Source organism: Xyrauchen texanus, chromosome 29 (genome assembly GCF_025860055.1).
Source record: "Xyrauchen texanus isolate HMW12.3.18 chromosome 29, RBS_HiC_50CHRs, whole genome shotgun sequence".
NCBI classification, from domain to species: domain Eukaryota; kingdom Metazoa; phylum Chordata; class Actinopteri; order Cypriniformes; family Catostomidae; genus Xyrauchen; species Xyrauchen texanus.
In genome coordinates, this window is record NC_068304.1 from 16,944,077 (window position 1) to 17,003,439 (window position 59,363).

General features: G+C 38.3%; 3 protein-coding genes across 3 annotated transcripts; 1 reads left to right on the forward strand and 2 right to left on the reverse strand.

Annotated features, from left to right (window-relative positions):
- Nucleotides 1-5,828: 5,828 nt before the first annotated feature.
- Nucleotides 5,829-11,911, reverse strand: tmem263 (transmembrane protein 263). The gene is made up of 3 exons (XM_052096762.1): nucleotides 11,667-11,911; nucleotides 10,449-10,522; nucleotides 5,829-7,491 (listed from the first exon to the last, which is right to left on the reverse strand). The coding sequence occupies exons 2-3, from the start codon at nucleotides 10,510-10,512 to the stop codon at nucleotides 7,193-7,195; spliced, it is 363 nt and encodes a 120-aa protein (XP_051952722.1). The 5' UTR covers nucleotides 10,513-10,522; nucleotides 11,667-11,911; the 3' UTR covers nucleotides 5,829-7,192.
- A 1,086-nt stretch (nucleotides 11,912-12,997) lies between these two features.
- Nucleotides 12,998-34,366, forward strand: si:dkey-103i16.6 (uncharacterized protein LOC557125 homolog). Its single transcript, XM_052096759.1, has 7 exons — nucleotides 12,998-13,178; nucleotides 27,414-27,597; nucleotides 28,989-29,150; nucleotides 29,237-29,469; nucleotides 31,101-31,201; nucleotides 31,280-31,441; nucleotides 32,460-34,366. The coding sequence occupies exons 2-7, from the start codon at nucleotides 27,422-27,424 to the stop codon at nucleotides 32,769-32,771; spliced, it is 1,146 nt and encodes a 381-aa protein (XP_051952719.1). The 5' UTR covers nucleotides 12,998-13,178; nucleotides 27,414-27,421; the 3' UTR covers nucleotides 32,772-34,366.
- A 716-nt stretch (nucleotides 34,367-35,082) lies between these two features.
- On the reverse strand, nucleotides 35,083-51,286 carry ric8b (RIC8 guanine nucleotide exchange factor B). Its single transcript, XM_052096757.1, has 10 exons — nucleotides 51,084-51,286; nucleotides 50,211-50,258; nucleotides 49,232-49,849; nucleotides 47,633-47,727; nucleotides 44,080-44,230; nucleotides 43,903-43,998; nucleotides 41,882-42,026; nucleotides 41,248-41,392; nucleotides 40,975-41,094; nucleotides 35,083-36,120 (listed from the first exon to the last, which is right to left on the reverse strand). The coding sequence occupies exons 1-10, from the start codon at nucleotides 51,165-51,167 to the stop codon at nucleotides 36,009-36,011; spliced, it is 1,614 nt and encodes a 537-aa protein (XP_051952717.1). The 5' UTR covers nucleotides 51,168-51,286; the 3' UTR covers nucleotides 35,083-36,008.
- Nucleotides 51,287-59,363: the final 8,077 nt, after the last annotated feature.

Here is a 59,363-nt window from a genome sequence, read left to right on the forward strand (position 1 = left end):
CACCCTCTGTGTGGAACAACACATTTTGTACTGTAAAAAAAGAAGGAAAAAAAGAAAAAAGGGAAAGCCATTCTTCCACTGTGCTAATTTATTTTTCACAACATCTCACCTACACAGATGGTGCCACCAATTCACAGGCATATACGAAACAATTGTCATTCATCCACAGAAGGGTTACAGTATGCATTTGTCTAATGGATCCGATACAAGAAAATACAGCATCTAGGCTCATCTCACATTCATTTTTAACTATATACTGAGAAATGGAGTGTGAGACCACATTCACAAACACCTGTGTGAATTGTGCATTTTCTTTTAACTAAAGTTTTTTTTATGTATTTATTTATTTTCAGGCCAGGAAAGCATTTACATCATCTGTTATAACAACTTAGCCACATATATTTGGTATGTAGTGAAGTGTAAAACCTCCTCTGCCCATGGCGAGTTACATACAGGCCTCATTATTGATTCGAAAGGCTGCCTGAATCATGGTGAATATAAGTGGATGCGTGGGGGAAAGAGAAAGAGAAAAATAGGGAGGTGAATGTATAATTCTCTCCCTCTGCACACTGTCACCACTGATTTATGCTTGGCGCCTCAAGCTTGCAGCTCTTTTGGGTTGGATGTGGCCTGTCGTTTTTTAAGAGTATGGCGGCAAATAGCCACAAGGTCTTTGCGGAATCTAAGGTGTAAGCTGATCCAAATGCTGGACATTAAATGTTCATAAACACATCAATGCTGGGCTTTCTTTTAACCATCAATGCCCCAGTAAGCTGAACAATAAAATCTTTACATGGTAAAAATAGAGAATGAGGCTAAAGGGGAAGTTGTCATACGGGCTATATTTCAGTAACTAAGGTTTTGAGTCAAACAAACAAGCTTTCTCTAGCAGTGGCTTGGTATGTTAGCTAGTTCAAAACCCTCTTAAATACAAATAATTTTCAAAAATGTTATCCTCCAAACTAAAATTCCAATATTACCATATTTTGCTATGATGTAAAATCAGTCAAATGTTTAAAAACTTACTGGCAACAAATATCCAGCAAGCTGCCGTATTCCATACCACAGTAAAATTACTGTAAAACTATCTATAGTAGTTTATAGCATGCTGCATAATGATTTACAGTATTTGCTTTACTGTAAATGTATGGTAGTTGTTTGTATGATGTATGTCAAAATACAGCATATAAAGCTGTACAGTAAAAAATGGTAATTGATTGTATGTTGTATATAAAATTGCATTGTCCATACTGTAAAACTATCCACAGTAAGCACAATTTTAGCCAACAAAGTTAGAGTAACTAACTTCTATCTATTACAAGTTTAAATAAAAAATGAAACAAATGAGTTCTTTTTGCAAACAGAACATTTATTACACAATGACAGCTCAAATATTATATAAATGTTGCTCATAAAGGTAAATTATGACTACACACATAAAAGTCCATTCAAAAACTTAAATATGAAGTTCACCAGATGTCCAAATGACTGAAAAAACACTCTCACTCTTTGCCTGTCCAGACCTAGAGAAAAATACAAAAATACAAAAATCTATTCATATCATGTAATAGTCTTGCTTTAAGATCAACATGGCATTTAAGCTACAAGGGAGAGAATACAATCTCAACAACCATGTTGTGCATCATTCAGAAAGGACTGAGATAGAAGTTACTTGCATACATATCAAATACAATTCAGAGCGAAACATTAACACATGTTATATTTGAACATAACAGAACTTTATTGTAGATGGAAGGGTCAAATAAAGTGGCCGGTATACAGTCAGGTCCATAAATATTGGGACATTGACACAATTCTAATCTTTTTGGCTCTATACACCACCACAATGGATTTGAAATGAAACGAACAAGATGTGCTTTAACTGCAGACTTTCAGCTTTAATTTGAGGGTATTTACATCCAAATCAGGTGAACGGTGTAGGAATTACAACAGTTTGTATATGAGACTCCCACTTTTTAAGGGACCAAAAGTAATGGGACAATTGGCTGCTCAGCTGTTCCATGGCCAGGTGTGTGTTATTCCCTCATTATCCCATTTACAAGGAGCAGATAAAAGGTCCAGAGCGCTATTTGCAGTTGGAATCTGTTGCTGTCAACTCTCAATATGAGATCCAAAGAGCTGTCACTATCAGTGAAGCAAGCCATCATTAGGCTGAAAAATCAAAACAAGCCCATCAGAGAGATAGCAAAAACATTAGGTGTGGCCAAATCAACTGTTTGGAACATTCTTAAAAAGAAAGAACACACCGGTGAGCTCATTAACACCAAAAGTCCCGGAAGACCATGGAAAACAACTGTGGTGGATGACCGAAAATTTCTTTCCCTGGTGAAGAAAACACCCTTCACAACAGTTAGCCAGATCAAGAACACTCTCCAGGAGGTAGGTGTATGTGTGTTAAAGTCAACAATCTAGAGAAGACTTCACCAGAGTGAATACAGAGGGTTCACCACAAGATGTAAACCATTGGTGAGCCTCAAAAACAGGAAGGCCAGATTAGAGTTTGCCAAACAACATCTAAAAAAGCCTTCACAGTTCTGGAACAACATCCTATGGACAGATGAGACAAAGATCAACTTGTACCAGAGTGATGGGAAGAGAAGAGTATGGAGAAGGAAAGGAACTGCTCATGATCCAAAGCATACCACCTCATCAGTGAAGCATGGTGGTGGTATTGTCATGGCGTGGGCATGTATGGCTGCCAATGGAACTGGTTCTCTTGTATTTATTGATGATGTGACGGCTGACAAAAGCAGCAGGATGAATTCTGAAGTGTTTCGGGCAATATTATCTGCTCATATTCAGCCAAATGCTTCAGAACTCATTGGACGGCGCTTCACAGTACAGATGGACAATGACCCGAAGCATACTGCGAAAGCAACCAAAGAGTTTTTTAAGGGAAAGAAGTGGAATGTTATGCAATGGCCAAGTCAATCATCTGACCTGAATCCGATTGAGCATGCATTTCACTTGCTGAAGACAAAACTGAAGGGGAAATGCCCCAAGAACAAGCAGGAACTGAAGACAGTTGCAGTAGAGGCCTGGCAGAGGATTAAACCCAGCGTCTGGTGATGTCTATGCGTTCCAGACTTCAGGCTGTAATTGACTGCAAAGGATTTGCAACCAAGTATTAAAAAGTGAAAGTTTGATTTATGATTGTTAATCTGTCCCATTACTTTTGGTCCCTTAAAAAGTGGGAGGCACATATACAAACTGTTGTAATTCCTACACCGTTCACCTGATTTGGATGTAAATACCCTCAAATTAAAGCTGAAAGTCTGCAGTTAAAGCACATCTTGTTTGTTTCATTTCAATATTTACGGACCTGACTGTAACTCTGCAGCACATAAAAATAAAAAATAAAAAATGGGGCGTCCAATGAATTGCGTATATTCGACGATTGTAGAACATCTGTTCACAGACAAGGTAATTTGGTTACTTATAGTACTTCTAAAAGTACTATAAGTACTTATAAAAGTATCATTTTGAGAACGTAAACTTTATCATTATAAAGATAATTGTCAAAAAATAACATGCAGATCTTCATTTTTCAAATGATGAATGTTTGAAAAAATTATTATAAACTGCTAAAAGATGTTTTGTGAGATTTTTCCACTCACCTGGTTCAGTCGAAAAGAGATCACTTTGCTTCTGCTCCTCATTCAGGTTAACAGGTGCATTCACATACAGTACTAATTTTGATGTGATTGTACATCAATGCAGAGAAGACATCTCCACTCTAAATTGTGTATGTACAGGTTTGAGATTGGGCCAGTTCTCATGCAGTTAATAGTAAATTACAGTAATTATTTCCCCACTAATTTCTTCCTAAAGAATACAGCTCAGTTTGACAGTAACATACTATAAACAGTATCTACAGTAAGTTGCAGTTGATAATACAGTAATAATACAGTCAAAACAACAAAAATCATTTACAGTGTAAACTACTGAACACTTCTTGTAAAGGTCAACTACACTGTCAACACTAGTGTTGTCATTACTGGGGGGAAAAATGAATTGTCTTAATTAAACATTACTTCAAATGTCAATTTTGGGCTCATAACTCAAATATCTACGTTCCTTGCACATATTTATCTTAAAAATATATAGAAGAGTTTTACTAAATTGAAGCTATGGGGAATATCCATAATCCCTTATGCTTGAATTATTTTATTATGTTTCTTTGGTCAAAGGAAATGAATGGGGTCATAGTTAAACAGTTGTTAATTTATGGAAAGGCAAGGCAGAGGCAGGTGAGCTGTGTTATTGTATGATCTAAATTTCTAAATGAGTCAATTCAACTAAAATTAAGTAGAAACAACCATTTTTAAATAGAAAATCTAATTCAAGTCTACTTGCATCTACCGTAACTTCTGTATTTAAATTCATTCTATAACCAAGTTACGTGAACTTAATTATACAAGTTTTGGAGACTCCTTAATTCACTTCAATTGAGGGAATGAGTTTACTCAATCAATTGAGTAGAGCCAATTTATTAGGGATTTCAGTGTATATATTGAAGTTTTTAACCAAAATGTTTAACTCTGGTTCCTAGGATAAGGGTATTTTTCATAAATGTCAGCTTGGGGTAAATTGTTTATAATGGTATAAATAATTTTTTTTAAAAATTACTCATTATAATATTTATTGGTCAAATAAATGTATGCTACCCATCCATTTTTTTCTGATTCATTAATTGTTTTTTGTATTGTATGTCATTGTTTTTTCACTTTTTTCATTTTGCTGAAAAACTGAGAATATGCCATTTAATTGCATGGTACATTATAACAACTTATCTAATATGACACAATTCCCAAAAAGTTCACAAAAGGTTGCTGTGTGCATCTTTTTTCCAGGACAATATCAATGGAAATCATTAATAGCTTTCTTTGTTGCCAAGACTTTAAGGTGTGTGCCGATACAGAAATTGACTTTCAAGACTAAACCTATCCTGAGAAATAATCACTGTAAAAAGTGTGACAATTAGCAATGGTCTTCCCTATCCGTTTAGGCAAACATCATTTTTCTTTTGTAAGAAATTGAAAACATAAGACTTTACAGCCCTTCATGAGGTTCTCATAACTCAACTGAACGGTCCCAATATCAAAAGGCAGTAGTCAATGGTTTTGGCCCCACCAGTGTCTCACGGTTTACTTTTGATTTAAAGTGTTTACTGAAAGAGAAGCTCCAGGATTGTGAGGAATGAATTTGTGCCAGGAGGTGACAGAGTGGGAAAGACCCTTGTCACCTCATTCCCCAAGCATTAGACATTATGACCTTGGCACTGGAACTTGATTGCAAGTGTTTGTTCACCGTTAACAGGCTGTACTATGGTCTCTTTCTAGAAGGTACAGACACCCATGTAAGGTAAAACCACATTTCCAACAAAAAAGGGGTGTGGTGCTTTTGACCAATATCCCTTAATTAAGTGCTTTATGTGTTGCATTGCTCAAGATTTACTTCATCTCAACAGACAATAGGAAAAAGCACTCTGATGCAGGGCATTTCTAGACAAGGGACGCATTGTGTGCATTGGTCATGGAGATGCAACGTGCCCAAAATATATATATATATAGACATTTATCCACGCTAAATATGAAAGCAATTGCAATAGATAACAAAATATCAACCAAACCAAGTTTAGCATCATTCATTTGTTTGCCGATGCCACTTGTTTTAATGCTTTGTTATCTATTGCAATGACGTTCATTCATATTTAAGTGGATTAAGTGTTCAAATACCTTTTGGGACCACTGTATCTCATTAAAATGTTTCCATCTTCTAAAAGAGATAAATATCACTGTTGCCTCTTATGTTATTTATTTATTAAGTCCCTTGAATTCACATTATACATTATACAAATGAATGGCCTCAAATCAATCTAGAAACAAACAACTATAAACTGACACTAAAAGGAGAGACTACACTGAATACTCTAAAGTATATGGTGTATCAACACAACATTATACCATTAACAACACACACACAAAAAAAAAATCAAATACACTGAACTTTTTTCTTCGGTAATGGAAAAAGAAAAATACTTGACAGAAGCAAACACTGTGGTGCTTTGCCACTTTATGTGGTTCCTTGTTGGCCCTTAAAATTTTCACATTATAGAAATAAAACAGCAAAACCAAGAAACACAAAGGAAAGTGAAAAAACACAAATGGAACAACATAGAAGAGAGAAAACTACAGTTAATGTCACGGGGTTATTGAATACAGCTGTAATTGTAGTCATCAAAACAGACATTTTGATGAAGATTGTCAATCACATTCACACACATTTTCCCTAAAACACCTTAGTACTAACAGCAATTAGTGGAGCACAACAAAACCATTTTAAACCAGCCTAAGCTGGTTTGCTGATCTTAGATGGGCTTTAGGAACTCTACAGCTCAGCTGAACAAGCAAAGCTGGGAGACCATAAACCAGCTAAGACCAGCAAACCATCTTAGGCAGGTTCAAAGTGTCATTTCCAGCAGGGATGTTCTTCATGAAAGTAGAACAAATCCCAGATACAAAAGCCCAGAATATGCGAGTATGGACCCGTGGGTTCTCTGTGTTTTGCAGGGGACACAGAGATTTCACTGGATGCGAGAGGGCAGCGTGGATCAGTGTGGACCCCAGAGGCAAAGTAAGTAATCTCACAAACTATCAATCAGATAGATAGAGCACTCCAACAGCACCCCACAGTCTGTGATTTTCCCCCACAGCACCTTGAGGGACACTTGAATAATCTTCATCTTAATCCACTGTAAGGTGTGTGTAAACAGTATGTGAATTATTTGTGTCTACAGTTATAAATACAAAGCCTGGAATGGTGCACCTTTGTGTGCTCAGTAAAACATTAAATGGAACATTTACTGTAGAATTCATGCACACACTCGTATCTGGTCAGAAACGTAATACTTCAGACATAAACGGTTTGGGCATAAATCTGAATACAACGCCCACTTAATATCCTATTCCTACAAGAACACACTGAGGTTCTTGTGTTGAGCAAGAACCCCCACCTCATGAATGTCATCTCATTGGTCTGGTCAGGCAGATGGATATGGTCCAAATATGCTCGTAACATGGAACATGAACTCCAATATGACTCACTTAGGAGTCAAAGAAGAAGACACAATGCAGAAGCCTCTGACAAAAGTACCTCCGAGCCACATGATTCAATCTGACTTGTCCTTCTTCTTGCCTCTGCCAATGGGAACTTTACTGGCCATGGCAGAGCCTACGGCAGTCACGCCGCCTGCCACAGCAGACACGCTGCCCTTCACAAGCCCAACCCCCATCGCTGGCACAGAGGCAACTGAAGTTACAGCGGTTTTCGTGAGATTGAAGCTCTTCCCTCCAACCCAAGCAACTCCACCCACTGTGGCCCCAACAGCCCCCTTTGTGACGCTGAACAGACCACCAGCCACTCTGGAGAACATGCCAGGCTGGGGCTGGGGGTGGTCTTTACTGGTATCTACAGGAAAAAGAAAGAGATATTTTCATCAGATAAGATAAAGTAACAGCTTTCTGAAAGCTCTCCAAAAACAATTATAATAATTAAATGGGGTGATTTTTAAAATGTTGCAATCATTAACACATCCAAACATTTAATAATGTCATATTGTAATTGAAGTAATTAATAATTTACAGTAAAATACTTCAATAAAATTGAGCAGTTCCAGTGCGGAGATCAAATAAGAGTGGTAATAGAAACCTGACAATATTTTTTTTATTACAGCGTATTTAAAGTATTCAGACCCTTCATTTTTTTCACATATTGTTATGATACAGCCTTATGCTAAAATGCTTTAAATTATTTTTATTTTCACATCAATCTACACTCCATATACCATAATGACAAACCAAAAACAGATTTTTGATAACTTCGCAATTTATTAAAAAGAAAAAAAAACAAATCACATTTACATAAGTATTCATACCCTTTGCTATGACTCTTGAAATGTAGCTCAGGTGCATCAAATTTCTCTGGATCATCTTTGAGATGTTCTACACTTTGATGTTTATTGCAAATACATAAATTTATGCAAATTCAATTTATTGCACATGATTTGAGCTCAGAGACAGTATTGTGTCGAGGCACAGACCTGGGGAAGTCTACAAAAACATTTCTGCAGCACTGAAGGTTCCCAAGAGCACAATGGTCTCCATAATTCTGAAATGAAAAAAGTTTGGAACATCAAGGACTCTTCCTAAAGCTGGCTGACTGGCCAAACTGAGCAATTGGGGGAGAAGACCCTTGGTAAGGGAGGCGACCAAAAACCCAATGGTCACTCTGACTGAGCTCCAGAGTTCATGTGGGGAGATGGGAGAAACTTGCAGAAGGACAACAATCACTAAAACACTCCACTGATCTGGGCTTTATGGCAGAGTGGCCAGATGGAAGCCTCTCCTCAGTGCAAGACACGTGAAAGTATTCTTGGAATTTCAAAAAAGCACTTAAAGGATTCGGAGACTGTAAGAAACAAGATTCTCTGGTCTGATGAAATGAAGATTGAACTGTTTGGCCTCAATTCCAAGCGTCATGTCTGGAGGAAACCAGGCACCGCTCATCAATTGCGCAATACCATCCCTACGGTGAAGCATGGTGGTGGTGACATCATGCTGTCTGCGTGTTCTTCAGTGGTAGGGACTGGGGGACTGGTCAGGGTTGAAGGACAGCAGAACGCAGCAAAACACAGCGATATCCTTCATGAAAACCTGGTCCAGAGTGCTCAGGACCTCAGACTGGGCTGAAAGTTCACCTTCCAACAGGAAAATGACCCTAAGTACACAGCCAAGACAATGCAAGAGTGGCTTAGGGATAACCCTTTGAATGTCCTTGAGTGGTCCAGACAGTCCAAACTTGAACCCAATCGAATCTCTGGAGAGACCTGAAAATCCCCATCCAACCAGACAAGAGCTTGATAGGATCTGCAGAGAAGAATGGCAGAAAACCCCCAAATCCAGGTGTGCAAAGCTTGTCACAAAACCCATATACCCAAAAAAGACTTGAGGCTGTAATCGCTGCCTAAGGTGCTTCAACGAAGTACTGAGTTAAGGGTTTGAATAAATGTAAATGTGATATTTCAGTTTTTTCTTTTTAATAAATTTGCAAAGTTATCAAAAATCTGTTTTTGCTTTGTCATTATGGGGTATGGAGAATAGATTGATGTGAAGAAAAAAAAAGAATTTAAAGCATTTTAGCAAAAGGCTGCAACATAACAAAAAGTGAAAAAGATTAGGGGGTCTGAATACTTTATGAATTAACTGTATTTTATATTAATGGGTACAATGTTCACAATACAGTAGCCCAAAAAAATATTTTGACACTTAAGCCACACTTAAAAATGTCTGAAGGTCACTGCATTGGAATTAGTAGTAAACTGATAAGGATTTGTATAATAGACAATGCCAATAACAATATCTATAGAAAAAGGTGACCGATAGCTGGAACACTATGGAAATGTAATGGTTTCAAATAAGAAAACAAGATAAACAGAATTCCAAAAATTAAATAAATACCAATATTACATAATTTATCACTCATAATTCTCTAAAATATTTGAAAATGGAAAATATGCACAAACCAATGTTTGTAGATTTTGGCAAATCTGTTTAAATGCCTGATGGCGTTAATCCTGAAAAGGCTGAATACCAGCCAATTATTCGCCCAGCCTGATTTAGTAGTCTATCACTAATTTCAATATAAAAACAAATATCAAATCAAGTAGCATCTGCAAACAAAAAATGTTCGACATTTTCTCAGAACTATCTTCACTTCTCAAAATAACTTTTAACCAAAAGTAATAAAGTCAGTTAATCACAAGAGTATGTTAAACATACAGTAGAGGTGTCCTGCTAAATTTTACCACCAGAAACTGTCCAAATTCTTTATCTTATTTTTAAACACCCTAAAAAACTTTTTGTCAAATATTTTGCTTGGAAATTGTGCTTGTGCTATCTTTCTTTCAAATAAATGCCACTAGGTTTGATATGTTGCCATCTAATGCAATGGCATTCAAACATTGTAAGTGTGGCTTAAGTGTCCAAATAATTTCTGGGGCAACTATACATTGTAATACACAATAATATTAACCCAACCTATGAAATATGACAAATACATCAGGAAAACAGTAGGAAACACAATAATATTAACCCAATCTATAAAATATGACAAATACATCAGGAAAACAGTAGGAAAGTGGCCAAGGATTGGATTGGTCTTGGATTGTGCAAGAGCACCACTATGTGGCACAGAGTGTTATCATTCTGTAGCATGAAGACATACAAAGTACAGCTGCATAAAATGTGTTTTGCATGACTGAGTTCAAGATTAGAACGTTCTTAATATGCTAGGCTGTAGCAAGAATGAATAAATGTGGCAAGTCTCTCTTGCCACAGTTACTAAAATGTCACCATAAATTGCAATACCTGCTGGAGGTTCATCCTTCAGGTATGCAGGCATCTCATCCTGTTGCTGGTCTGGTTCACTCATGTTTACTCTACTATAAAAAAAAAAATAATAATAATTTAGTATACCTTCCATTTTGTCCACAAAGAAAATGTTTATTTCATTCCAAGAATTAAGAGACTGGGTGGAACCAGCCACAGAGAACAAGGTGAGAGGTTGGGACTAAATCCTGTGGGCTTCAAACCAACCAGTGTCTACACAGAACAAGGCGGACCAGCTTAAACACTTTAAACAGAATATAACCTGCAACACCCTGTCACCATTGCAGCAAACACACACAGGCAGACTGGGCTATACTAAAACAAATATCATCCAAACCAGGTTCCTAAATGCTTTGAAGCAATAATATGACGATTAGCCTGAAATCATTACCATGCTTAAATAAGAATAGGGCTAATATTAATTAGTACACAATCTGAACATTGGTGCATTTACATTAACATTAAATGACATTTACAACTGGGGTGACGCAATATTCTTAATTTAATCGTTTACTGTCCCGAAGTCACATATAAAGGGACATTACCCGAAGACAGTAAAGATAAAATATTGCTGATAGAGCAGCATAGGCCTAATACGTGTACAGTACGCAATCTTTGAACTCGTAGAAATGAGTGTTCCAGCTTCATCACGGTCTCGAGACATCTTTATGACGTAACAATCGCAAAAGTGTATCATTCTAACATTAAGTTTGGCCTAAAGCGACTGACAAGCCTCTGCAGAATCTGACGTGGCGGTTTGAGGAGCTAAAAGTCTTTCCATTCCCATTGGAGTGAATAATAATCTGTGAATAAACGGACGTTGTTTGTTTTGTTGATTCACATTAATATTAAGCTTTAGGTGAATAAAAAACAATAGGGTATAGAAACTTTGCAGGAAATACAGAGAAACAAAATATAATCTCTATACGGAGAAAATGTGTTCACCTTGCGGAAAATATATATATTTAAAAAAAAAAAGTGACAAACAGATCTGGTTTTGCATAAAGTTCAAAACGGGGGTAGCTCTCTTATCATTCGACAATAACGTTAGGTAAGAGATGCATTATTAAACAAGCCAACCATTGACAACAACAATGTTCAGAGTGCTATGCATCATGCAATACAAATAAAATAAAATATTAAGAAACCTCCGAATAACATGACAGGAAAACAGCTTTTTGTATTATATATACTTACTGTTGAAGTTCACTTTGCGCTCAACTTCTGCAGATGAAGTTGGAAACTTCTGTCCCCACCCCTTATTTGTTTCAAAGCAAAATGTGCAGTTCCCTTAAGCGACTTAAATAACTTGGACACGCATAAGAACTCACGATCTAGCGAGACTTTTCTTATAAAGAAAATGAATAATGTATACGTGGCGTCCGAGTTTGTTGGTTTTAACCACGTACCACTGTAGACACATTGGAGAGGAAGTGACGTTGTATATAGTTCTTATAGTTTCACACCCCTTTGCTCATATGTGAGGAGAATCTGAACTCTGTCTGTCTAACTGAGTATTATGACTCTTTGTCAATGGTTTTGGGCTTTCATTCACTTACTGACACCTGATAATAGACGAGGATCGATAACCTTAAACTTAGAGACAAAAACTCAGAGGAAAGCAAAACATACCGTAAAAATTCAAGTTGAAACACTTTTAACCCTTAAATGCATGGGTATTTTCCAAACATGATACTCCGATCTTAAGTAACCTGCCATGTATATCTATCACAAATAGATCTACAAAATGCCCAGATTTGTATTTTTCATATCACAAGGAGATAGTGTAACAATTCAGAACAGAACAAGATTCATTAGGCCTACTTTCACACTGATATTCATGAGATGCAACTACTGAGCAACACACAACACATAAGCTACACATTAAATGCACATAAGCTACACATGTGTATTTTCCCAGGCACTTTTTGAGTCTAAATAGATGAACTTACATTTCAGCAGTACACCTAAACGTCAAAACCCATATCATACTGTTCATGTGTTGTACTTGCAAAAATTCCACATTGTTTCATCAAATAGCATTGTCAAATGTAAACAAGCCATTCACTGAAACATCAGCTCCACCTTGAGTAAGAAATAGCATGTATGATATGTATGTGAACACACATACCCTATAATTATAAGTTTAAAAATGTGTTAGCTAGATATTATTCACAGACCATGTTGTACCACTTGAATATCCACCCTGAGCCTGCCCATTTATCCAGAAGGACATCAGATTTAAAAAAAAAAAAAAGTAATTTAGCATTACCTGTATGACCTTTAACATATCACTTTAATGATGGAACATAATTATAACATATTTAAATATTCTTTTCATTTTTCAAAATGTTCAAAGCCAAAAAGGCACCAGAATGAAAAGAACATCAGTGGATTACATGTTATCATGTAAACAGGTGTTGTTATCGTTAAACGTAAACTGGCAGTTCCATTGGCTGTTGGTCTGCAGCTGACTGGTTTCCCGCACTTACTTAGAAAGTGACGTATTTCCTGCCTTGTCACGGCGCTTGCAGTGTTTTGCGGGAACTCTGGACTTGCAAAGTTTCAAACATGAAATGAACTATGCAGTAGTTATAAGCTAGATATGTAACAGGCGTCAAATCACCAACTGTTATTTTATCGCGAGGGACATCATCGGTTCTCGTCTCTTTTTTTGGGCTGTCTTTCTCCCTCAAGCAGTTGATTCAGGCAAGTAATCTAATAACTGATTAGTTGTACACTTTGACGTCATATATAAAATGCATTCAACCTTCGAAACGTTTATTGCAGATTATTATCATATTCAAAACTGGTTAATTTTGTGCACATTTCAAAATCTGCCTACTCACGATTTGTAGCCGAAACCGTCTGTTTGAAGCATGAGAGGGCATATCTGATTAAGAGTTATGCAACATGTTTAAGACTGTGTTTTCAACGGGGGGTTATCAAAATAGAATATTCTCCAATGGTTTCTTATTTCATCGCACAGTGTAACTTGAGTGGCAGATTATTGCGTAACAATGAGACATAGGGGGATTGTTATGGGATAATTTAATGTGCCTTTGAATGTGGATGCCCTATATTATTTTATATTTAAATGGGTGATTATTTTGGTGATTTCTGATTAGCCCATTTGAAATCTTTCCCTTTAACTGGTTGTCAAATGTTTAAAATCACAAATAGCTTCTAATGACATGGGTTTCAAAGTTTTTGTTCCAACATTTCAGCTGTTCTCTCATTGGCTGTTCTGTTTAATTTGACCACTGTGTGGCAGCATGTAACCGCATGGCCATGGCGTTTTGGGAAATCAATGGCAATTTTTTGGTATGGTGATTTATTCAGCCTATTATTTAGGGAGCAATTTTGGGGGGAAATGCACTGTTTTACTCCCTTTCTCACACACATACACATTCTCTTTCAATGTGAATTAGTCACATTGTCATGTAAGAATCAAAAGGGGTCACCAATGTCCGGCCATTATCCACACGGCAGTGAAACAGAAGAGACTTGCTGCTTCTCTTGATGAGGTAACCTTATCCCCATGGAGAGTGTAAACTTGCATAGGGGACAGCAGACGCCAAAAGCAACCTGCTTGCTTGTATACATTAAACATAATGTATTCTGCATTTCATTGGCTCTGTACTTGTATTTTGCACAATGACAATAAAGTTGAATCTAATCTAATAATACAATGGACCTTTATTGACAGTAGCAGCTGAAGTTTTTCGAAATAAAAACACACCATTAAGCAATTAATTGATGGTTAATTGATTAACCATCAATTAAGAAAATCTATGCTGCCTTGTGTTTTTGTGCCATTTCCAGTTGGTGGTGAGATTACTGCCACAGTTTAGGTGAAAGATTGGTACTTGGAGAGAAAAAAGGTTTTTCATGTTTTCAGATGGATTTCCTGAACTCTTCCCCCCCTAGTTCCTGAACTAGCTCCACAGTGTTTAAACTTTTCAGGGACAAAAAAAAACCTTTTGTAGATTTAAATGGTTGGCACTAAATTGCATTATTCAAAAGAAGTATTAGATGTTAAATTAAGATGTTGTCTTTTATGTATTTGTATTATTGTTTGTATATTCAGCTTTTGGCGTTTAGAGTGTATATGTCAATACTAAGAGATATTATCTTTGAAGCTGAGAGATGAAATTAAGGTCCGTTCATTATGGCTACATTCACACAGTCAGTGTTTGGGTTTGACAACCGTATTTATTTACAGGTGTGAGTCTTGAAATGTCTCGTTCACACAACAGTAGCAGTTCGAATGCTGTCTGTATGAATGAACAATCAAAGTCACAACCGTATTCTAACAGCTGTAGCCATTGTGATGGTAACATCCATAATGTATGTCTTATCATTAAATTAGTCCAATCGAGGCACAAATTCATCCGTCAGATCATAATTAACAGACAGCGGCTTTGAATGCCTTTTAACCGCTTGAAGCTTTTGTGTCTCAAAACAGGTCTGACAACCATATTCTGCTGTGTTAACATGGCCGTTGTATCTGGTCAGTATGTCTCAAAAATGTGTTGGGTTATAAATAGGGTGTCTTTATAGAGTAAGTGCATAAATGGTAGATTAATGGAAACAACATATTTTTCTTTTGGTTTGTATTTTTGTTAATGTAATTTACTCTAATAAACCACTTAACATGCTAGCAATCATTTGTGGTGGTCTAAATGGGCAAGGCCAAACAGCAGGCAAGAGTTGTCTGCTGCCTAACAGAGACTTTACAAATCATGGGCACAGGGGCTTCTCTCCAAAGACGCAAAGTCCAACGTGACCAGTGGTGCGATTGAAACCATGGAGAAGAGGCTAGCAACGGGCAGTCAGGGCAGGAATGAGCTGGCTGTCAGACTCTTGAGTTAGTAAGACAGCGTTGAGTCATTGTGCTGTTATTAGCACACATCTCGCATTACTCACTGCTGACAAATTGAGCGTAGTTAGTTAAAAAGCAGCTACAACATAATACGTTGTAAAATGTATCTAGTATGGAATGTTGTCCCTCAAAATTTGACTTGACTGTTTGTGCTAATCAAAGTTAGGTATTAGGCAATGGCAATATATACTTGACCATATCACAGCAACCAAAAAACTTCGTAATACCATGGACCATGAATTCTCTGAACTACTTTTAGTAACCAGGTATATGCTATGGTACATGTAAATCTTTCATTACCACTGTATAAGGACCATCTGATACATTATATACACCGATCAACCACAACATTAAAACCACCTGCCTAATATTGTGTAGGTCCCCCGCATGCTGCCAAAACAGTGCATACTCTCATCTCAGAATAGCTTTCTGAGATGCTTTTCTTCTCATCACAGATTTAGAGTGGTTATCCGAGTTACCTTGGACTTTGTCAGTTCAAACTAGTCTGGCCATTATCTGTTGACCAGACAATGGTCAACAAGGCATTTCCATCCGCAGAACAGCCCCTCACTGGATGTTTTTGTTTTTGGCACCATTCTGAGTAAATTTTAGAGACTGTTGTGTGTCCCAGGAGGTCCGCAGTTAAGAAATACTCAAACCAGCCTGTCTGACACCAACATTTATCCATATGATTATTTAATCAGCCAATCGTGTGGCAGCAGTGCATAAAATTATGTAGATACGGGTCAGGCGCTTCAGTTAAAGCATGGGGGGTAATTCAATAGAAACATAACAAACATCTCCCGAACCGCTGCCTCAACATTATTTTCTTCTGTGTTTCCCCCGTTTGTGCAAATCAGTGCAATTATGGGTGCAAGCTCGTCTTTTGATTTTGTTTGTTGGCTTATCACGTAAAACTGTCCCATTGCTATGTGCGTGGGTTTGTGAAAGTATTTCGGGATCGTAGTTTCATTCGGGCACAAACTGGTCTACAAACAGTCGTGTTTGCGCACTTGACTTTAGTGTATGCACTTAACTCGTGTCTGTTTCCACATCTGTCTTTGGTGCACACCACTGCTCTGCCATGATTTAAACTGAACTCAATCGATTGTAATTCTTTTGAGAATGGATTCAGAATTATTTGAGTATGAATTGCGATGCATCACTGAAACAACAATTTTTTTCCAACAGCTCTAATAAGGACCCAAATGAATGTAAAAATGATCGTCCAATTTTCCTGATCCAGTTAGATGTAAAAAAAATATATATATATATAGTTTTATTCTGACTAATCGATTAAGCTGAGTATTTACATCTATTGGACATATAGATCAAGTGGGGTTAATTTGTGGTCGTAGTTCCTCTGATAATATTAGTATATAAATTATTTTATTATTATTATTATTATTATTATTATTAGTATATAATATTATTTTATAAATGCTATGTGGTCAGTAGCAAATTAATGCTGAGAAGGCATTTGATAGGGTGGAATGGGACTATCTTTTTAAGATTTTGTTCATTTACAGTTTTGGGAACACTTTTTTTGGGTGCATTAAGTTACTTTATAAACAACTATTAGCAACAGTGTACACTAAAGGATTGTTTTGTTCTCTTGGTAGGGGAATCTGGTAAGGTTGTCCTCTCTCCCCTTTGCTGTTCTGTCTTTCCCTGGAACCTTTTGCAGCCTCAATAAGAAATGAGAATGATTTTCTGGGTATTACAGGAGGTGAGGAAGGTCAATGTTATAAAAATGTATTCCTATAATAAATTAAATACCCAAATTAAATTATCTACTACGTCTCTCCTTCTAGAGGTTCCTCTTTCTTATTTTAAAAAATTTGATAGAATATCGAAGTCTTTTATTTGGAAAAGTAATCCTCGGTTGCATTTCAGTAAGTTACATAGACCTATTGACAAAGGAGGTTTAGGCCTCCCAAAATTGTTTCATTGCTATGCTTTTATTCTCAAACACCTGGCCCATTGGTCTCTTCCACTTGAGAGAGCCCCTCCCTGGTACAACACTGGACAATTGGTCCTTGCCCCTATCTCACCATTGCTTGATCAAATTGACTAGTAAAGTGAAAATGCATCCCATTATTTCACATTTGCATTCAGTATGGACAAAGGTTTCCCATTTGTTCAATTTTGGTACTTAAATGTTTCCTCAAGCATATGGCTGAACCCCAAATTATGTATAAACAAGACCCCTCTTGCTGGAAAGATTGGTTGGGGAAGGGTGTTTCTAAACTTGGTGACCTTTATGAATACGGAGATTTGAGATCATTTGAAAATATAACACAACAATTAGGTATTTCAAGGTCTCAATTTTACTGGTATTTACAATTGCACCACCGTACTTTGTACTATTTATGGTGGTTGTACATAGCCCCCTAAAGCTGCAGACACCCTCTGTATTGTGTCAGCCTTTGGAAAGCGGCATGAAGCAGCATTGTTTTAATCCTTGTTGATTCAGAGTCTTGGTGATGGGGCCTTGCTGCTCTTAAGAGGTTATGTGAAAGAGATTTGAATTTGGTATTGGAGGATGGGGAGTGGGAAAGAATTATTAAAAATTTTGAAACTGTCTAGGGATGCAAAGGTATACCTTATTCAGTTTAAGATTTTGCATAGTTTCTACTGGTATCTGTCTAGATTGTTTAGGCTTTGTTTAAAAGACACATTTACCTGCTGGCGATGTCATTTGGAGGATGGAGACATAGCACATGCTCTGTGTTTCTATGCTAAGATTCAAGAGTTCTGGGTAAGAGTCCATGTGAGGCTTTAGACACACAAATTTCTTTCTGCCCTGAACTATGTATATTAGATCCGAGCTTACCAACCTTTTGAACAAAGAGTAACTACAGCATAGTCCAGTTATGTTGAGCGTGTTTCAAACATAAACACTGCAAAATGTCCACAACAATCATACTTATTTGAATAAAACTAAAAGCATATTGAGGTCCATTGTATCGGACTGAGTTTATTAGGTAAATTATGAACTGAAGCTTTACACCCGACACTTCTATAGCAAATAAGTGCATGCGGCATCAGAAGAAAAAGTAAAGTTAAAAAAAAAAAAAAAACTGAAAATTCTATATATGCTATGGTCAGGCAGTAGAACCTAGTGAAAAGTATCCATTTGAAATTGTCCATTATTGACTTGATTGCAAGCAGATAACTTTATAAAATCTGTTGCTTATTTTGGTGTTTTACTGTATAGCCGCTGCCCATTATAAATCCTGAGGATGGCCGGGTGTAGCAGCGCATACTTTATCTTCTTGGCCATCAATCCCTTTTCACTTGTTTCGCAAGTACAAGAATCAAATCAGGGGGAAAAAAACCATGACTCGCTCCCCAAGATGTTGTATGGGGCTCTCCTTGGACACCGTGGCTGCTGTGCGTAGAATACACTCACACTCCTGGTCTCGGTTTTCCATTAAGGAAGTTGACTAGGCCCGAGTGTCCTATGCGCTCGTTCTATGGTGATACGTTCTGGGAAATTTTCTGGACCCAAAATGGGTCCACTCCGTGAAGAAACGTACTGGATCAGTGCCCTCACTGCCCTATGACTAGTCAACCTACCATACATTGCTTCTTCTGCTGTGATTTTCAAGTTGATCTTGCAATAATCAGAGTATTGGTGTACATATAAATGTAGCCACTCTGATTATTAGCATAATTGCAATATAATAATTGCTACATTCTGTTTGCATGAGCAACAGTTTAATCACAGTATGGCCTTAATTGCATTGAAATCGCATTATGAGGGTGCATGTAAACATAGCCACTGTGGAGGAAGTTATGAGTTCGGAAACTTGCAGTATGTTTTTATACGACAATGATGGTGTTGGGTTTGTGTCCACCGCAGTCGAGTCAGAGTCTTTAAATAGTCGAGTCCTAGTCCAAAACAGGCTCAGGTCGAGTCTGAATAAATCTGTTCAAGAATCTGAAACTCAACATCAATATTTTAAGCTTATTTTAATCTTCACAACTATAAAAACTATTTGTCAATGTAAATGCAACAAAAACACCTTTCATATTCACATGTTATGATTAGAATCCTGCTGAACAAACTTTAAATTGGTTGAGTGAAAGTATATGCTTTAGGTGTATGAAGACAAAACTGTCCTTATACAAATAATTGAAAAAGTCAACAGAACGCAATCCCCCCTCCACTCAAATACAGACTAAAGAATGTGAAAGCTGTGTTAGTCATTATAATGAGATATTTTGAATTTTAATTGAGATTTTTTTTCCCTACTTATATTAAATTTATTTTATATTTATCAAAAATTATAGGTAAAATACATGTAATTAAATACATTTAATGTGTTTAATACTTTTAATAAATTGTAATATTTAAACAGAAAATAAAAACAGAAAAGATCAAATACAATTGGGGAAAAATTTTTTTTATATATAAATGCAGTTCATTCATTCAATAGCACTTTTCTGACATCACACAAAGTGCTTTACACAATGAACAGGGGACACTCCTCATCCACCTGGATGATGTGACGGCAGCCATAGTGTGCCAGTACACTCACCACACACCAGCTATTGGTGGAGGAGAGAGTTGAGTGATACAGCCAATTAATGGATGGGGATTATTAGGAAGCCATGATTGATGAGGGCTAATGGGGATAATTTGGCCAGGACACTGGGTTTACACACCTACTCTTTTCAAGAAGTGTCCTGGGATTATTATTTTTTTCCCTCCTTTTTGTACCAATTTGGAATACCCAATTTCCAATGTGCTTTTAACTTCTCGTGGACTCGCCTCAATCCTGGTGGCGGAAGTCGAATCCCAGCTGCATCTGAGACCGTCAACCCATGCATCTTATCACGTGGCTTGTTGAGCGCGTTGCCACGGAGATATAGAAGGTGTGGTGGCTTCACACCATTCACGCTCAACTCACCACACGCCCCACTGAGAACGAACCACATTATAGCAACCACGAGGAGGTTACCCCATGTGATTCTACCCTCCCTAGCAACCAGGCCTGTTTGGTTGCTTAGGAGACCTGGCTGGAGTCACTCAGCATGCCCTGGGATTCGAACTAGCGATCTACAGGGGTGATAGCCAGCATCTTTACCACTGAGCTACCGAGGCCCATGTCCTGGGATTTTTAATGACCAAAGAGAGTCAGGACCTCGGTTTAACGTCTCATCTGAAGGACGGTGCCTTGTACACTGTAGTGTCTCCATCACTATACTGGGGCATTAGGACCAACACAGACCACATGGTGAGCATCCCTTGCTGGACTCCCTAATATCTCTTCCAGCAGCAACCTTAGTTTTCCCACAAGGTCTCCCATCCATGTACTGGCCAGGCTCAGCCCTGCTAAGCTTCAGTAGGCAACCAGTCTTGAGCTACAGAGTGATATGGCTGCTGGCTTATTCTACTACACTTCACAATTTTCTATCCTCCTGCTGTGTCCAGGTGTAGCTTACTTCCCTAAAGTTAAAATAAAAATGTTTTATAACAAACTCCTTGAGCTAACGTGTTTGTCTTTTCACATTATAATTGGTATGGATAATAGGTTAATAGAGACCACTCTTCTTACTTGTGTTCTTCATTGCATTTTCAGACTTTTTTTGCAATTGAAACGCAAGTGCCAGCTTTACAGGTCACAAATATGTGACGGACTGAGTTGTACAATTTCCATGGTCTATTTCATCCATCATATTTATTTAAAAATCCCTGATCCCTATCATATTTGATTTTGTCTCAATATAGTCAACATTTTCAGTTAGAAATTACTTTACATAGTAACACGAGCCTGATAAAACATTTGTTCTATTTAATAATTAGCAGATTTGGGGAACGTACTTTCAAAAGTGTACTTGCGTTATTGATGTTTCTGGATTAGATTGGGTGAGCACGTTTGGTGATCTCTTTCCTTTACACACAAACCGCACAGGCGAGTGGGTGAGAGAGTTCAAAAAGATTTGTGAAAAAGTGTACGCTGCTGCTCTCAGCCAGAATAATCACACGCAAGGACATATGTGCGTGAAGGCTGATGCACAGGATCAAATACACAATGTATGATAGTACTAACTGTAGAGAGCACATCATTATGATCCCATACATTTGGAGGCAATTTTGAAATCCTGGCCTGACACTTTTTTCAGGTCTGGAAAAGAGGACATGTTCGGGAAAGAGGACGTATTTTCACCCTAAGTTACGTTATTTTTTTGTTTACTTGCTTGCTTGTCATTGCATCACAAATGCCATGAACTCAGGAAAAAAACCCAGAGCCCTAAAGGCTCGAGTCTGTGTAAATTAAAATTAGACTCGTGACCCTGACTCAAGTCCGAACTCGAGTACCCCAACTCTAGACAATGAACCCTTATGTCAAAGGATCAAGGAAAAATTTGTTTCCTCATGTCATGACCACTTTAACGCTTTCCTGAAGTGCCTTGTGTGCAGCCAAAATCTCTTGCAGCACCTATTAAAGTGGCCAAATTTCCCATAGACTAGAGCGTCTGAAATGGAATGTTTGTGATTTCCAACTGTCAAATAAATTGTAATGTAAATAAACTCACATGGTCTTTATTCTGTTATATGTATGTTTCTCTCTCTCTCTGTCTACCTTCAAACTTGTTCTTTTTGTTTATATGCTAACTCTCAGACAAGGATTTGTCAACATACATTTTTTCTTGACAAACTTTACCTTTTTGTATTCTTGCCAGATTTCACTTCAAGCATGTAGAGCTGTGGATTGAAGTTATTAGTGGTGCTGGTGAAGCAAACCATCACTATTATTATCTCACGTACTTATTATTATTCTTCCGTATTAGAATTTCATAGAGACATGTGGGTGGAATCATTTCATTAGTCCTAGAAAGCATTCGGCACCTAACTCGTCCTGTATCATTTGTTGTAGACCCACGAAATTGACCGGCCTATTGATGACACCTGTGCTATGACTTTTCTATGGGTTGGGGGATACGGTGCACCCCTGGGGGGGCAAAAAAATAGACCCATAGACATTGCATTGTGCCAAACTTTGTCAGATCATATCTAAAACCGTCCTATAAATTCCCCATATGCATACTATGGCAAGGGTCTCACCCGTGAAAACAATAAGGAAAAAAAAAATAAAAAATTGTTGGACTGAATTTTGTTGGATCATATGTTGGCTCGTATGACTCAGACCAGCAAGCAGACCTTTTTAGTATCACCCTGACAACTGCCTAGCAACCAGATGGGCATACCATTAAAAAATTTATTGCAAAGCCTATTATCTCTGCACCACAACGTCGTACAGACATCAACTTTGGCTTTTTTTAATCATATTAGCAAGCAGCCTTTTAAGTACCACACTAGAAACTATTTACCCATGCCCTAGTACCCATTTTGAGCACCCTAGCAACCAAACCCCATTGACTTCCATTCAAAATGGCTCTTGAGCAATATGTTCGGATCAGAATATCATACAGACTTCAGTGTTTGCTTGTTTCATTCAGAATAGCAAGCAGTCTTGTAAGTATCACCCTGGCATCTGCCTAGCAACCAAATTAGCTCACCATAACAACCAAGTATCAAAAAGCATATCTCTGCACCAGAACATTATAATGACTTCCGGGTTGGCTCATTTGACTCAGGCTAGCAAGGAGCCTTTTGATTTTCACCCAGGTAACTGACTAGCAACCAGATGTAGTTACCCTAGTAACAGAGTAGCAATGCATATCTATCCACCAGAACATCCTAGAGACTTCGGGGTTTGCACATTTGACTCATACTAGCAAGGACCCTTTTGAGGATCAACCTGATAACTACCTAGCAACCAGATGTGGTTACCCTAGCAACCAAGTAGCAAAACACATCTCTGCACCAAAACATTGTAAAGATTTCTGGGTTGACTCATTTGACAAGGAGCCTTGTTAGTAACACTATGGCAACTGCCTAGCAACCTAGATGGGGTCACTCTAGCCCCCGAGTAGCATAACACATGTCTCTGCACCACAACAGACTTCCTGTTTGGCTCGTATGACTCTGGCCAGTAAGCAGCCATGTTAGTAACGCCCTAGTATTTGCCTGGGAGTCAAATGAGCTCACCCTAGCAACCAAGTAGCAAAACTCATATCTCTGCCCCAGAACATAGTAGAGACTTCCAGGTTGATTAATTTGACTCTGGCTAGCAAGAGTGTCACAGTGGTAACTGCCTTGCAAATAAATTACATAAGCAAAGTTTGTCTTGACAATATTCCTTTAATATTTAACTTCCATTCTAAAGTGCCTCATTGTAACCCACATTTTTGCTTTTTATAAAGCAAGGGGCAAGTCGAAATTGATTTTTGTGGAAATCAGTATTATGCCACAAATGCTGTCAATTGATCTTAATTTGTACTGAACCTGAAATATTCCTTTAAAACCAACTGTTTTATCATCACATTGGATAAGTGTTCCTGTATAGCTTATGTCCTTCAAGTCAGACCTGTGAAATTAATTATTCTTTAGTGCCTCTCAGAATTCGCCACTGCCTGGACTTTGCTATTTGTCTGTGGAACAGAGAATATTAAAAATGTCCAAAAACATTGTCATTACACTCCTTTTTTCAGTATTTCCACTACAAGACAAGTTTTTCCTACTGTTTGAGTCCCTGATTGTGAGAGAACAGAGAATGCCTTGTAGATTTCTTTGTGCCATCTGTGTGGAGTCTTCTTAAGCTCAGTTGTGAAATATTGGACCTGCGCAGCAGTGTCTCTGTGGTTAGTGTGGAGACAAAGGCAGTGACCTCACACCCCCTGTAGATTTTAATAGTTCCACTGGAAAAGCCATTACACCAGTGAAGGTGGGAAAGGGGAATCTCATAAGGATTGTTTTTGATGTGCTTAAAAGATTAAATGAAAATGTATGTTTACTAATTCAGTTTTATCTGCAGCTATACATTGAGTTAGGGAGTTGACGTGAAAATACTTAGGGGAGTTGACGTGCTGGCATCTGTTATATACTCCTCCCCTGCAATACTCCATTTAAAACTTTAAACGTCATTTAGCTATTTTTATAATTATATGCTTGCTGTTATGACCACCACATAGAGGCTACATGGAACATATTTGTTCTTTTTAAAGATACTTTTGTCACATTGCAGTGAATTAGTGAAGGCAAAAAGGTGATTTTAAAAATGGTAAAAAAAAAAATAAAAAAAAGGGCCTGTAGTATACAATGTACCTTTAATGTATATGGATATAAACATTAACCTTAAATCTTGATGTTGATTAAAACGCACGTTCTTGGACATTTTATGTGTCAGTTACCGTGATGCTGTCAATCTATTGTCAGTGTAAAGGATTATATCTCTTTGCAGGTTGCCAGATTTTGCTCTCATTCAGCTGTGTCCTGCGGCCCCTGGTAGATGTGTTTTTACACTCTGGTAAACAGTCCTATTGTTGTTGTGAATGCAATAATGGTGCATATTCCTGTGGGTGATTAAGGTGCATCATTGAAAGGGCTGTCTTATCACATTTGTATTCTGTGATGCAGGCCTTGTTTTATTGGATGTACCTCTTTGTATCCACTCCTTTTTCTCTGATCTCTCTCTCTCCCTGTGTCTTTATCTTTCTCTCTGTCATTCATCCTTAGAAGACGTCAGAGTGTTGAGAAATATGCTCTTATGGCTCCATGCATCTCTCGCTTCCCCCAAACTCTCTTTATTGGATTCTACCTCTGCATCATCCATCTCCGTTCACTCTCCCTTTTTGGTCTAAATGGCCTCCTCCATTCTCTTCCAGCTGGGTTTGTTGACACACAGTTAATCCTGGACATTTTCATCCCCCCCACCTCTATTTTTAACTGCCCCTCTCATACCAGTTCCCCTTCCCTGAGCCATAAAGCTGCCTCAGCTGTGGGCTGTTGAGCCAAAGTGGAGGGGGGACATTAAATATATTACAACCATTAGCTTTATTGGAGCCTGACAGTTTTAATACATTGATGCTTTACACCAACCTAAGGGAGGACACAAATGAGCTTGACTATTTAATTACATTTTAAATGTAGCAATAAGCACCTCTTAATTTAGAATCATATACAGTACACTCCAAAAATATTTTGGGCTAGTTGTAAGATTTATGCATATTAAATTCAGAATCTAATTGAATTGTGTATTAAAGATTACTTAATTCAATTTGGAGTTGTGTTATAAAATTGAAATGCGTAAATCTTAAAATACATTTTTGATTAAATATATAAGAATGAAATAATGCAAGGTTTTGTTCAAATGAAGAAAAAAACTGAACTGTGGTGTTGTATTCTAGTTTATATTTTATGTAGAATAGATTTAACTAGGGCTGCAACTAACAATTATTTTGATAATCGATGAATCTAACAATTATTAGACCGATTATTCTGCAATTATTGCAACGATTAATCTTTAGCTCTTAACCGATTATTCAGCTTGTGCCCTGATTAAAAGGATGTATTAAACATGCTTTCTAACAACAAAGACAAAATCATCTTTTAAAAATATCTCTAAATGACATTCACTGAATTAAAGGGGGAAAAATGCTTAAATTCAGTAAATTCGCTGCAAGTAAATCCTATTGTTATCAAGTGTTTGTCTTGTTTTCCATTTAAAATGGTCTAAAAATCCTTTAAACAAGATACATTTACTTGAGAAGCAACATATAAGATATTTAGATTTAAGAGAATTTATATTAAATATACAGTAAGTGTATTTTGTATATACGTATATTTTTCACTTAGTTAAACTTCTGCGAGTGCAGTAAAGACAAAATATACTTCTATTCAAGATGTCTAAATATCTTATATGCTGCTTCTCAGGTGAATGCATCTTTTATTTTTAGAGTTTTAGATTTTTATTTTGGAAAACAAGCCAAAACAAATCATAAACGTATTTTATAGCAGTGTATAATGGGGCGAAGACTACCTCTCTCACTTTTCTGTTCACTTCAATCCATCTTTAACTCTCTCTTATTAATAAAGCTGCGTATTGCCAATGTTCTTCACGATAAGAATCTAGCTGCATTAAGCGTGCATGCTCGAGGGACGAGCGTCCCTGTGATGGTGTGTCTCTCAGCCAGGTGCAGTTTCAATCACCCCTCCTTCGATCGAGATGCTTCACACAACTCTTAGAGGCGCTGACCACACAGAGAAATGCCAGTTTTGGAGTTTGTAGTTAATTACATGATCTGCTTCTGTATTATTTGACCTTTAATAAACCTAAAACTCATTAAATATTACTGCGTTTAAGATGTAATGCAAAAAGAGCTCCGGCTCTGCTTATTCCACAACGACAGTGCTTCTGCATTTACTTATTTTGTATTTTTGCATTATTATTATTATTATTGTATTATTTTGCAAAGATTTCAAACAAACTTCTTTCACATTGTCTTTATGAGGTATTGTTTGTATAATTTTGAGGAAAATAATGAATTTAATCCATTTTGGAATATGGCTGTAACATAACAAAATGTGGAAAAAGTGAAGCGCTGTGAATACTTTCCTGATGCACTGTACATGCATGCATACATGTATTCGGATCTGCATCACCAGGAGATGTGAAAGTTCAGAGTGCATATTCCTCTCCTCAGTCAGGTGTGAGCTGCTGCAGTGCTGATCTCACACGTCATCATTAGAGTTTAATGTGATCTCATGTTACATGAAATTAGATCAAACGACTATTCTACAATAAAAAATGTTGTTGACCATTTTTTATTGTCGACATTGTTGATAACGGCAACTAATCATTTCAGCCCTAGATTTAACCAAAGGAGATCTAGGCTTCTGCAATATTTGTGCATACTATATTGCAATTATTCTTAGTATTTATCTTTCTAAATTATTTTCTGCAATTGTAAATAATTTCAGTCTCACGTGTGCCATTTTTCATTTTTGCCATTTTGTAAACTTCGAAAAGTTTGAAAATCCCCCCCAATGACTGACTTTGATATTTTCATACTAAATTGTGATTTGTTTTTTCTTTCTTGCATCTATTTCCTTCTGAAATTGCAGATATATTTTAATTTGTACATCCATTATTAGTAATCAAGGATTTACTAAATATACTTTGAAATGAAATATCTTTTTGTAGGTTGGAACATGAGCAAGGCAAAGTCGAGTCGGGACAGAAGGGCCACTCATCCCAGTGTTACCAGAGTTACCCGTAGCTCCATCATTGGCCCCCAGGATTCCCAGCGCAGTAAAGCATCTGATTCAGGGTTGGTCAATGACCTTAGCCTCATGAGAGTGAGTGAACAGCAGGCGTCATTAACACGGTAAGATGTTACACACCAATGTATACTATACTGTGCTATGGTATACTATATTATAGGGTTGGCCAGTATACTCATAGTTTGAGTAATTTTCTGAAACCGTGTGTGTGTGTATGTGTGTGTGTATATATATATATATATATATGATTTACAGTATATATCAGTTATTTTTGCTGGAACTTTAAAGTCAATAAGACAAAGGCAATAAGTGTCCAGAATTAATTAATTAAATCCCAGATGTTGTTTTTCTTGGAACCAAAATCTCTATATATCATAAAAAGAAATCCGATTTAGTGATGAGCAACCTTTAGCTATATACAAGCCTGCAATACACTGGGGACTCTTTATTTTAAAATGTCCGTGCTAACAAAAACACATAAGGGAAACAAAAAATTCACTTTTACAATCATCTACACTGTATTACAATGGAAAGTCATATTTCAGGTGAGACTAAAGGCATAGCTCACCCAAAAGTGAAAATTACCTCATTATTTACTCACCCACGTGCCATACCAGACATATATGGCTTTTTCTTCTGATGAACACAAACAATTTTAAAAGAATATTTCAGCTCTGTAGGTCCTCACGATGCAAGTGAATTGTGGACAGAATTGTTAAGCTCCAAAAGCACTTTAGGGCAACATAAAAGTAATCAGTAAGACTCCAGTGGTAAATCCATGTCTTCTGAAGTGATATGATAGATGTGGGTTAGAAACGGATACATATTTAAGTCCTTTTTTACTAGAAATTCTTCTCTCTGCCCAGTAGGTGGCGAAATGCATGAAGAATGCAAATTGCCAAAAACAAAAGAAGTGGAGATTGATAGGAAAATATTGTAGGGACTTAAATATTGATCTGTTTCTCACCTGCACATATTGATTCAGAAGACATGGATTAAATCACTGGAGTCGTATGGATTACTTTCATACTACCTTTTGTGTGCTTTTGGAGCTTACAAATTTTGGTATGCATTAATTTGCATTTTCTAGACCGACAGAGCTGAGAAATTCATCTACAAATCTTTATTTGTGTTCTGCTGAAGAAAGAAAGTCATATACATCTGGGATGGCATGAGGGTGAGTAAATGCTGAGAGAATTTTCATTTTTGGGTGAACTATTCCTTTAATTCAGTAACCGCTTTGAAAGTATTTTGATTTACTAAAACACACCGGCTCATAAGAGTAATTTGTTCAGGTACTTAACGCTATTCAGTGCTGCTGCTGAATACAGCAGTACCGCAAGAAGCGCAGAGTATTTAACTGCAATGTTCAGTCCACATAGGTGGAACAATGCATGTCCAAAAATTATGAAAAGTTCTAGTATCTTTTTGAAAATGTAACCGGTTCTGAAATAACAATAGATTCTACAGAACCCTAATTATTTTCTCTGTCCAGGAAAGGGAAGTCACCCAAAGTCTCTAATGTCCACCAAAATTCACCAACCAGCACCGGGCCTTTGGTAACCATAGGCAGGCTGATGAAGCTTGGGCGGGTTCGAAACATTGTGGTGGTGGCCGGAGCAGGTATCAGCACAGCTAGTGGTATACCAGACTTCAGGTGGATACTGCACTCAAACCTTTAACTTACCTGTTCTCTTTACATATGAATCACTATTTCACTCTTACTAATTCTCTTTGTATCAGGACACCAGATACAGGTCTTTATGCCAACCTTGTGAAATATGACATCCCTTACCCAGAGGCCATCTTCAACATTGACTACTTCTCCAACAACCCTCATCCTTTCTTCTCATTGGCCAAGGAGCTGTACCCCGGATACCACCGTCCTAACTATGTCCACTATTTCATCCGTATGCTACATCAGAAGGGTCTGCTGCTCCGCATGTACACTCAGAACATTGATGGACTTGAAAAGTGTGAGATCAGTAGCATTTTAGATAAGGGCACGCAATCACTCAATGAAGTTCAGAATTATAAAAGTAACAGAAATTCTGAATTAAAATTGCAGAGGACCTCAGTTTAATTACTAAAAGTGAAAATGTCATATTGGAATTTACAGTGCATCCAGCAAGTATTCACAGCGCTTCACTTTTTCCACATTGTTATGTTACAGCCTTATTCCAAAATTTATTAAATTCATTATTTTCCTCAAAATTCTACAAACAATACCCCATAATGACATTGTGAAAGAAGTTTGTTTGAAATCTTTGCAAAAAAAAAAAACAAACAAAGAAAGAAAAAGAAAATCACATGTACATAAGTATTCATGGCCTTTGCTCAATGATTTGTTGAAGCACCTTTGGCACCAATTACAGCCTCAAGTCTTTTTGTGTATGATGCTACAAGCTTGGCACACCAATTTTTGGGCAGTTTCTCCCATTCTTCTTTGCGGGACCACTCAAGCTCCATCAGGTTAGATGGGGAGCATCGGTGCACAGCTATTTTCAGATCTCTCCAGAGATATTCAATCAGGATCAAGTCTGGAGTCTGGCTGGGCCACTCAAGGACATTCACAGAGTTGTCCTGTAGCTATTATCTTGTTATCTGAGGTCCAGAGCGCTCTGGAGCAGGTTTTCATCATAGATGTCTCTGTATATTGCTGCATTTATCTTTCCCTAGATCCTGACTAGTCTCCCAGTTCCTGCCGCTGAAAAACGTGGATGGTATTGGCCAGGTGATGAGTGGTGCCTAGATTCCTCCAGACATGACACTTGCCATTCAGCCCAAATAGTTCAATCTGGCGGGCTGTCATGTGCCTTTTACTGAGGAGTGGCTTCCGTCTGGCCACTCTACCATACAGGCCTGATTGGTGGAGTGCTGCAGAGTTGGTTTTTCTTCTGGAAGGTTCTCTCTCCACAGAGAAACGCTGGAGCTCTGTCAGAGTGACCATCGGGTTCTTGGTCACCTCCCTGACTAAGGCCCTTCTCCCCCGATCTCTCAGTTTGGCTGGGCAGCCAGCTCTAGGAAGAGTCCTGGTGGTTCCAAACTTCCATTTACGGATGATGGAGGACACTGTGCTCATTGGGACCTTCTATGCTGCAGATATTTTTCTATACCCTTCCCCAGATCTGTGCCTCGATACAATGCTGTCTCAGAGATCTACAGACAATTCCTTGGACTTTGTGGATTGGTTTGTGCTCTGACATGCACTGATAACTGTGGGAACTTATATAGACAGGTGTCTGCCTTTCCAAATCATGTCTGAATTTACCACAGGTGGTCTCCAATCAAGTTGTAGAAACATATCAAGGATGATCAGTGGAAACAGGATGCACCTGAGCTCAATTTTGAGTGTCCTGGCAAAGACTGTGAATACTTATGTATTTTTATTTTTGTATAAATTTGCAAAGATTTCAAACAAACTTCTTTCATGTTGTCATTATGGGGTAATATTTGTAGAATTTTGAGGAAAATAATGAATTTAAGCAATTTTGGAATAAGGCTGTAACATAAAATGTGGAGCGCTGTGAATATTTGCTGGATGCACTGTATATAGCATATTTATGGGATTTGTATTTTAAGTAATGCTGTCTCCTGTCTGTCTCAGTGTGTGGTATCCCAGATGACAAACTTGTGGAGGCTCATGGAAGTTTCGCCACTGCTGCCTGTCACCTCTGCTACACACCATATCCTGCAGAGGAGGCCAAGGTAATGAGCAATCCAAATTTCAGTATTGAATTGGCATTATTTATACACTTCATAGCTTCCTTTCCCTTTTCCTATTAGCAAACTATTATGAATGGCAATGTACCTATCTGTACATTTTGTGCCGGGGCAGTAAAACCTAGCGTTGTCTTCTTTGGAGAAGATCTGCCTGAAAAGTACTTTCAGCATGCTGAGGATTTCCCAAAAGCAGACCTTCTCATGATCATGGGAACCTCTTTAAAGGTGAGGGGTGACATGCTATAAAATGTCTTAGTAAGTAGAGGTTGAGTGTGGTAGTAGGGATGGGCGATACGAGCAAACATTTCTATTGTGATGTTCTCAGTTTTGAAAAGTGTTGAAAAAAAGGCCTTTTGATTTAACACCATGTCCAAAGTAAAGTTAGGCCTATCACAAACTTTGTTAACAAACATGTTAATATTGCAATGGAAAAAAATTATCGTGTGCGTTTGCACGTGTGCGCCCAATTTGGACATTTTCACTTGGGGTGTACTCACTTTTGTTGCCAGCGGTTTAGACATTAATGGCTGTGTGTTGAGTTACATTGTAACAAAGTGTAATTTCTTCAGTGTTGTCACATGAAAAGATATAATCAAATATTTACAAAAATGTGAGGGGTGTACTCACTTTTGTGAGATACTGTATGTATGTATGTGTGTGTGTGTGTGTGTGTGTGTGTGTATTGTACACACACAGTATATATAATGTATATGTATGTGTGGCAGTCGGCCTTTAAACCTCAGAGGCTTGATTAGCCTAATACGGGACCGGGTGTGTATGATCACGACCTGGCCCCGCCTGCCACTGTGTGTGTGTGTGTGTGTGTGTGTGTGTATGTGTGTGTGTGTGTGTGTGTATATGTATGTTAATTTAATATACATTTATTTAATATTAACTTGATATTTAATATTTTATTTGCTCTGCATCACCATTTTATAATAAAAACTGATCTTCATTTTCTTTCTGAATTTAAATGGATTTGAACACCTTTTCCCTATCTTGCTGCAACGTCTTGCAATACTCTGTCTGTGATAGAAACAATACTGGAAAATTTTGTATCAGACAGTTGACAAATTTTATGCTATTTTGTTTTGTTACTAGTCAGTTTGAAATCGTAAACCTTGCTTTTGTAAAAATTAACTGATCAGTTTAAAGAGGTATATTGTGTTTAAATCTGTAATACTATCAAGGGAAATGAATTATCCCATAAGAGTTAATCTTCCAGTTTTCTGTTTTGTGGCAGATTGAGCCCTTTGCAAGCCTGATAAACACAGTGAAGTCCACAGTACCTCGTCTGTTGCTGAACCGTGACCCAGTTGGACCCTTTGAACGGAGGCCACTTAAGAGGGGGGACTATATGGAACTGGGGGATCTCACTGATTCTGTCCAAAAACTTGCTGAGATCCTCGGGTGGCACACAGAGATCCAAGAGTTGATGTTCAGTCAGGAGAATAGGTTCATGAGTTCTTACACTGACCCCAGCAGCAGCGGTGAGAACAGTGACTCCTCAGAGGCCGACAGCAAGAGCTCAGAGTCTTCTGAACCAAGTCACTAATATCAACCATTCTAACACGCATACGTTCTATATGTTAAAAATGCACACGGCATTTGGGGACCCACAGACTCTCACTGTGATGTGAGTGAGTGAGTGAGTGAGTGAGTGAGTGAGTGAGTGAGTGAGTGAGTGAGTGAGTGAGTGTGTGTGTGTGTGTGTGTGTGAGTGAGAGAGTCAGTTTGTATTGGTTGCAGTGTCTTTTCCAGACCAGATAGTGTTAGTCATATCTAACAGTGATTTTGACAGGCATTGCTAGGCTTCTGGCACTTGCACTCATTTTTGGCGACTCATTATTTCCAATACAGTTAACAATAGTTTATATTAAGTGCATTGTGGCTGCTTTTCATTTTGACTGAATACCAACTTATCTGGTGGGTGGAGATCTTAAAATGTTCTGCTCATGCTGATTTGAAGGTTAGAACCTTGGACCTATTTGGAATTGGGGGCAAAACACTAGCAGATCATTTTAAGTTTTGTCACATTTTTTCAGGACTTGAGCGAGGTTAAAAAAAAAAAAAAACCTAAGAGACATGGCACTTACTTTGGTTGTTTTAATCACAGCTAATAATATATTTATCCTGCATGGAAAAACTTCTGTCAGCACTATTTTCTTTAATGTGTCCTCAATTATCTGGTATGGCTTATTTACCAATCTAAAAACTGTACTCTAGATTTTAATGTGTTATTTGGAATAAATGTGTATAGACTAAGAAAGGAAGCAAAGTGCAAATGCTATAGTTTGGATTTGGAGTAAGTTATATAGTGTGTGTGTGTGTGTGTGTGTGTGTGTGTGTGTGTGTTGGGTCATTTGGGAGCCAGTGAATCTTGGCCCCAGTGAGTGGATGGTGTTAAATAAGCATGGGAAGCATGAGCTCCCAAGTATCCAGTGCCCCCACTGTGTGTTTTCACAGGCACTGCTGCCTCCAAGTGGAAGCTCCCAGCCCCCCCAAAGCTCTTATAAATGTCTTTGCTAGCGACAAAGAACCCCAATATCCTGCTGGTGTGTTTAAGATAGTGTGTATTAGAACAGTTGTGAACATGATTTCATTTTGCACTGCATCATTGAAGTAGCTGGTAATTACCACACTGTGATCGGATACGTTTGTCTATCAGGGATTTTGATAGAAATGTGATGTATACGTTGTTTTGAGAAATATGGACAATCAAAAATGCCTGTTGAAACATTTGAATCCATCAGCTCGTCTTATTTATATACTGTATGCAGTTTGCGTTGGTCAGCTGAATGTGGAGTGTTTACCAGTTGTCTTTAGAATAAGTATTTTAGATCATAGACCTATTAAGCTTCTTTTTTTTTTTATGGGACCAAGTGTATGACTCAATGTATGTTTGATTTATAGTTATAGCTTGTTAACTGTTAACCTTTTGTTTATTGAATATTGAAAAATGCTTTATACTGCATGTTATTTTACTTAGCACATGCTGTTTTTAGCAATTGTGACATAGTATTTAATAAAAAAACATTCAATCCTATTTACATTATTTGTTCTTTGGTTAGACTATGCAAGAGAAATCTAACACTGAAATATGGATGATAATTTTCTCTGTAGCATTTTTCACCCTATTAAAATTTTAGCAGTTTGATTTATCTTTTCACATTTAATCTCTTGCAAATCCAATATTATGTCTAGGATCAAATAAGAATTTCTTTGTCTGTGGTTTTATACACAACAAATATATTTAGAAAACCCTTTAAAAGGAATATTCTGGGTTCAATACAAGTGAAGTTCAACTGACATTTTGTTGATTACCACAAAAACTTATTTCGACATCCCTCCTTTACTTTAAAAATGGCAACAATCAAGGTTACAGTGAGACACTTACAATGGAAGTGAATGGGGCCAATTTTTGGAAGGTTTAAAGGCAGAAATGTGAAGCTTATTTTATAAAAGCACTTACATTAATTGTTCTGTTAAATGTCATGTGTTATTTGAGCTGTAAAGTTGTTTAAATGGTGATTTTAGGGTCTGTTGATGTTACATCATCATGGCAACGAAGTTGTAAAATTGGCTGTAACTACACAGAAAAGGTTGTGATTTTATCACACATTGTTTAGCTACACTTTTGAAAAAGTCACTCTCCATGTGGCTGCTCTTTTGAAAAAAATTTTTATTTTAACGTTAAAAAATTGGCCCCCCCTTTACTTCCATGCCTCAATTTTTGCTTTTTATAAAGCGGGGAAGTCAATTAATATTTTGCCACAAATAATGTTGATTGAGCTTAACTTGAATTGAACCTGGAATATTACTTTTAAATCTTTCACACAAAAATAAAAATGTACAGTTAATGTAGTTTTTGTTTTATTGCAAATGATTGTCTGCAGGACAAAGGAAATCAAGATTCAAACGTTGAGTGCAAAGTATGCAATATATAAGCAAAGTTTTATAAAGTCCCCTTATTCTGTTGACATTACAGTGATTACATTATAAGCGGAGTCAAACGTTTGAGCACTTCAAAAAAAGTATTCCATTATTTGCATCTGCAAAGCCTATAAAATCAAGCACAGCTAACAATTTTTTTAGAAAAACAATGATATTCATTATACATGCTTTGTCTTGTGTATAAATTGTGAAGATTCCTTAGAAAAAAAGGGTGAAAAAACTATACATACTGAATACTAATCACACCCAAAACAGCTTGAAACAAAAGATGAAGAAAAATCACAAAAGGTTATAGAAAATTAGGTAGCTAAAATAATATAAAACAGACAAAGGCCAGAAGATTTTTTTTTTTCAAACTCCAAGCATCACCGCTGAGCAAAAGTGCTGACAGGTTTTACTGAATATTACTATGCAACATTTTTATAAAGACAATGTTTACATTTGAATGATTTTATGGCTTGTCTTGGTATACATTTCTAAATATATGTATTTTGAAACAGGTGTCTTAGGTACACCTGTGAATCAGGAACAGTTACATGTGTGTCCTCAGCCACATTTTGTTAAATAAAAGTTAATCTACAAACCGATACATTTGCTCATGATCAAGATCTCTTTGCAATCAGCTTTCTTTAATATTAAATCAGATATCTATTGAACAAAATAATTTTTTTCTCTAAAGTCCCCATTAGAAAGACATATACTTGTGCAACAAAGGAATAAATGCAGTAAAAAATAATCCATCCCCAATGCCACCAGTGGATGGTCTGCATGTAAGACTGCAACAGTTCGTGTTGCCTTCCATCAGCTTGGCCAGAAGGGTTTCAGTGCAGAGCTCCTGCTAGTCTGAGTCTGAGTTGCTGCTAGGTGGTGGACTGCACCCATGGATAGTCTCCCCAAGGGGCGCTAGTGTGCCATCCCTCCTCACTCCCATTGGCCTGATAAGTTCTTTCCTGTTGAGATAGTAGAACAGAACTCAAGACATTTGCTAGTTGAGACCAGTCAAAATTTGTTTAAGTGCAGGTCATTTCCTTCTGTGACAAATGCTGCAGCACTTTGTGCACATACAAGTACTTTGAATGTGCATGATGTAACATGCAAAGAGGATAGGGAGGAATAACCACCAACTTTGAAAAGCTATTCTAAAGTCTTCTATTTCATAATTTCTTTGTGCCTAAATAACAGAAAGTACACATGATAGATGCAACTGGCAGGCTGTAGTATAGAACACTTGTACACTTCTAAGGAGACTCTGCAGTCTAAGGGGCTGTTCAGACTCAACACGTATGAGAGTAAAAAAAAAAAAAGAAGCTAGATGCAGCATAACAAATGGAATAGAATGCGAGTGACTCAAGGTGTGTTTTTAAAAGTTGAAGTTCTTTATATATGACTTGTCTTAAAAACTTGCCACTCCTGTGCAAGGCTCTGGAAAAAGCGCAAGGCTCTGGAAAAAGCTAAACATTAAGACGTTTTGCAACGGTCAAAGACGTCTGCCTAGCATGCTTACATTGAACAACAACTGGAAAAAAAAAAAAACAGCACATCCGGACCCAAAAGTGCGTTCAGTGTAAACGGCCCCTAAGTGGTGCCATTTCAGTAATTATTCAAAAGTGGTTCATAAAACAATCAAGACTGTGGAGGCTTAAATTCAGTCTACAAAGAGAATATTTGAAAATAACAACAAACTCCAGATTTCAGAGGCCATCGTTTACCCTGCAGATTTAATGTGCGCACGTCTTGTCAACTTTGTTTTTCAGGCCACTAATTTGTCTGCAAAATCCACCTGCGCTTTGAAAGAAAACCTTTGAACCAACCATTGTAACTACATGCAGTTCTGTCCTCTAAAGAGGCCTGTTGATGTGTAGAACATCTTTCTTTGCCTTTACATCTGGCCACATAAGAGCCCTTGGAATCACAACCCTAAAGACACCCCTTCAAACACGCTCCGCAATCCAGAGAGCCCCCCCCCCAATCCAGAGAGAGCCCCCCCCCAAATCCCCCAGTTTAATTACAGGATCAGTGCTCATTCTAATCTCTTCAAAGCCTCGACAGCTCTTCCACACTAATCCAATTATATCTGCACTATGGGTCACCAGCACGCCCTGAGATGATTCATATTATCCAATCAAAGCACGGCCAAAGATGATTTATAAGAGCATTTTCCAATCAAAGCTGGTGGAAAGCTCACTTGCATTCATTTATGTCATTCAGACACAGATAAACTTGTAATTCCAGGTTAGTCAAAACAAGCTGGTTAGACATTTTGCAGTAAATGGTCCAAAAACATGTATCAAAAGGTTTTTTTTTTTCCATCTTGACACGATCAATGGGAGGAAAGTCACTTGGGAAATGTAACAGAATACGCAAAAACCACAGAATAAAAAAGGGACATATCAAAATGTAATAACCCTGATTTGTAAGAATGTACCTCATTGTTGGCAGCAGAAGAACTTCTTGACGTCAGACACAAGTTACAATGACGCATATCAGAGTAAACAAGATATTAAGTTGCTTGACAAATGGATACAGACATTTCCTCCACGCCCCTCAAAGACGCACACACAAACAATTAAGTTCAAAACAGATCCTCAACTAAGCAACTACATCAGCTGCAAAGATAAGCAACACAACCAGTAATGTGTGTTTTTATGTAGGGTTCTGTGTGTGGATATTGGCGGGGTGGGAGAGTCAGTACTAATTGGACAGCAAGTCAAGGGACATTCCTCCATGGACATGTTGCGTCTCCCTAGCAGCCAAATAAGGAAGCACCAGTGACAGTCCCTCTGCCCTCCTCCCTTTCCACACAACACCACCTTCATCCTAGTAAAAAGAATAGAAAGAAGAGACAGGGAACGAGGATCCATTCTAAAGACAGGAATCTGCCTCACTCAGGCACACGCTCCTCATTATGTCTCCCTATGGATGGACAATGGTGAGTCCTCTTGTGTTTGCAAACTTATTTAACATCACCCACCAGTTAACATACATACACACACACAGCCCTAATTGAGCCTGTGTCTCAAACCCCTTTATGTTTGAGGATGATGTCTGGCTGAAAAAATAAGCGTATGAAAGAGTATACATTTTAAAAACCTCCGTACAAAAGAGCCCGAGCCCCCGATCCCACCATGTGCGCCAATTAGCTGGTAATTAATGCAGCGGGCCTGTGGAGTCCGGTCGTTGTGTATTGACTCCTGTTAAATGCGAAAGGCCAGCTGTAAATGAGGCAGACAATGACGTTTGAAGATTCTTGCCTTAATGAAGCGGTTGGTAAGGTGCGTGATCAGAGCAACATCTCTCACCGGTGTCTCGTTGGCAGATGTTTAGGGAAAAGGTCAACATGAATGCAGCCCTGCACAAGTTTGACCTCCAAGGAGTGTGATGACAAAAACGCAATGCCTGCAGCGGATACTGTCTGTCTGGGCATTGTGCGCAGGTTCATACATGATGTTAAAAAAAACAGAAAAAGCAATTGACAGTGATATTTGTAAGAAATTAGTGAGAAATACTAATTTGGATGTATAAAACCTATCTAGACATGCAATTCTGAATATGTAAAAATTAAATATTTTACTATGGTTGTATAAGGAGGAAAAAGAAGGGAATTCCATTGGCCATAAGCTTGTCATCCGTAACAGTATGGTATTAAATGCGCAAAGCTGCTGCACCAGCAAAAACACACACAAAAAACTTTAAGCTTGAACATTTAGATTCCTTTCAATTTCCTATTTGGATTTTATGATAAATGTTAATTATCTATGATGTAGTGATGAAACAAAATCCAATATCCTACCCTGCCTGCACATCAACTTTAACCCCAGAAATGCATCTCCCTCATGGTGCATGTATAAATCCTGCAAAATACAACCTGCCATTAAGTTTGTGTTGATGAGACCAAAGCAGTGCGGTTTATACAGTTGAGCTGAAACACATACCGAGATCTACTTTATGTACAACTGTATGAGTGAGTAACAATAACCAAAAGGTACCACATTTTCTGGATTGTGTCTGACGAATAATACATTTTGGTACCAAATTATCCTATTTCCACATTTTCTCAGCATTTAAAATGAACACATTTGTATTGCTTAATTGATAAAACATGAAATAAACAGTCCCACCAGGATTTCGTGGAACTTTTTCTTGATTATTGCAGGCAAAAATTGCCATATGTTGCATTTTTGTGTTGTTTTGCAGAGAAAAGTCACAAAACATCATAGTATGCTTGTGTAATTTGTGTCAATGATGGTATACAATTGAAGTCAGAAGTTTACATACACTTAGTTTGAAGTCATTAAAACCATTCAGCATTTGTAGTCCCTGGACCAAAACAGAATAGTCTAGAATAGTCTAACAACAAAGTCAAGGTATTGGCGTGACTATCGCAAAGCCCTGAACTCAATCTGATAATATGTGGGCAGAACTGAAAAGGTGTCTGTGGACTAGGAGGCTGTGGCAGCGGGGGTGTGGTTGAGCATTCGTCCGGAGAGAGAGAGAAAGCAGTAAGGGTGCATACACTAAATACTAATTGTAGTGAGTTTGTGGAGAGCAGCATAAAAGGGACCACGTCAGCACCAAGAGGACTGAGAGAGTCGGGTCCAGAGAACTTTTGTGAAGCTGATGTGTTATTGTGAAGCTGTAAGCACTGGAGTTAATTCGTTAAAAAAAAAAAACTTACCTGTGAGTGGAAGTAACCAGTTCCATGTCCCCTCCTGACCTGAAGTTTGTTACAGAACCCTACAAACCTGACTCAGTTACACCAGTTCTTTCTGGAGGAATGGGCCAAAATTACAGCAACTTATTGTGAGAAACTTGTGGAAGGTTACCAAGAATGTTTGACCCAAGATAAACAATTTATTGGCAATGCTACCAAATACTAACAAAGTGTATGTAAACTTCAGACCCACTGGGAATGCGATAAAAGAAACAAAAGCTGAAATAAATCATTCTCTCAACTATTATTCAACATTTCACTTTCTTAAAATCGCAATCCTAACTGACCTATGACAGGGAAGGTTTTCTACAATTAAATGTCAGGAATTGTGGAAAACTGAGTTTAAATGTATTTGGCTAAGGTGTATGAAAACTTCTGACTTCAACTGTAAGTGCAATTAACTATAAATCTTTTAGTGCATAATAGAAAAAAGTATAACACACATTTTCTGCCTCAGACAATGCAAGTAAACTTTGGTATGGTTAAAAAAGTAGACCAACCTAAAACTGTAAACTAAAAACTCAGATATATTAATAATAGTTATTATTTGAGATAACTGCAATTATTGAGCACTTTAAATTGTAATCACATTTTACAAATTTTAAGCAAATATATAAGACACTGCCATAACAAATTAGCATAATGCATTTTTGTGTCTAATTTTTGGAGCAACAGCGCATTGTGAGCACTTCAACTCTGACCGTCATTGACATACACTGCGCACCGCACTCAGAGCAGCTCTTAAAGAGCTTGTAAAGTTTACATGCTAGCTGTGATGTATGCACACCGTCTGTAGACCTGTGAATGCTTAGACAAATATTTCATAGGATTCCCCTCGAGTGTCTAGGCTCTACAATATGGGACACTAGGCAGCCTGTAATGAGACGTCGTCATTTCAGCCAAAATACAGGACATCCTGGCTAATATGGGACAGTTGGCAACTCTATGTTGAGATGATAGAATGGTGGCTGCACAGTTCAGAAATCATACAAAATTGCAAGCTACCGAAAATAACATGGAGAGTGGTTGAATTTGCATTTATTCTTGTGATCGCAAGAGCACAAAATCTTATAGGGACTGAATAAACACCCACCTAGATAGTTCATCAATCATATTGACAAGTTTCTGGGCTTCATATTCCTTTTGCTCCTCAGTCATCTCCTCCATGGGGTTTGGCATCGGGTGCTCTATGTGACCTGTGATGGGGTTAATGCTGCAAAACACAAGAGCAAAAAAAACAGACTATTATTCACTGTAATCTATGAATACATAAAGAAAGAAAAGATTAATAACACAAGATGTAAAAAAACTGTGGTCTTTAATAAGAAGAAAATTATTATTACAACGGTAGCAGTTATACACTTACAATGGTTTGACTGACTTATACTCCTCAGTGTCAGAGTCTTCATCAGAAGAGTACTGTGTCTCACCTCTGCCTCCGGCCAGTAAACCTCGTGCCATCAACAGCCCCGCAGCATTTCCATAGCCAGTGTATTTCAACAGATTGTCCACTGCACCACATAAAAAAAGAAATTAGACATTTCTCATCCAATCATATAGTGCATTCAGGCTCAAAATCATACCTCATTCAAGATTCATTCCTGCATTTTGTTAACTCTAAATCGTGTAAAGTCACAAATCTCTTCAAAGCTATCCCTTTCCATCCTAGCTCACTACTTACTGAATGCTGCACAATATACACTCACTGTATGGAGTTTTGTTTAAAATTAATAGTAAAACAGTGGGCATTATTCCACGCTAAAAGGCTAAAATTGTGGCGGTAATTACTTTTGGTTAAATCGTAACACTGGAATTGGCAGGTCAGATGCATTGCATTGGGGAATACAGCATTCTGTGCAGTTTGCTCTGCTGCATACTGTTCATTTTGGCAAATGTAGTGGGTCATCTGGGTATTCGAAGCATACAAAAAATGTGTAGACTGCACATAGTATACATAATATATACTGCAGAAATACTAAGATTAAGAGAAGAACACCCACCGCTCTCTTTGCAGAGGACAAAAAGAAATTCTGCAGCTCCCTGTTTCACTCCCAAGTCTATATGAGTCATGATTCGCACAAGTTTGTTACGAACCGTACAACCGATTTCTGGCCTCTCCTTTACATCCTTCAGGGGAGGCAGCACCTGCGTATCAACAAACAAAGGATATACATATACAGGTCCTTCTCAAAAAATTAGCATATTGTGATAAAAGTTCATTATTTTCCATAATGTAATGATAAAAATTAAACTTTCATATATTTTAGATTCATTGCACACCAACTGAAATATTTCAGGTCTTTTATTGTTTTAATACTGATGATTTTGGCATACAACTCATGAAAACCTATCCTATCTCAAAAAATTAGCATATCATGAAAAGGGTCTCTAAACGAGCTATTAACCTAATCATCTGAATCAACTAATTAACTCTAAACACCTGCAAAAGATTCCTGAGGCTTTTAAAAACTCCCAGCCTGTTTCATTACTCAAAACCGCAATCATGGGTAAGACTGCCGACCTGACTGCTGTCCAGAAGGCCATCATTGACACCCTCAAGCAAGAGGGTAAGACACAGAAAGAAATTTCTGAACAAATAGGCTGTTCCCAGAGTGCTGTATCAAGGCACATCAGTGGGAAGTCTGTGGGAAGGAAAAAGTGTGGCAAAAAACGCTGCACAACGAGAAGAGGTGACCAGACCCTGAGGAAGATTGTGGAGAAGGACCGATTCCAGACCTTGGGGGACCTGCGGAAGCAGTGGACTGAGTCTGGAGTAGAAACATCCAGAGTCACCGTGCACAGGCACTAGAAACAGCGGCAGAAGCGCCTGACCTGGGCTACAGAGAAGCAGCACTGGACTGTTGCTCAGTGGTCCAAAGTACTTTTTTCGGATGAAAGCAAATTTTGCATGTCATTCGGAAATCAAGGTGCCAGAGTCTGGAGGAAGACTGGGGAGAAGGAAATGCCAAAATGCCTGAAGTCCAGTGTCAAGTATCCACAGTCAGTGATGGTCTGGGGTGCCATGTCAGCTGCTGGTGTTGGTCCACTGTGTTTTATCAAGGGCAGGGTCAATGCAGCTAGCTATCAAGAGATTTTGGAGCACTTCATGCTTCCATCTGCTGAAAAGCTTTATGGAGATGAAGATTTCATTTTTCAGCACGACCTGGCACCTGCTCACAGTGCCAAAACCACTGGTAAATGGTTTACTGACCATGGTATTACTGTGCTCAATTGGCCTGCCAACTCCCTGACCTGAACCCCATAGAGAATCTGTGGGATATTGTGAAGAGAAAGTTGAGAGACGCAAGACCCAACACTCTGGATGAGCTTAAGGCCGCTATCGAAGCATCCTGGGCCTCCATAACACCTCAGCAGTGCCAGAGGCTGATTGCCTCCATGCCACGCCGCATTGAAGCAGTCATTTCTGCAAAAGGATTCCCGACCAAGTATTGAGTGCATAACTGAACATAATTATTTGAAGGTTGACTTTTTTTGTATTAAAAACACTTCTTTTATTGGTCGGATGAAATATGCTAATTTGTTGAGATAGGAATTTTGGGTTTTCATGACCTGTATGCCAAAATCATCAGTATTAAAACAATAAAAGACCTGAAATATTTCAGTTGGTGTGCAATGAATCTAAAATATATGAAAGTTTAATTTTTATCATTACATTATGGAAAATAATGAACTTTATCACAATATGCTAATTTTTTGAGAAGGACCTGTATTCACCACTAAAAGGCCAATAGAATAAATAAAACATTTACAAAGAATCAAAATCCCTGCATTAGATCTTACAAGTTTCCCATACCTTTTGATCAATGAATTTCCATAATTTTGCAATTTTTCCAGTCGCTCGTAATTTATTTTTATATAAAGTATTTTTTTTTAATAATTTCATAATGATTGCACACATAGAACAATATTTAGCCAATAAAAGATTTTTCTATGACTGTGGGAAACCTGATCTTAGTTTAGAGAGCAGTGAATTACATCAAGCATGGACTCAACACTGCACCTGGGTCTTGAGGTATCTGCGGATTTCCCGGTGGTATCTAGAGCTCTCCGTCATCAGGCTCAGCACTGGTGTCAACCCTTCTTTGTAGTTGGAACCCTGTGTGAATAAAAATGCATGAGTGGATTCAACAGGGAAAATGTTGAGGAAGTTTGTAAGCGTTCATCTGAACTGTAATACCTTGTCTATCCTCCTCTCCATAAAATCTAGCAGCAACTGCACCACGTCCATGTTTTTCCCACCATACTTTTCCAGCCCACCTTGAACAGGGACATCTATCAGAACATCCAGGCACTGTACTGGGAGGTTACTCAGGAGGTTTATGGCATGACTGGAAGAGATGAGAAATTATAAATCTTTAGCACAAAAATGACAAAAACATTCAGCTTATAGCGGATCTTCAATGGGTGTGATCGGTCATGTAAGCAGACAAGACTTTGAGATATACCCGTGTATGTGTGTATACACACACAAGTTTGGAATAATGTACAGATTTAGCTCTTATGGGAAGAAATGTGGCACTTTTATTCACCAAAGTGGCATTCAACTGATCACAATGTATAGTCAGAACATTAATAATGTGAAAAATTACTATTACAATTTTTAAAAAAATAATCTACTTCAGAGTTCTCATCCAAAGAATTCTCCATGTGCAGCAATGAAAGCTTTGCAGATCCTTGGCAATCCAGCTCGCATTTGGTCCAGATACTCAGGTGACATTTCACCCCACACTTCCTGTAGCACTTGCCATAGATGTGGCTGTCTTGTCGGGCACTTCTCGTGCACCTTACAGTCTATCTGATCCCACAAAATCTCAATGGGATTAAGATCCATAAAAATCTTTTCCAATTATCTGTTGTCCAATGTCTGTGTTTCTTTGCCCACTCTAACCTTTTCTTTTTGTTTTTCTGTTTCAAAAGTGGCTTTTTCTTTGCAATTCTTCCCATAAGGCCTGCACACCTGAGTCTTCTCTTTACTGTTGTACATGAAACTGGTGTTGAGCGGGTAGAATTCAATGAAGCTGTCAGCTGAGTACATGTGAGGTGTCTATTTCTCAAACTAGAGACTCTGATATTCTTATCCTCTTGTTTAGTTGTACATCTGGTCCTCCACATCTCTTTCTGTCCTTTTTAGAGACAGTTGTCCTTTGTCTTTGAAGAATGTAATGTACATCTGTATATGAAATCTTCAGTTTTTTGGCAATTTCAAGCCTTGCATAGCCTTAATCCCTCAAAACAATGATTGACTGACGAGTTTCTAGAGAAAGACATTTCTTTTTTTACCTAATATTGACCTTAAGACATGTCACTCTATTGCATACTGTGGCAACTCAAAAACAAACTCAAAGACAATGTTAAATTTCAGTTAATGAACCCAATAGCTTTCAGTTGTGTTTGATATAATGGCAAGTGATTTTCTTGTACCAAATTAGCAATTTAGCATGATTACTCAAGGATAAGTTGTTGGAGTGATGGCTGCTGGAAATGGGGCCTGTATAGATTTGATAAAAAAATGGCTTTTTTCAAATTGTGATGGTGCCGTTTTCTTTTTTACATTAGTAATGTCCTGACTATACTTTGAGATCAGTTAAATGCCACTTTGGTGAATTAAAGTACCAATTTCCTTCTAAAAGAGTCAAATCTGAACATTATTACAAACGTTTGGGTGCCACTAATATATATATATATATTTACACAGTTGCAATCAAAATTATTCATCCCCCCAAAGAGAGTAAACATTTACAAAGGTAAGCTTTACTAATGACCCAGAATTTTAAACATTACATCAATATCATTTGAGTGACACATTTAAAGTCATAGTGTGAATATATAACATAATATTTCTAAATAGCAGGATTTTCTTTTTTTAAATATAGCCATGCCATAATTATTCAACCCCTACTGCATGTAGTTGTTCTTTAAATATTGAAGACTACACAAATAAATGTTTTAAAACTAAATTAAGCCATCACTCTAAAATGGCACTTATTTAAGTTTTACAATTTAAGTTTAGTGTCTTAAGAAAAATTTATTTCTTTGCAAAAATGCAATTAGAAATAATCTGTCACAAAAGCAAATAGAGGAGATTATTTCATCAAACAAGTAAAGACCATGGCTAAAAGTACATTTCCAAGGCACTTCAATTTCCAAAAGACAAAGTAGGCAGCACCATTCATGCATTTTTAAAATATGGTACAATGGCAACTTTCTTGGGTGTGGTAGAAAGCAAAACGTCACGAGGGAAATGTTAACTTGAATATTCAAGAAGGAATTTGGAAAGACCTGTGGAGTCCTGCAAGAAGGTTGTATGGACATATGACACTAAACTGAAAATTAGCTTTAGACACATGGGTCAGCAGTATGTCTGAAGTAAGAAAGACAAGGTGATGACAAGAACGACACCATCCCCACAGTCAAGCTTGGAGGTGGGTCAGTCCTTTATGGGAATTGTTTTGCGGCTGCATTAAATGGCTATCCTGACTATGTGACTGACACCATGGATTCTTTCAGGAATCAGGCCATTTTAGCAAAAATTTGATCCCTTCAGTGTATAAATTGAAGCTCTGTGATCAATGGATTTCAAGCAAGACCGGGGGAGCATAGAGTTACCGGTAGTCATTTCGGAACGCTGTAGAATCATTGAGTGGGGGTAGCATTCCAGAAGTGTTAAAGGGCTGGTGACTGCGCTACTGTGGACACAAAGAGTCAAGCCCACATAAACAGGAGGGAGATTCAGAATGCGTTGAGCAGTCTCAACAGGGCAAAGGGGTGTCATTAATCACTTCTAGGGGACATCTCATCACTGCCATTCACCACACTTGCATTTCTGTTGCTTTCTGACTCTTTCATAGAGTCTTAATCAGCTTTAGGAGCTGCACTATATACACCGCATAGTAAAGTATACACAATCTTAAAGCATATGCAAGTTGGTTTTGAACCATACAATTGATATAGGTAAATAAATATATTAAATAAATATTAAAACATTTTAATAAAAAAGTAACAGCGTTCACACTTTATAATAACTATGATTAATACAATCTAAGTGACATTGGCTTAACCATTGGCATGGTTGGGGGGTGGGGTATTTTTTGCCCAAAAATGGAAGATTGGAGAGTGTTCAAGACACTTGTTTGAAAAACAATTGTACTCCTTATTTTTCACAATTCTCTTTGGTGATGCTTGTGGGGCAGAAATACATACTTTAGCTTTAAACATTACAGAACATTGACTAAATAAACTGCTACAAACATATTCCAAACTAAATTCTGCTGCCTCTGTATACTTCAGTTAGATCAAGTGCTTGAGCACTGAATGCATGCAATCCGATTTATCTATCTGCACATACTCTGAACAGGTAGTGTGCACATGCCTGGAATTATCTGCACCAATTCCTGGGTCCAAAAGTGGCCATTGCTTTCAAAACTAACAACAGGAGATAAAGGTATAAACAACAACAGTGTATGTCAAGAAAGTTTGTGAGGAGGTCAGGACATGCTCACATTTGTATAATTTGAGTCTGAAGGAATGTAAAGACCACTTTAAAAGTTTAAACTCCTGAAGAGAAATAGTTCAGTTTCTCATAGTAGTCATAGCATGCATGCGACAACCGCTTATGTATGATCGCACAGTCAAATGAAATACTTTGAAAGGCTGACCGCTCCACTGTATGCAGATGCCAAGCATTCACTTCAAAACCTAAGTACACTCCGCACTTTATAGTGTAGCAGTACCTGTGAGCTTCCTCTGTTTTATCTTCACTCTGTGTCTTCAGCAATAGGAGATGTCGCATGATGCCTACAATGAGTCGAAGCTGGTGGTCATTGTCCTATCAAAATAAAGGAAAAATCAGATGAGTATTAAAGACTTGTGCTTAATCTCAACAATAGTAGGAGAGTACTCCAAACATCCTGAAAACTTGGAACCAACGGAGAGACCTATGGGCAGAGAGAACTACTAGCTTGAGACAAGAAAGTGCATCTATAGTCAAGGTGCTCCTGACCATCCAGAAACCAATAAAGGCCAGGCAACAGAGATCACTTAAAGGGAAAGTTCACACAAAAATAAAAAATTCTCATGATTTACTCACTGTCCTGGCATTCCAGATGTGTATGACTTTCTTCTGCAGAACACAAATGAAGATTTTTAGAAGAATATTTCAGCTCTGTTGGTATTCACAATGCAAGCTCTAATATCCACATAAAGACAGCATAAAAGGAATCAATATGACTCCAGAGGTTAAATCTATGTGTTCAGACATGATATGATAGGTGTGGATGAGAAACAATTCAATATTATTCTTTTCTTTTTTATTATAAATTCTCTCCCTGCCCAGTAGGGGGTGATATGCACAATGAATGTGAATCACCAAAAACAGAAAGTGAAGGAAACAGTACTTAAATATTAAACTGTTTCTTACCCACACCTATCATATCACTTCAGAATACATTTATTTAACCACCAGAGTTGTCTAGAGTACTTTTACATTGCCCTTATGTGGATTTTGGAGCATCAAAATGTTGGCACCACTACAATTTTACACTTGCATTGTATAGACCTACAAAGCTGAGATATTCTTCTAAAAATCTTTGTTTGTGTTCAGCAGAAGAAAGTAAGTCATACACCTCTGGGATGGCATGAGGGTGAGTAAATGATGAGAGAATTTCCATTTTTGGTTGAACCAACCCTTTAAGCTTATTTCAACGAACATTCAAATGGCAGAGAATACTGGAATGCACAAGATCTTTATCAAGACTACTTGGTGCCCACTTAGTGAAAGGGAGGAAGGAAAAGCTTTTTAAATTTTTTGAGGAACACGTGAGTGGTGCTATCCTGTTCAAAATTCGCCACCACAATGCAGAAGTAGGGCTTTGTTGGTGGTTGCCAGGGTGTTCTGGTGATGCTTAGTGGCCCAAGCCATAAGAGCTCACTCTAAAGGCTCTATGATATTCTGGTCACTAAATGTGGTTTGGGTCCCATCAGTGTAAGTTTAAAGTGTAAGATTTTTTTGCTCATTTCATCAAATTTACAGTACATTTTAAAGACATTTCAAACAACAAATTACAACAAGGGCCCACAGACAGACAAACTTTCGATGGACCACAACAGTGGTCGAAATAATGCAGATACAAGAGCATGATTTTTTCCAAAGCCAAGAAAAGGGGCTGCTAAAATTACATCTTCTAAATAAATAATAATAGTGAAGTTTGCATTTGGTGAATGACTGTACCTATGCTCAGTATGAACTAAGTGGATTTTGATAATTTGTACGTTAGGATGTAAATCACAACATGCTGTTTTGCAGTTCGACGAACACTGTTGATTACTCTCACCTCTTCACTGGAATCAGTCAACGTGATGTTGAACAGAGCTTTAAGGGCTTCAATGGTATGTTCATTGTTCTCTGGAGATATGTACGGGGTCTGTGGGTCAGGAGGAGCGGCTTCATACGGCCCCACCCAGCGCACATCCAGGGAGCGTTCTAGCACACCTGTAAGCAGCCTCACTGCACCTGCCTCCTTTCGCAGTGTGCCACGTACATCTGTCCGCAGGGCAGAGAGCAGAAAGATCAGCCGGAGGGAGAACAAGCCCACCTCATGATGGGCAGAGCTGACCGAATATAAGTGGGCACACAGGCCCTCTGCAAGTTGCACATCTGCGCACATCTGCTGTGCTGCCACACTGTTGAACACAACATTACACAGGCACTTGAGGGCCTCCACTACAACTCTCTCTTCTTCGGCTGACTGCTCCTCCTCCAATGGCTCTCCAACACCCCCTGTTGCACGGATCCGGGCCAGTCCTGCCAGGGTGAGGATGCCCTCTCTGGTGTCTATGGGTCCCAGAACACGCTTGTCTCTGGACAGGATGCGCAGGGTCTCAAGGCAGGTGCTTTGGCAGAGGGGCCGAACAGGCCGTTTGAGCACTGTGAGCAAGCCCTGACACAGTTTCTGTGGAGGAGAACACAAAGCACTGAGGTAAAATATATAATTAAATGTGGAGTAAAAACAAGAAACATACCACAGCACAAAAATACGTATTCAGTGTTGGGTAGTAATGGACTAGTAAAGAATTGCTAAAACATGAAAAAAATTGTTATTTAATTTCATGTTTACTAATGTTTAATGAGCATTAAAACAAGCAATAAGTAATCTAAAAAAAAATCTTATTAGATTAGATTACCTAAACAGTATCATCTAAAAAATTACATTACTAATTACAATTTTTTGTGTAATTTGTAATCCGTACATGATTACTTTTTAGAGGCAATTTACCCAACACTGTATGTAATAATTCAGTTCTGATACTCACAATTCTCCCATCCTCTTCTTTGTGGTCGAAGGCAAATGTGCGGCAGTTCTGCAATGAAAAGTAAACAGTAGCCTTTCAGAAAATGTCAGTCTGAGAAGAAACAGATTCTAATCCTTTGATCGGTCTCAAACTACATACCAGAGAACATCTGTGTGCACTAAATGCACTGTCATACATTTGATCTCGTTAGGCTACCTCATATTTTACCACTATTTAGATGCACTTTTAACAGTATAACCAAGACTTCTCAAAAGTCTAATTTAACTTGACTAAAAGCTGTTCCTCCGTAATAAAATTAAGAATACAAATTACAATTTTGAATTGAGTAAATGTATGTAAACTGATAAAATGGCAACACAATAATGCTTGTAGTATTGACTGCTCTGGCACCCGGTTCTGACAACGGTGACGAGCTTAGCTACTTCAGCTAACAACTTTTGTATCTATTAACATTCCAAACAGCAGTTCATCTCCACTATAATTAGCTGCAGTAAAATCCGGCTTTTAGCTCACATACTGTTCATGATGGGAATCAATTAATATTTCATTAAAATAGTTACGTTGGATATGATGTTGGAAAATAGCTAACAGCTGGAGGAGAATGCTAGTGTGCTGCCACAGGACAAATAGAGGAATTCCTCATATTCTGACACTCGTTTAAAGAGCTTAGAAACAAAGCACATTTTCTCGGATGCCATTCCTCCTTTTAAGAAACTAAAACAGGTTTTGTTCAGGTTACCACTCAGCTAAGTCGCTACTGCTCGCGCATACTATACGGCTTTATTGATTCTAATAGAGCTACTCACTGCAACGTCACGGCATTGAAAACAACATAGGATAGCTAGTAAGCTAACAGCAGGAAATGCTCTTTACCTCTTTGTTATACTTCTGCAAAAGCTGTTCAACTCTCTCATCGTCTCCACCGTCGATCTCTGATAGAATATCTCTCATACTCATCTCTAATGTTGCTTTTACTTCCGTTCGCTTAGAAAAAATTGTCAACCCTTCTTTTCACGACAGTCAGGATGAGACGCCTCTTCTGTTTCTCTCTTTCTCTCGTAGGTTCAACTTTCACCCGTCAAACGTCACGTTTCATGACCACAGGCTTTTACAAGAGTCCCTGTAACCAACATGTCTATCTATAACAGCAGAAATACGTAAAGACTTCATAAGCTTCACTGTATTGCAAATATATGGATTTCTTCAAGGATACCTTCAGATTGTGGATCAAATGCACTGGGGCTTAAAATAATTATTATTATTAGGCTATGTGAGGAAACGTTTATATTGACAGAGGCAGCATTCAAGATTGGTCTATGCACCCAAGACCAATGTCGACTCCTAATTCAAATACGTTTCAAACTAATACAGTAATTAGAAATAAAGTATAGCACGTGACATTTATTGCTTACTTTACCGTTAAAGAGATAGTTCACCCAAAAATGAAAATTCTCTCATCATTTATTCACCTTCATGCCGTCCCCCAGACAACAAATTAGGTCTTGCCGACGTTGGGGCGCGTGTGCATGCCCGACATAAAGTGCCTCGGTAAGATGTCTTATGGAGATCGGTAGCTAATCGGCAAGATATCGGGAAGATGGTGGCATTAGAATGATCGCCGACCGTGAGCCAACGTAAACCCGACATAATCGCCGACCGTGAGCCAACGTAAACCCGAAATAATTATTATGACCTATGCGGCGCGTTCCTACTAGAGCGAGGAAAGCGTTCGGTCGCCTGCTCTCCCATTGACAACACTGGAACAGCTGATTTTCGGCTGCATCGCTGGAAACGCCACAGCATGCTTGAAAATCAGCTGTTCCAGTGTTAAGTCAAAGGGAGCGAGGCGTCTGAATGCTTTTCGCCGCTCTAGTAGGATCCCACCGTTATGTCTTATTGATTTGTTTAGGCTAACTGCTGTCAGATTGTGTTCCAAGGACAAGTTTCCTATTGTATATCAACAACACTCAATAACAGTTTATGTGATGTGCAGTGACGTGCGGTGATGTCTTAAAGAGGGTAGGCACTGAGTTATGAAAGCCAGATTACCTGATTTATTGTTTAAGCTAATAATACGTAATAACAGTGAACGTTACGCACAAGCGCGGCATATCAAGAAATGTACAAATCAGGATGTATATCGTGTACTCTCTCTCTCTCTCTCACACACACACACACACACACAAGCGCGTAAACAGTGAACGTTACGCATTTATCAGATCCTTCAAAACCTCTCGGTTTTCCTTTACCTTTTCATTGTGGTAGGTTATATTCAGCTTCCTTTGCTCGTCAAGTGCAAGGTTGATCCGAGATTTTCCAAAGGTTTTCAGTGTAATTTGACACTGGATGTGAGCTGACGACTTTTCATGCGGGCAGTTTGTTCAAATCACAATATCCTGCTGAAGTCCAAACAGTCTGACTGGTTGAAAAAAGCAGGCAGGGATAGCAGTACAGCCGCTGATTGTTAGCACAGCCACATAGCCAATCTTTTCTTACATACCAATCAGTTTGAAATGATCGGATAATTTTTGGGCCCTTTTGCTGTGCTAGTCCATCTAAGGCTGGCGTAGACCTCCCGCTTGCAATTAACTCATATTTGGTTATAAAATTTCTTAATTCCGTGATTACGGCCTGTGCTGTCATTTTGATTTTGAATTTGGCGGGGATTAGGCATGTACGCTAGCTGTGGTTTAATGACGTTAGCTACGCAAATGTCCAGGAATATCTCGATTTTAATTGGTCCATGTCTGATACGTAACAGAGATGATTACGGGCATAACATATTTACGTCAAAAGGCACAGCAGATTTGTGCTTTTTGCCGTACATGTTAAAGAATACAGGATCGAAGTGCGCATGCGCAACATGGGTTTTCCGCTTGTCGTCTGCAATGAATGGACCGTAAAAGCACTGCTTATTCTACCATTTGTTTTTAGTTGATTATGCGTAACTGCTACATTTGTCATCATAACGTCTAAACAATTGGAATAACACACATATTGCATATATAAATCACAAGAATAAAAAGTAAAAATACAAACACAAGTTTATTATTTAATAAACATTTTATTTTTGAATTTTGGCAGGGTAGGCAGTGCCTAGTTTGCCTACCCAGACCGCACGTCAGTGGTGATGTGTAATCATAAAATTTCTTCCCTAACAATTTGACAAGAGTTGAGAAGTAGGCAACTAGCTCACTTGCATGCGAGACTCCGTGGCTGCGCAGTCTGCAACCACAGTTGGCAGGTTTTATAACAAAAAAAAGTTTAAATTGAAAGTAAGTGATTGTTTATATGTAGAGTGTATTTCATACACAATCTGACAACCTAGAAAATGCCAGTCTAACAGAAAAAAAGAATGGATCAGTGATTTTAAAATTAAGTTTGATGGTCATGCAAATTAGGCTACAGGAGGAAATACAGGTTTTCCGGGAGAAATAACAAAATAGGACACCGGGAGATGACCTTGAAAAAATTAATTTTTACTTTGTTTTTGCAAAAGCAGCATCATTTATTTTAACACGCAACAAATCACACATAGAAATCTACAACAACAAAAATAAGAAATTTCCTCCAAAATATTTAATCAAGAAAAATCAGTCCAATCAATTATTTCACTTTAAGATGCTTGCTCGCCCCGCCTTTGCCGCCCCCCATTCCTGTCCCTGCTCAGCCGCAGCCAGTTTCTCACAGTCATCTCTACATCTGCCTCAGTGGAATTTTGTTGGGCAGGATTTCTTAACACAGCACCTAAACAAAACAAAAAAAAAATAGAGCAACAGGGGAAAAAAATAAGACAGTAGCACAAAAGTATATATCTTCGTTTGATTGTTTCTATAAAGACAATTCAGAAAAGTCAGAGCATTTTACAAAAAAAAAAGACATTTGGTTGAGAATAGTGCGAGTATAGTATATAAATATCGAGAACAACTGATATAAATACAGACACCACATATGGGTTGAATAGTGACAGAATGTTGCTTCAACACATTGTAGGACTTACTCAGGAGTACCTGATGAATAGGCCGTGATTTAAGGCCTGTCTTCTGACCCCTACTGCACCAGTTCAGATGAGTTGAAAGATTCTGGTCAAATATTTTAGTGCAGACTCTCCAAACTGTTTCCTTTAAATTCTTGCCACCAGACAATGACAGTTTAGTTATCTGTAAAGTAAAAGACAAATTTGACTAATCCCATTTCACAACCTGCTGTATTACATTGTCTTTGAAGCACCGCTCTCCCATGTAGTGTTGCACGGTGCACCGATACTTCAAAAGTATCGCGATTCTCGGAAATTAAAAACGTCACAATTCCTAAATGTATTAGTATCGATACTTCTAAGAATGACCGCGTTCCAGATTTGTAAGAAACGTATTTCCATTACATTACATAAGGATGACATTCTCCAAATGGGGGGGTCCTGTTTCTAGATCAGGATGCTCTCTGCACACGCAAGGTCTCTCGCTCGCTTTCCCTCTCTGTCGTGCGCGCGCACTCTACGCGGTTTGGAGCAGTCTGTCTCGCATGCATGCTCGCTCTAGGGGCTGTTTACACCTGGTCACTTCATGCGTTTTCTGTGATAGGATAGCTATCCGATCGTGAAAAAAACAGGTTGTAAATGCCCTCCGAAATGCATTCGAGACGGATTTGAATCCGATCGCTCAAAACACTTCAGGAGATGGTCTGGGCCGCATTCCAGATGAAACTGGACAAGTGTAAATGCATCTGGTTGTTGAAACCACATATGTAAATTTTACTCCTCCCAAAAATGGCAAAAAATAAACGTGTGAGAGCGTGTTATAGGCTATATACATCATGATATAGCCAGATATGACGCTACTGCAACACGCATCACTGCAGATGAGCATCTATTCATCAAGCCAACGTGCAAACTATCGCAAATCAAAGTGAAAGTAAGTCGCAGACGCTTAACACACAATCATCTCCTTTAAAAGTAAAGAAACGAAATGATCTTAGGGCTGTTGCCACTCTCTCTTTGATTTTGAAATTTTAGCTGATGATCAATAAAATGCAGCACATATCTGTTGCTTTCAGTGACATGCACTCCATTAAATCTGCATATAGCGCGGGAATTGAAAATCGGATTTATATCTGATTTGCAAAACCACATTTATGTGATAAACTCATATTTCAGGCATTTGACCGACCGGGTTGACACTTCAGCGTGAGATATCGGGGTGTGGTGTGAAACCAATCAAACGCGTGTCTCACGGCCAATACGTGAGAGTTGGCAGCTCTGCTATGGGCATTATCCTCATGGCTAACCAATAGCCTGCCTACGGCTAATTCAACATCTCTGAAAACGCAACTTTCATAGATAACGTTAATAATTTGCAAGCTGAGATAATGCTCCTAAATTTATAAAAAAATGTTTAATATATCTGCTATGTTCATTTATTAGTGTGTTATATGATTAGAATGTTTTCCTGGTTTTAAAATAAAGCACAGCAATGATATTTGAGTGTTTCTCCCTTTTCAGGAAAAGTATCAAAATCGCAATTCTTGACTAGGTATCGGTATTGAAACAATAATTTTGGTATCGTGACAACACTACTCCCATGCCCACATCCATGGCTGAAGTGCCTTTGAGTAAGGAACCTAACCCCTCACTGCTTCCCGAGCGCCACTGTAGCAGGCAGCTCACTGCTCTGGGTTAGTGTATGCTTCACCTCACTGTGTTCACTGTGTGTAATCATGGATGTGATAAATGCAGAGACCAAATTTCCCTCACGGGATCAAAAGAGTATCTATACTCTATAGGTATCTTTTGTGCTTTAGAGATAGACAGAGACGGGACATACCACTTTCTTCTTAAAGGTGCTATCGGTCCGAAGTTGGTCATCAAAATTCTCCAGGTCTTGCAGTGTAAGCAGTGGTAGCAAGTTCAAATTAAAATCTTCGAGGAACAGAATTATTTTTTTGAAGTAGTTTTATAACATAATCCATTTTAAGCTGCAGTTCTCCGACCTGCTCCAAAAGGAGCCTTTCAACAGCTGGGGAAAGTACAGGAAGAAAATATAAAAAAATTATACAAAAAACGATTAACAAGCAATGCTCATAATACAGTAGTTGTCAGGGTAGAGACCAGGAGATCGGAGGTAAGTGATTCAAATATAGTTTTATTCAAGTATAGAAGGTGAAAGGTAAGTATCAGGTGACTTTTCAGGTGCTGGTTTAGTGAAGATAGTTCGTTGCACGGAGAACAACTGGAAATCCAAATGACTTGGATCAGTAGAACATTCACTCTGTATCAGTTCGTTAACTCCTCTCTTTCTAGGAGCAATCGGGCCGGTTTGATCAGATCTCAGACAAGGGTTCAGGAATCGGATAAGTGATCTGGAGATGGCAGAACAACAGTGCATAGGGTTAGTATGAATCAGGTAAGAAAACGGAATACTCAGGTTTTCAGGATCGACGGAGATATCAGGACTCAGGGAGAAATGGTCTGTTCCTATTGGAGGCTTGACAAAGACTGGATACAAGGTGAGTGTTTTTATGAGTTGGCTGATGAGGTGATAAGTGATGACCAGGTGTTTGTGATTTAGAATTCTGGGGAGAGTGAGCTTTGAGTGGTGGACTGCAATGAACTTGACTGATCTCTGACAGTAGTTTACTGACAACAGCAGAGAGAACCTGCCCAAAATACCTGTGCATCCAGCAGGAGCTGATCTGGCAGATCTATGACCTGTGGAAAACAGAAAAAATATAGGTGTTATTTGTTAACAAAAATACAAAGTATGAGTGTGTCTTGTTTTTTAATAAAACTGTGTGAGAGAGAGAGACAGACAGACAGAGAGAGAGAGACAGACAGAGAGAGAGAGAGAGAGAGAGACAGAGACTTCTTACCCAAATTAAAACCGAAACAGGCAGCCAGCTAATGTAGTGACTACTCTGTCTCAGCCTCTAGCCTACCATAACACAGAGTAAGAAGTACAGACACATAAAACACATCATACACTAAAATATGTCTTACTTTGAGGGGTCCTGTGTGGAAGGCCTGGACGGGATAGAGGGGTTTCACGACACTGCGGCATGTTGGTGTTCACAGACACTTGAAACACAAAGATTAAAAAGGTTAAAACAAAGATGAATGATTCTTTCAGGTAATCAGTGTCAGATCATATCGAATTCAGTCAGAATGACCGTATGAATGAGGGCAGCCTTTTTTGCACTCTGCATAGCCTAGCCTACACAGAGAGAGACTTTTCTTCCTACCCTTAAAACCAAAACAGGCAGCCAGCTACTCTAGTGACTACGCGTTCGTGACTCACGTAATACGCAATTACGTTCAAAAGGTCACGCTTGACGTCGGCGGAAGTACCGAGTCAGTGTTTACAAATGTGAGGAAGAAGGACCATATACACCTATTCAAATGTCTTTGTGTCAGTTCTTGTGTCGTCATTTCGTGTGCGTATCCTGGGTGTTTTAATATTAAAAAGGCTAAAAGAAAATTTTCATCAGGACAGAAGCATTACCTTTTCAACGTAATTGCATATTACGTGACATCACGAATGCGCATCACAGAACAGAGCAAGGCGAGCGTTTGTGCTTATAAAACTTAAACTTTTTTATTTATTCTTGAAATGAGCGATCGTTTCGCTAGATAAGACCCTCGTCTGGTATCGTTTAAGGCCATTTGAAGCTGCACTGAAACTGTCATTTGGACCTTGAACCGTTTGGGGTACACTGAAGTCCATTATATGGAGAAAAATCCTGGAATGTTTTCATCAAAAACCTTAATTTCTTTTCGACTGAAGAAAGAAAGACATGGACATCTTGGATGACATGGGGGTGAGTAAATTATCAGCCAAAGTTTTTTTAAAAGTGATCTAATCCTTTAAAGCTGCAGTCCGTCGTTTTTCCTCTTTGTCGAAATCAATTGACTCGAAAATATTAAACCGCATGCAAGTTCCCAATTTTTTCTTCTTCTCATGGCCGCACGCCGGAGATCCGGCACGGTGCCGGAATACTTTAAGCCCTGTAACTTACATTCAGGAGAGCACATCCCTTCATCACTGGGTGTGTCTTGCTGCCAATCATCTTGTGGCACTAGGAAATACAGAAAAAGGCCCCTTTCACAAAGAACAGCATCACCCAGGTCCAACTAACAGAGCTAAACGAGTGACCCCACAGCAGTGGTTCTCAAACTTTTTCTGTCATTTTTGTCATTCCACATTTTTTATAGGACTGTGCTGTGTGTGCTGTGTATTTTGTGTGTGTGTGTCTCATTGTGTTCTCCATCTGCATGCTAAATAGCTTACGTTCAGGAGAGCCCAGCCCTTCATATTCGGCTTCCTGCTGCCAATTAACGGTTGTCACTATGAAATGATAAAATTAAGATGGTGAAACTGCCAAACAGGAAGTAGACTTTTTGCTCTCAAACTTTTCAAATGCGCTTACAGCCACAAGTTTAAAGACCCAATGAATCACATATTTAACGGAAACTTACATTCAGTTAGAAGAAGGTCCTCATTCACAGATGTAATCACTTAAATGGAAAAACACATTAATGCTGGTTACACACAGTTTGGTTTCTGCTTTCCTTGCATATTGGTGTAGGTTTCCTCCTGCTGACTGGCCTCAAATGGCCCAGACCCAGCTTGATTTTAAAATCTGGCCCTAATTCATTTGCTATTGAATTACTTTGAAATTTATACTTTTACTACCTCAGTCTGATGTTTTGAGTAAGAAGTGCAGTATCATACATTACATGTAAAATATCTTACTATCGTTAGTCCTCTGAAGGAGCCCTGGAAGAGGGTGGCGTGGAGGCTGCTTCAAAGCACACAGGCCTTCGTTATTATCCGGTGTCACTAGAAAATACAGAAAAACGAAATTATTGGAGAGAACAGTAAGTCAAGTTTATCACAATTAGATAAACTAATGTCAGTGGGGTGTGAAATTGCCACACATTTCTATCAGCAGCAACTCATCTTAACCCAGGTCAAAATAACAGAGCTAACCCAGTGTCACTCAAACTTTTTCTGTCATTCCCCACTTTGCATAGAACTGTGCTGTTCTCTCTGTGTCTTTGTGTGTGAGTTTGCGAGAGTGTGTTAGTGTGTGTGTCAGTGTGTTCTTTGTCTGCGTCTTAAATAGCTTACAGTCAGGAAAGCCTTCAGTCCTCCAGTGCCG

Bases quoted from the DNA above. Each gene is read 5' to 3' on its own strand.
- tmem263 (XM_052096762.1), bottom strand. From the start codon at position 10,512: ATGAGTGAACCAGACCAGCAACAGGATGAGATGCCTGCATACCTGAAG. The intron at 7,492-10,448 runs GTATTGCAATTT...TTTTTCCTGTAG, and splicing joins GAAGGATGAACCTCCAGCAG to ATACCAGTAAAGACCACCCC.
- si:dkey-103i16.6 (XM_052096759.1), top strand. From the start codon at position 27,422: ATGAGCAAGGCAAAGTCGAGTCGGGACAGAAGGGCCACTCATCCCAGT. The intron at 27,598-28,988 runs GTAAGATGTTAC...TTCTCTGTCCAG, and splicing joins CAGCAGGCGTCATTAACACG to GAAAGGGAAGTCACCCAAAG. The intron at 29,470-31,100 runs GTGAGATCAGTA...TGTCTGTCTCAG, and splicing joins CATTGATGGACTTGAAAAGT to TGTGTGGTATCCCAGATGAC.
- ric8b (XM_052096757.1), bottom strand. From the start codon at position 51,167: ATGAGTATGAGAGATATTCTATCAGAGATCGACGGTGGAGACGATGAG. The intron at 50,259-51,083 runs GTAAAGAGCATT...TTTTCATTGCAG, and splicing joins TGCAGAAGTATAACAAAGAG to AACTGCCGCACATTTGCCTT. The intron at 43,999-44,079 runs GTATTACAGTTC...TTATTCACACAG, and splicing joins TGGAGAGGAGGATAGACAAG to GGTTCCAACTACAAAGAAGG.